The 52,500-nt window shown below is 34.3% G+C and overlaps 4 protein-coding genes across 7 annotated transcripts in view; 1 reads left to right on the top strand and 3 right to left on the bottom strand.

Annotated features, from left to right (window-relative positions):
• Positions 1-5,591, top strand: part of pip5k1ca (phosphatidylinositol-4-phosphate 5-kinase, type I, gamma a) — a 37,716-nt gene extending 32,125 nt beyond the window's left edge. Inside the window, exons 17-19 of one of the 2 annotated variants that reach the window (XM_073844747.1) lie at positions 124-180; positions 2,967-3,056; positions 3,173-5,591. In XM_073844747.1, coding sequence (XP_073700848.1) covers positions 124-180; positions 2,967-3,056; positions 3,173-3,175 — 150 coding nt within the window. In that variant the 3' untranslated portion in view covers positions 3,176-5,591. The remainder of the gene's footprint in view (positions 1-123; positions 181-2,966; positions 3,057-3,172) is intronic. The other variant, XM_073844746.1, reaches the window with a different exon arrangement.
• An 11,027-nt stretch (positions 5,592-16,618) lies between these two features.
• Positions 16,619-28,250, bottom strand: hnrnpm (heterogeneous nuclear ribonucleoprotein M). Of its 3 annotated transcripts, XM_073843999.1 has the most exons (16): positions 28,002-28,250; positions 24,480-24,655; positions 23,165-23,217; positions 22,608-22,615; positions 22,427-22,520; positions 20,652-20,915; positions 20,419-20,572; positions 20,266-20,315; positions 20,125-20,185; positions 19,942-20,040; positions 19,798-19,839; positions 18,135-18,206; positions 17,944-18,048; positions 17,244-17,851; positions 17,106-17,157; positions 16,619-17,019 (listed from the first exon to the last, which is right to left on the bottom strand). In XM_073843999.1, exons 1-16 carry the CDS (start codon positions 28,046-28,048, stop codon positions 16,856-16,858), a joined length of 2,049 nt encoding a protein of 682 aa, XP_073700100.1. In that variant the 5' UTR covers positions 28,049-28,250; the 3' UTR covers positions 16,619-16,855. The 3 variants fall into 3 exon arrangements, with proteins under 3 accessions (XP_073700100.1, XP_073700097.1, XP_073700098.1); XM_073843996.1 differs by lacking the exons at positions 23,165-23,217; positions 24,480-24,655; positions 28,002-28,250 and having other exon boundaries at positions 17,244-17,854; positions 22,608-22,943; XM_073843997.1 differs by lacking the exons at positions 19,798-19,839; positions 23,165-23,217; positions 24,480-24,655; positions 28,002-28,250 and having other exon boundaries at positions 17,244-17,854; positions 22,608-22,942.
• A 6,396-nt stretch (positions 28,251-34,646) lies between these two features.
• marchf2 (membrane-associated ring finger (C3HC4) 2) lies at positions 34,647-45,626 on the bottom strand. Its single transcript, XM_073844406.1, has 5 exons — positions 45,491-45,626; positions 41,699-41,969; positions 39,876-40,080; positions 39,448-39,657; positions 34,647-36,666 (listed from the first exon to the last, which is right to left on the bottom strand). Exons 2-5 carry the CDS (start codon positions 41,872-41,874, stop codon positions 36,508-36,510), a joined length of 750 nt encoding a protein of 249 aa, XP_073700507.1. The 5' UTR covers positions 41,875-41,969; positions 45,491-45,626; the 3' UTR covers positions 34,647-36,507.
• Positions 45,627-48,114: 2,488 nt separating this feature from the next.
• The window catches only part of rab11ba (RAB11B, member RAS oncogene family, a), an 8,464-nt gene continuing 4,078 nt past the window's right edge, over positions 48,115-52,500 (bottom strand). Inside the window, exons 2-4 of the mRNA XM_073843642.1 lie at positions 51,367-51,560; positions 51,199-51,279; positions 48,115-48,687 (exon numbers count right to left, since the gene is read on the bottom strand). Coding sequence (XP_073699743.1) covers positions 48,542-48,687; positions 51,199-51,279; positions 51,367-51,560 — 421 coding nt within the window. The 3' untranslated portion in view covers positions 48,115-48,541. The remainder of the gene's footprint in view (positions 48,688-51,198; positions 51,280-51,366; positions 51,561-52,500) is intronic.

The raw sequence follows: 52,500 nt of genomic DNA, 5'->3' as shown, positions 1-52,500 counted from the left end.
AGCTGTCAATTTTCCCATTTATCGACTGCTAAACAGCAGTCCATCTCCTTGGCTTGTTCATTACCTTTCTGCCATCTTTCATTATTTGTCTGCCGTCTCTGTTTGTCCATCTCTCTTGTTAAGTTCTCTGATGGCAGCGTCTGTGTTTGTCAGCCTGTCACGCACAGAAGGCGGCACACTGTAAGTTTTGTAGCTGTAGTTTTAGAATTGATCAGAACAAGTTAGCCTTTGATGTTCACTGTGTTTTTTAGACTATTGTGGGGGGTTTTTAACCTTAGAATTAAAGGGATGGTTCACCCAAAATTTAAAATTCTGTCATTAATTACTCACCCTTGTGTCGTTCCAAACCTGTATAAAGAAATTTAGTTGTTTTCTTCATGCAAAAAAAGTATTCTTGTAGCTTCATAACATTAATATTGAACCACTGATGTCACATGGACTATTTTAATAATGTGCTTTCTTGAATGTGGTAGTTGCTTTGCTGTCCACGCAAGGTCAGAAAGCTTTCGGATTTCATCAAAAACATCTTAATTTGAAGATGAACAAAGGTCTTACGGGTTTGGAACGATCCCTTTAAGGCCTTAAGCTGTTAACGTTACTGTACCTTTAAGACTTCTGTATGCAAATCAGCCTACCAGAACAATTGTTATGAAATCTTGAGGTAAATAATTGACATTTTCAAAATGAAACAGCGTACTGTAATCATTGACGTTGTGACCAGTCGTTAATCTAAAATCATTAAAAAAAATGCTTCATATAAAATAATTAAGTTAAATATAAAAAAAAATACTTACTGTATTTCAGGCACTATTTCTCATTTTTATTAAGTTTAACTTGTAGTAAAATAACTATTTATTAATAATTTATTGTGCATTTTTATTCTTCATTTTTGTATATGTATATATATATGTATGTATGTATATGTATATATGTATGTATGTATATGTATATGTATGTATATATATATGGTATAAATGTATATGAAGAGTAAAAATGACAAATTATTAAATCAACAAAAAAGAAAGAATATGAAAAAAACATTAATATTAAATATAATAATATAAAAATATTCAAAATATAAGACCAAACATTTAAGAAAATATGAAAAAAAATTGATTTAAACACTGTACTAAAATAACTTAAATAAAAAAAAAATACATACATACATATATATATATATATATATATATATATAAAATATATAAAATTACATGCGTGTAAAAATGACAAAAATGCATAAAATAAGTCTTCAAGAAAATATTAAAAAAAGAATTCAGAATATTAATAAAAGCAAAAATCGATTAAAAAAACTTGATGTAGTAAAATAACTAAAATCAAAAGTTTTATCAAAAACAATGTCTCTGTGTAAAATAAAAATGCATATTATTAAATCTTTAACAAAAAGGCAAGAAAATACGAAAGAAAAAAACGAATTCAAAACTAAAATCAAGATCAAATTTGATTAAAAAAAATTATATATATGTGTGTGTGTGTGTGTGTGTGTGTGTGTGAAAATGCATAATAAAATTACTACATATTTAACAAATTAAAAATGTGAAAAAACCATTCAAAATATTAAGAACAAAAATTGCTTAAACGATGTAGTAAAATAACTAAGAACAAAATACAATTTTCTAAACAAATATGTGAGTGTGTATAAAAATGGCAAAAATGTGAAAAAAAAATGAAAAAAACAAAACAAAAAAAAACTCAAGATACAGTTTTTATTTAGAAAAAAGTGTAAAAATGCATAATAAAATTGCTACATATTCAACAAAAAAAAAAAAAAAAAAAAAAAAAATTATATATATATATATATATATATATATAATCTTTTTTTTTAAATAAAACTTTATTTTATATATTATGTGTGTGTGTGTGTGTGTGTGTGTGTGTGTGTGTGTGTGTGTGTGAGAGAGTAAAAATGCATAATAAAATTACTACATACTAGGAAATGTGAAAAAAAAATTCAAATTAAGAACAAAAATTGCTTAAAAAAACGATGTAGTAAAGTAACTAAGATCAAAATATAATTTTATAAAAATATATGAGTGTGTGAATAAAGTTAAAAATGCAGAATGAAATTATTAAATCTTTAACCAAAATTCAAGAAAATGACAAAAAAAAGGTATTCAATAAATTGTAGTAAAATAACTAAAATAAAATTAAAAATAAAATGTAAAAAAATTATACAAAATAATATGACAAAAATGCACAATAAAATTACTACATCTTTAACAAAGGTTTAAGAAAATATAAATAAAAAACTGAATACAAAATATTAAGAACAAAAATTTATTAAAAAACAATATCCCAAGTATACTACAATAACACTGGAAAAAGTTTAGCTTGTATTTTTAGTGTAATTTTCCCCTTTTAAAACTACTTTTGGAGTCAAACACAATTACACAATATTTCTAAGACAGGAAACTGGAAGTCACACAATCAGGCGACACATAAAATTAGCAAAATGACTCCATTATTACTTTACTAGCTGTTAACATGAACGCAAACTTGCTTGTTAACATTAAATATTTAAAAATATATATTTTTTTAATTAGATCAGTGTTCCTGGATCCAGCATAAAACGTGCCAAAACGGTTGTGCAGATCACTCCGCTGTGGCTACTCCTGATAAAAAAAAAAAAAAAAAAAGGAAGCAAGCTGAAAGAGAGAGAGAGATCAGTGTTCCTGGATCTTATAGTGCCAAGAAAAATTTATTTAAAGTCTAATTAAAACATACCAATTTCTACTACAATTGAAACAACCTTTCTAGTCTGCTGATGTAATGAAGGAAGCAAGCCCACATCCACGTTTATCAAACTACTACTTTCCCACCTGATCAACGCTCACAACAAATCTTTTACTAACTGCATTTCTGATATTCCTCACTCTGGTCTTCCTCTCTTTCTTCCTCTGTTGCCACCCTTTCTGGCGCCCTCTGCTGTCTGGCTTGTGTAAACGCAGCCTCCAGAAGACAAAAGCTGGGTATATTCTCCTCTGCACTTCGGCTCAGGGCCTAAAACCCTGCCAGAGGACGAAGGGGAGAGTGAAACAGTAAGTGCGCGCTGTGCTGTAGTCGCCTTGGGTTTGCAATTATTGACATTGACAGTCCATTGTTTATTTATTGCATATTACTTGCATTAAAATGTTATTTGAATGTGTCCCAACAGTAATCAGACCTCAGGAAAGAGGGGCAGCTACAAGGTTTGGACTCTTAGGACATCCTCATCACGTCCGGATGCTCTACTGGTCGGATTTTTTCAGATCTTAAAGGGATAGTTCAGCCAAAAATGATAATTACCCCATGATTAACTGGTGTCAAGCCATCCTAGGCGTATATGACTTACTTCTTTCAGACGAATGCAGTTGGAGTTATATTAAAAGATGCTCTGGCCCTTCCAAGCTTTCTAATGGCAGTGAATGGGTGTTGAGATTTTAAAGACCAAAAAAGTGCATAAATCCATCATAAAAAGTACTCCACACAGCTCCAGAAGGTTAATAAAGGCCTTCTAAAGCAAATTGATGCCTTTGTATAAAAAGAAATGTCCATATTTAAAATTGTATAAAACAACGTCCAGCTTTCGCTAACTGTCGTACGCACATTTACATTGTTTTGATTACAGAAAAGGAAAACCAGTCTCCTCTTGGATTATATCGAAATTTTCCATAGTTTTTCTTGACAAATCCTCATTTTGTACTTCTGATTCGTGATTGCCAGTTTCTTTTGCGTTTGTAACTTTTTACCTAAAGCTTACACTACAGCTACGTCAACCGCTGGAACACTCGAAAACTAGAGATTATGGTTTATAAAGTTTTAAATATGGATATGTTTCTTACACAAACACAGATTCACTTCAGAAGGCCTTTTTTGAAGGCTGCAGCCATGTGGAGCACGTTTTATGATGGATGGATGCACTTTTTTGGTCTTCAAAATCTCAACACCCATTCACTGCCATTATAAAGCTCGAAAGAGGCAGGACATTTTTGAATATAACTCCGACTGTATTTATCTGAAAGACGAAAGTCATACACCTAAGATGGCTTGAAGGTGAGTAAATAAGGTAATTTTCTTTTTTGGCTTAACTGTACCTTTAAATATCATTTTCATCGTCCTTTCACCCATTCCATGAACAACACCAAGCAAGTAGTAATACAAATGTCCACTTATTTATGAGAAATAATGAAAATATTTATGTTTAATTATTTTTTTGATTGTTTTGGTTTTCATTCATGTCTTATTTACAAACTGTGAAAGTGTTTTCTGATTTTTATTTGATTTTATTTTTTAGGGGACTTGTGTATGTGTGTGTGTGTGTGTGTGTGTGTATATATATATATATATATACACACACACACACACACACACATACGGTTTGCTTTATTTTATTGGTTTGTCAGAAAAATTAAGCCAGCAATAGTGTTTAATGTTTCAGATTTATGAAAGTGCAACAAGTGGCTGTTTGATGTCTGAAATTTGGCAGTAACCAAAGTCCCATGTTTTTATTTTTTTTTATTTCAATGTAAAAATTAGGACTGAAGATGGATGTGGGATGTTAAAGGATGACATTTTCCGCATCACCTCATGTTTATATTCCTGTTTTGGCTCATTTACACACTCTGCTATCCAAAAAGTTTGAATTTCGAATTTGTTCCACAGATTTTCCCGCCAAAATCAGTACACACAGTCATGAGGGCCTGGTTATTAAGAGACAAGATGGGACCAAACTTATTATGTGGGAGGCCAAATGTGTAAAAGTTGTAACCCTAATCACAATCATTTAAGTTAAAATGTATTGTAAATCCACATGTATAGAATTTGTGTGCGTGCCTATGCATTGAGCGTGTTTGTGGTTTTGAGTAAGCGAGTGTCTCATTTTACAACAGAAGTGTGCGACACTGATTCTTCTGATGTGCAGTGGCCAGTTGCTATTGATATTGCTGTTGTATCTAAAATAAAACGACTACTGCAGCAATACATTTGTAAAGAGTAGCACACACATGTTTTGGTTGCCTTAATTATTCTTTGCTAACCTAAATCCTATTGTAGTTATAAACTCTTCACTGATTCAGTCTTTCTTTTTGGTTCACCAATGATAGTGTCTTAGAGAAATTTGTACATAGGTCTTTAAATACATATAAAAATCTATTTTAAATGTTGGTTTTCTTTTGTATTTTATTTGGCACAAGTGGCTTGCAAAAGGTGTCCAGTAGGTCCACACGAACCCACCCATTCTTCCAGCGTCGAGGACGTTTTCGGGTGTGCTGAGTCTAGGATGTTTTATTTGTATCATATGTGTACACTTTACGGTTTACGGATTGTAAAGTCTACTCTATACGGTCAAAGACATACAACTGTATCAATCGCTTACTCTTCCAACAGTTGAGCTGTGTTTGTGTGTGTGTGTATGTGAGTGTGTGTGTGATCAAAAAAAGCTGTGTGCCCCCCTAAATAGCAAAAGAGCATGATGAAATGTGTCTATTTACATTGATGTACAGCATAGACATTTATCTCCACGGAAAGACCACAACCAATGGACCGATGTGTGTACATTTGTTCAGACCCTTAATAAATACAACTCTTGAACTTGACTCATGATTTTTATTATTATTATTATTTGTTCTTGTGAGATATGAATAAAAATAAATATATCCACCCTATTACTTACAGTTCATTAGCTACAATAACGGGAAGAATAACGTGCAGTAAATGGTAAAACTGTTTGCAGTACAAACCAATGTGTTCATAATTAAGATAATACGTTAAAATAATATGGTAGCAAAACAAGCTATTTTGTACAAATAAACATAGCTGGACGCGATGAGACTGGAAGCCTCACACATTAAATATACAAACAGTGCTATGTTAATGTACTTGGAGATTTGAAAACTGCTGCTTTTGAATGTTAGCAATAGCATGACATATCCAGCTTCATATCTATGGGTTTTCATAGACGGTAGGTTTGTTCGATAGCTCATGCAGTATGGAGATGTACTTGAGAGGAGAAGAGCAAATCCTGTGTAACTACGGTTTGACAAAAGAAGAGAATGAGCCTGTTTCCAAAAAAAGTGGAGTGTTCCTTTAAGTTTTAGCAACAGACACCAGATATTTAAACTCTGAATCGTCGCAATACGTACTAGGGGTGGGAGAAAAAAATTTGCTCCACCTAACTATCACAATTAGTTTTGAAATGATTTAAAAATCGATTGGTTTACCTCAGAATCGATATATATTCAATTATTATATGCAAGACCCAGTGAGAAGTGTTTGAATTCACCGCACAATGAAAACGGTTGCTGCAAGATCTAGTGAGAATCATTCAAATTCTGCCCAGAATTCTCTGTTATAGACGTTTTTCCTGAACACGGAAGTAAGTCCGACTCTTAACTGAAAGAATGCTTTGCATTTCCGGTCTGCATTGTTTCTAGTCGAATTAGGGTATATTCCGAGCTAATAAACTAATGTTAAACCTATTAAAATGTTTTTAAAAAGCACATGGCTCTATAGCGACATCACTTGGCAATGTCGCAATGACCGTCATTTGTCAGTGCCTCACTTTAATGAGTGTGTAGATGACACGAAGCAGCGGACGTTAGCTACATTAAAAACAGATGGACGCTATTTGAATGGGTTCCTATGGAAACCGGAACAGAAAAGCATTCTATCTGACGTTAGAATTCGTAATGGCGGCGCTCATCGTTTACTCAGGAAAAAGGTCTATAAACAGTGCTGACTTATGTCAGAAAACAACACGTATTAATGCTAACTATAACCATGGTGTTTTGGTAGAAATAATAATACATTACTCATTTCAGGGTTTGTACAAACTTTGAGAGAGAAATTCAAGCACCTTTTTAATGACTTTCCAGCATTGAACATACTATTTCCAGCACTTTAAAGCTCTAAAATGATCCAATTTAAATGTTTTTTTTTTCATGGGATGACCAAACTATACTTTGCGGTAAACAAAGTAAAATTTGTTTTGCTGGGAAAACATGACTAAAACGGTTTGTAAAGTAACACAGCACTTTATTTAACAAAGTATTTTTTTACTCATTTTGTTGAACATTTGAATCAGTAAACTAGCGTGTTAAAAGCAACAACAACAACAACAACAACAACAAAAAAAAAACGCAATACATATCATATTGGCACCCAAGTATCATGATAGTATTGAATCGGGAGGTATCGTGTACCTGAAGCAACGTAATAAAAACCAGCAATACGTACCTATATCAAGATAATAGAAAACGTGCCAGGGTTCACGTCTTGAACCTGTGTTTTAGCGCCACTCAGTGGACGTTTATTTTTGAAACCTAAGCGAAACCTGCAGTAAGGCATGTAAAAACGTTGAATGAGCGCATCCTCCATCACGTTAAGTCATTTAAAAAATAATTAGATAACCAGCTTGTTAGAAGAGAGCTACGTGCATGAACTGTGTTCCAATTGATATGATCCCTACAGTGTTCACTGCTTCCTACTCCCAGAGCAGGGGAAATCCATTTAAGTTTACTTCACTTAGAAACATTCATTCATAAATTTGCGCTGTGCCGATGCCTGCAGTGTCTTTACACACGGACAAAACTTACTAGAGAAGTGTGACATCATATACCTTCGTAAATAGTTTAGAACCGAAATCAATATCCGGTGATGTCCGCTTTTCAGGGCACTTTCGAATACAACAGAAACAAATGACACAGTCCTTAAGGGGGCGTTATGCACCACTCTATCTCTCTTGATTTCTCCACGTAGGTATGAGATACACACGAAATATGCAGAGCAGGATCGCGCAGCCTGTCTGTGTGTGAGACAATCTCGTGGAGAAATCAAGACAAATGAACAACTGCACACATCAGATTTAAAACATATTTTTCTGATAGAGTGGGGGATAACGCCCCCTTAAAGACTGTGTAATTTGTTTCTGTTAAACAAAAGTTAAATGTGTTCAGAAAGGTAGTTTTGGTGACAATGACATAAATTATAAACAAACTATAAAATATGTATTAGATTTTTAACAAATTTAATTTGTACCAAGGGGGCTCTTAGTAGTCAACATTTGAAGTGGATTCTAAGACAAGAACAGGTAATGTTTTGGTTTTAGGACAACTTTAATGAAAGGTCTTAATCCACTTCAAATGTTGTTGACTATTATGCCCTTCATAAATCCCTTCAAAAATACATTCACATACATCACGTGTTTTCTACGACAGGTGAGAACATACACTTTTGAATAAAAAATAAGAAACATAATATATAATCTTCCAAAAATCACTATTACAGTAAATAGGAAACTACAGAACGTTTTAATCTACAAATCTAATCTACATTTGAGGAGTTCATTTGCAAAACCAGATTTAGAAAAAAAAAAATTAATGTTCTGCAATTCTGCATTCCAAGTAATATCAATCAAACTGCAGTTAGGTCGTTTTGATTAAATAATATTAACCAAAAAAAATAAAGCTAACTAACACAAAACACAAAAACATGATAACACAATTAAAAATATATGATTTATGAAAACTAATAATGGAGTTATCCGTTTTTTCCAAATGAACTCTTAATTTGTATTTAGCACTATTTAGTACTACTATAAGATTGGAAAGGTATGTTTATGACCCTGAAATACATTTTGAAATATATTTTGCTATATGAAGGATTAAATTGCCTTACTGTTTATAACATACAGTTCCCTCCACTAATATTGGCAGCATTGGTAAATAAGAGCAAAGTCCCTTTAAGGCAAGTCGTGTCACTCGGCGGCCATCTTTGAAACGCTACTCGGGCAGGCAGTGCAGCTCCTATCTCTTTGAATGGGGAAACATCAAATTCTCCAACTGTTCACCAAGCTTACGATTAAATTTCATATTTTGAATCTCTAAAGAAATTCCAACAAGAACTGTCTCATAAATATGGTTCCTTGTGCTCCAATAGTGATAAAAAAAAAAACGCTTATTTTTCCGGCTAAATGAGCCAGTGCGAATTCGCAGTACTGAGCGCAGGTCTTACAGCGCCGATTGTTTCTATAGTAACCGGGACTTCTAACGGCAGCTGCAGTGACGCGCTGACTTTACTAATCAACGATTGGCTCTTTCACTAAGAAGGCGGAGCTTCGTGGCCATAATGAGCGTTGCATTTTTCCCCATTCAAAACTAAACGAGTGACATGTCTTGGGTATTCTATAGTCTTTGATAAGAGCAAAGGTGACTGTCAAAATAAATCTGCATTGTTTATTCTTTAGATCCTTCATTTGAAAAATTCACAAAATTCTAACCTTTCCTTTAAGTAAAACGATGGAAACTGAGAGGAAAATTACGAAATAAATGTTTTTGTTTTTTTAGTTCACGTTGGCCACAATTATTGGCACCCCTAAAAATTTGACTAGGTAAAATATCTCTGAAGTATATTCCCATTTATATTACAATTTTTTTTAGCACACCAGGGTGGCTAGGAGTATAAAATTGTCCAGCCATGACTTTCTGTTCCACAGGATTATAAATATGAGGAACACAAAGGCCAAATTCCCTTAAAGGAACACTCCACTTTTTTTGGAAATAGGCTCATTCTCCAACTCCCCCGAGTTAATAAGTTGATTTTTACCGTTTTGAAATCCATTCAGCCGTTCTCCTGTTCTGGCAATATCACTTTTAGCATAGCTTAGCATAGATCATTGAATCCTATTAGACCAATAGCATCGCGTTTAAAAATGACCAACGAGTTTCCATATTTGTTGTATTTAAAACTTGACTCTTCTGTAGTTATATCGTGTACTAAGACCGGTGGAAATACAAAGCTGCGAGTTTCTAGGCTGATAAGATTAGGAACTACACTTCCATTCCGGCGTAATAGTCAAGGAAGTTTGCTGCCGTAATATGGCCGAATTTCGATTCGACAATATAAATGAATATAGATTTAATACAAATCCTACATTTATAAAAAAATAATCAGTAAATCTTATGTTTAATGTAATCAGATTACATAAGATTACAAGTGGTTAATATATAAAAGGAAGTTAAGGTTAGGGTTAGGCTGCCAGGTGCTAGAATCTGCACGTCTGGGTGATGTCTTGTCAAATGGCTCCGCAGATTTGTAGTATTACCAAAGTCCCTTTAATTTTATAGTCTTTGGTATTACTACAGCATTTCACCTCAGAGTTACAAATCAGGCATATAGCTGTGTTCTTGTCCACTGTATCTTTATCTTGCTTGGGAAATGTGAAATGCTTCCATACCTCTAACTTTTTATGTGAAGGTGTGGTTGATATCAGGAACGCACCTGAATCCGCCATTTTAAGCAATGAATGAATAACGGTCTCTCAGTTGTAACATAGCTCAAGGTAAATAAATGGATGACACCTAGTGGATTAGACTAGTAATAAGATTAACGTCAACCTTATGTTTAATGCCTGTGTAAATAAATATAGAAAAATTTGATATATCGAAAAATCAATTTTTTTGCCCAGCCCTATTACTTAAAATTAAAAAGTGTTTATATACAGGTTTTAATTAATTTCCTTTTATTAGTTAACTTGTAATCTTATGTTCACTGTTAATGTTTTATAAATGTAAGATTTGTATTAAATCTACATTCATTCATATTGTCAAATCAAGAATTGAAATTGAGATTCGAAATCGAATCGAAAATCGAAATTGAATATCGAATCAAGAATCGAAATCGAATCCGAACATCTGAATCGATACCCAGCCCTAGTTTTGGACCCAGTCATAACAGTGTTAAATAATCGTGATTCAAATATTGACCAAAATAATCGCGATTATGAATTTTGCCATAATCGAGCAGAGCTACAAACCAGTAATGTTTTTCTAAGGCAAGTTTCTAAAAGATAATTAAACGTCCTATTTGAGGTATGACCTAATCCTGGCTTAACCTGAAGTCCTAAATTATTGCCACCACTACTGCTAATGTTGTTTCCAGTTTCTTACTCACCACAGGACAGGAGCGGTTGGCCTTCTTCAATCATATCCGCGAATCTGTGAGTTGTTGGGCTCCAGTAGACAATCATACTCGGTCGCGGTATCAAACTGTATCGCGGCACATTGCTTTTTGTAACGTTACTTATGGTAGCAGCGGCATCGTTTAATCGCTCGTTTGCAGCGTTGGGTGTCTGGCGTCTTTCTTCATAATGTTCCTTTCAGAAATGCAAGCAAGTGCGAAAAGTTTGGCGTCTCTCTCTGGGATTAATGGCGGATGAGTTCCGAAATTTGGTGAACTCTGACCTCCGTATTTGCATGACCAACAGCAGATCGACACGTCACAGCGTGTAAAATAACATAAATTTAAAACTGCAGCGACACTGCAGGAAAGATATGTCAATTGAGTGTTTTGGCATTTCAAATTTATTATTTGTTGTGTGTTGAATTTAAGCTTTTTAAAAAATATCACGACGTTGCAGCGTCAGTAGACGAGCAGCGAACTCGTAGATTGGCTGTGTTCATCTTGCAATGCATTAAAAAAAAATCGAAAACAGTGCCATCTTGTGGCAAATAATATTCACAGCAGTCATAAAATTGATAATGTATAGACCAATTTATCTGTTTGTAAATATTCGGAATGCTTTCAGTATGGTTGTAGAAAACCAGGGAGAGATAGCCTTTACGGCTACAGAATTACACGGATACAATACAAAATACTTAGATTTAAAAAGATTATAGATATTGATTACCCGGCCAGCTAACAATTTTTGGTTCCCAGAACGTCCTGGGAACGTAGTTTTTGGTTCCCAGAGCGTTCCCGGAACGTTCTCAAGAACGTTCCCTATTGGTTAGCCAGGAAAGTTTTCTTTACGTAAATAGAACGTTCCCTTTAGGTTAGGGGAACGTTCCGAGATATTATCTGTTTTTTTTAATGTTCTCCGCATATTACAAGAACTTGTCACCCAGCGATAAGCAGTTATTCAACGAAATTGAGTTAGATAGTGGGATTTTTTGGGAAGAAGAATGATTGAACATTACAAAAATATTGAAATGTAAATTCAGATACACAAAATATAAGAGCACTCGAGTCTTAAACTGTAAAACAGCGCATAGGAGGAGAAAATAAACGAAATAAACTAAAATCCACATAGAAAATAAATAAATAAAACAGAAACAACTAAACAATAATTCAAATTTTCGTAGTGGGAAAGTCTTACAGATCCGAAATGGATCACGTGTTTTGTGGGCGGTTCAAGTGGCGTCTATGGAGCAATGGAATAAAAGATTAAAAAAGGTAAATTTGATTTTTATTTTAAAATTCCGACTTTAGGGTGAATAGTGGTAAAGTGGGACAATGGGTAAAGTGGGACAGTTAAGCTTAATAATTTATATCTTTGCATGGATATGTTTTTATTACTAAAAATCAACAATGAGTTAATCATTAGCAAGTATGTGATAAAGAAATAAAACAAAATCTGTGGCAATGACATCACTTCCGGGGTGTGGCACATCATATTTAACAACCTTGCAGTGAACTGTGATGGTAAGTAAAATGACATAGCATTCTGAGGTAAATAATGTTAAGGTTATAAAAATAATAAAACTCATGGATCATTTGTAATTCTTATATATTTTGTTATAGGATGTAATGGTGAATCAGAATGTTAAAAAATCACATTCATATGAATCTTTTTTGTTTGTTTTTTATGTGATTTTGACACTGTCCCAGTTTGCCAATAGCGTATTGTTAAACTGGGACAGGGTATTACTGGCAAACTGGGACAGCCATTCAAGTCATTTTAATGGAGGATTTGAGTTCCCTTTTTATATGTCCCTCATAAATTTAGTTAGTTAGCCAGATATTTCAACAAAGATTGACTTAAACTACTACTTAGTTCTCACGCATTCACCGTGAGACTCACGCGATTGACACTTATCAAAAACAAAGCCTGCCAAAAAAAAAAAAAACAAGAAAGATGGAGGTTACAAGCAGGATAGAGGCCAGTATATTTGCAATATTTGTAAAGCCACATCTGGTGATGAAAATGATCCAAAGAAGACAGAGGACTGGATCATGTGCATTGTTTGCGAGGACTGGTTCCATGAGACGTATGGCGAGGAGAATGGCCTCATTGAAGACAAGGAGGTGTTCCCTTGCACTGGCTGTATTGACGTGTAGATTAACCTACCATACAGAATTGAAATTTAGCCTGTGTGCAATTAATTAGCCTACAAGAAGAGATGTTCATGAAGGTTTCTGTTTTTTTTTAATTTTTTTTTATTATTATTATTTATTAAATTGGTATGAAATAAATTAAACCCAGTATAAAATTTTGTGGGCAGGCGAGAGAGGTGGCGGGTTGAATCTGTTGTACCTGCACTCCTTCTTAAAAAAGTGATGTTTATATTATTGCTGTTTATATTGTTGTTTATATTGTTATTGTGTATTTAATTTATAAGGCCTACATTTGAATAACAATTGAATGGGTTTTAAGTGTGCAGTTTGCCAATAAAGGTGTCCCAGTTTGACAGTAGCGCCTTGAAAAATGTGGTTTGGGGTCATTGTGTGTTTGAGGAAGAGTCATCCATCCTGTGTTTAATGTTTCTTTCTTTTTTATTGTGTATAGTATCGTAGAGCTCCTAAGCTATTTAGAATAGTATCATATGAGCGGCTAAGACATTTGGATCATAATAAAAAAGTATGCATAATATACATTTTCAGAAAGTGTCCCACTTTACCACTATTCACCCTATTTTCGCAATTCCGTGATTATATCTCACAACTCTAATAAGGAAAAACAACTCAACAAGTCACTGTCTCTTTTCCTCTCGGTTCAGATTTTCTATCCCATACTTCTGTCTTTTATTCCCACAGAATTAGGAAGCCAAAAAAGATTTGGCCCAAAAACGGCCCAAATCCGGCAAACCGGAAGAAAGAACTCGGCTTAGATGCGTTTGCCGGACTCTTGTGAATGAGTCCTATAAAAAGGATAAAAACAGCAAACCTTTAACATTTGTCATACACACTACAATATATTTTACAAACATACGGTTTTTAAGGCTGTATTTACAATTAAAAACAGATAGGTTTGTATGTATCTTTTTTTGTTGTGTTTAAATAGTTTGATAATAAATAGAATGTCACACACTATTAAACATTTTCAATACAATTTTTAAAGCTGTACTTACTTGTATTTAAGAAAAAGCTACAAAACAGACAACAGCAAACCTTTAAAATTATTGTCATACTTCAAAATATTTAAAATATCAAAAAAGATTTTAATTGCATAAAAACACTACAAAAGAGATAAAAATAGCTAATCTTAATTTTAAAGGTTTGCAGTTTTTATCCGTTTTGGAGTGTTTTTTAAATTATTAATATATTTTAAATGTCACACACACAAAAACTACTAAGCAGATAAAAACTGCAAACCTTTAAAATGAATGTCTCTCTCTCACACACAACAAAACATAATACAACGATATTTACCTTAAACAAAATAACTAAAAAAAAACACTACAAAACATAAAAATAGCAAACCTTTAAAATTTGTCACAATACATGAAAAATGTAATAAAATTAAGGCTGTATTGGAATGATCTTGTGTTTTGTGGTGTTATATTTAAAAAAAAGCTGTATTTACCTTACAAAAAACACCACCACAAAAAAAAAACTTAATATTTTAGATTTGCCATTTTGTTTTAGTTTTTTTTCATGAATAAAACTGTTTACCTAAAAAAGGATAAAAACAGCAAATCTTTAAAAGTTGTCTCACACACTACAAAATATTTTAAAACATACAATTTTTAAGGCTGTATTCACATTTTAAAAAAAACTACAAAACAGGTAATTTTATTTTTTAGAAGATTTGCTGTTTTAATCCATTTTGTAGTTTAAATAATTAAATTAAATTTATTCAGTGTCACACAGACACAAATAAAAAATAAACAAAACAGATAAAAACAGTGAACCTTAAATTGCCACACTCAACAAAATATCTAAAATAGCAATAAAATCAAGGCTGTATTTAGGGCTGGGCGATTTGGCCTAAAATCAAAATCTCAATTAATTGAACATTTTAACCCGATTACGATTAATGAACGATTATTTTATTCATTAATAAAATTATATTTAATTATATTTAAATAATATTTATTTTTTTGCCCTCATAGTTCACTGACAAGTTTTGTACAGTAAATATGCTCACATATTACAAGTGAGAGATTTTTGAATGAAGGGTGCACACACTATCAACTATCTATGATTATTTATTGAACATCAGTGTTGAACAACTGAAATTAAAGCACACATTGCTTAAAATGAAAAGTCACATTTTTCTTAAATTAGTGAAAATAAATAACTTGCACTTTTGGAAACAAAATAAATTATAAAATAATAATAAATATTAAAAGTAGAAAATAAGCAGTGTCTCTTCTAAATAAAATTACTCTTGTATATCCTGTAAATACTTTTTACTGTATAAATACTGTTTAAGCTCTCCATCGACATGTCGGCGGAATAACGCAACGGAGCGGGGTCACGTGACTCCACATGCAGTAGTGTTTTTAAAGGGAAAGTAATTGAAATAATTGACCTGGAAAAATTTGATCGATTATAGGTTCTGAATGTCGATTACGATTACTTTTCGATTAATCGCCCAGCCCTAGCTGTATTGTAGTTTTGTAGTGTTATTATTCAGTGTCACACACTACAAAACTTTTAAAATACACATTTTTGAAAGCTGTATTTACCTTATTTATTTTTATGCATTTGTCTATTTTGTAATGTTTTAATGAATTAATGTCACACTACAAAACAAACACCGATAAAACAGAAAACCTTTCAAATAAATGTCATAAATAGTACAAAATATAAATTAAAATGAAGGCTGTATTGTTTTGTAGTTTAATGTCACATACTACAAAACAGAAAAAAAAAAATCAAAAATAAAACAAAAACAGCAAACCTTTTTTTATCATCTCCATTTTAAATGAAAGTAACAAAATATGGTAACATTACAATAAGGTGTGTTAACATGAACAATACATTACACTATGTAAACTTACATTGTTAGAAAAGATTTATATTTTTAATAAATGCTGTTCTTTTTATTCAAAGAATCCTAAAAAAAAAAAATTTGGTAGCACAACTGTTGCCAACATTGATGGATCATGTGACACTGAAGACAGGAGTAATGGCTGAAGAAAATTTAGCTTTGAATCACAGGTAAAAAAAAAAAAAAATGTATATTAAAATAAAATTACTTTAAATTACAATAAAACTGCAGTATTAGTTTTTTTTACTGTATTTTTGATCAAATAAATGCTGTTCATAACCATAGAGGGTACTTAAATACCTAAAAGGTCCGAAAATGTTTCAATTTGGGTTTATGGAAACAAAAACACACTAGCAGCACCACTTTATAATCAGGGTTGCCAGGTTTTCAGAAAACCCACCAATTGCTACTCATTTTGAGGGGGATTCCCCATTAAAAATCATGTTCCGAGGGGTAAAATACACAATCCAGGGGCAGATTACATTATTGGGGTTGCTTCAACCTGCAGACATGAAAAACAACCCACGGCAACTGTGGTAAAATATCCCAATTCCGTGGGAAAACCGCAGACTTGGCAACACTGATTATAATGCTGAACATGAGTAAAAAGGACCACACAACACCACTGCATAAGTTCTCAATGTTGAGATTTATTAGCAAACCTTTAACAAAGGCAACTTCTTGGAAAGCATCACAATAAAAATTGGGGAGAAAAAAACAAAAAACAAAAAAAAAAACACTTGGTCTCTAAAATTCGTAAGCAAAACTAAAAATGTACCACTAGGCACAAATACAAATATGTAATGGACAAATAATTTGGAAAGCATAGTGTGGGGGATGGAAGGAATCAGAAGGCAGAGACAACAATTATGCATTCCTGTCAATCCTGACGTCAATCTCTCGTCCGTTGAGCCGGTAGCCGTTCATGGTACGACAGGCTCGCTCGGCGGTCTCGGGACTGTCAAAACGCACCACACCGCAGCCCTTGGACTTGCCGTTCTCCATCTTTATGTCTGCGTACTGCACGATGCCTGTTACAGAGAAAACAAGCCGTATTGATTAATGAAAGAGTGAGAAAAGTCTGAACAGGTAAAAGTATGATGGGAGAGAGTCTTACCACATGTATTGAAAGTGTCCTTCAACATCTTCCAAGTGAAGTCAAAGGGCAGCTGCAAAAATAAACAAATATTTAAATATAAAAATAATGTTATACATATAAATAAATACATACATGAAGGCAAGATCTAATGCTTACATTTCTGACAAAAATCTGGCAACCCTTCCTGGCATTGGCTCCACCAGCTCCTGGCCCTCCTTGTCCAGACCCACTGAAAGGAGTCCCGAAGGTGCCACGATCCATATCAGTCGGTCTGTCAAACTGCCCACCGATGCCACCAGAGCCCATCCGGTCCATGCCGGAACCCATGCGGTCCAGACCTGAAGACTGGAAGCGGTCCATGCCACCGGAGCCCATGCGGTCGAAGTTCGAACCCATTCTGTCAAGGCCCGAGTTCATCCTATCTATGCCCATGGGTGAGGAAAAGTCCATCCCGCCACTCATGCGATCCATGCTGGACGGGCCCAAACGGTCGAAGCCACCAGGGCCCATGCGGTCCACGCTGGAGCTCATGCGGTCGAGGCCTGATCCCAGACGATCCATAGTGGGCCCCCCCAGTCGGTCGAGCCCTGAACCCATTCGGTCGAAGCCGGATCCCAAGCGATCCAGATCAGACATGCGGTCCATGCGATCCATTCCTCCCATGCGGTCCAGTCCTCCCATGCGGTCCATGCCACTGCCGCCACCACCACCGCCGCCAAGCCGGTCCATGCCAGAATTCATGCGATCCATTCCCATTGAGTTCCCTGCTAATCAAATTTGTAAAAAATTTAATTTAGAATTTAACATTATGCAACTACACAAGAAATATATAAAAGCCAAAGTTAACGTTACTAACCCATTCCTCGGTCAAAAGAGTCGCCGAAGTTACTGCGGGACATACCCATGTCATTACGGCCACTGAAATCTCTATCAAAGCCACCGCCGATTCCACGATCCATATCTGCAATTTCAATAAATATATATAAATAGGTTTCAAACCAAACTACTTGAAAATCTTAAAACTATTATAAAAGTAGATGCATTTACCATTCATTCTTCCCATTCCAGAAGGGCCGAAACGATCCATGTTGTTCATACCACTTCCAAAATTATCCATCCCTAAAAAACAACAACATTTGAATTTAATTCATATTAAGGGGAAAAAAAATACGTAAAAATTCTAAAAAAAAAAAAAGTACATAATTTTTTTTCCTGCTTAAAATAAAAGCATTTAAAACAATTTAAAATACTCAAAACTTGATTTCTAGTGCAGATATAAATATTTTTTGTTAATAAAATAAGCAGAAAGTAAAAAACAAAAATAAATTTGCGTTAATTAAAAAAGGGAAAACTGGAAGATAATGTAGCATATTTTTGGCATCATTTAGCATGGCTTAACACTAAAAAGACTATAATTATACTAATAAAATAATAATTATACTATAAAACCCTGATAACTCAATTCATTAGGGATAAAATAAGCAGCCTATAAAGATAATTTGGTTGATAAAATAAGCTTTTTAAATAAAATTAAGAAAATAAAGCCTGGTACATAACTCATAGTGGATAAAATGAACAATTTTTTTTTATTTTTGAATTCATAAAAACAGCAATATGAATTGAATGTTTTTTATTTTGTGGATTAAAAAAGGGGTTATTTTTGAATATAAAAACTTTCATAGCGGATTAAAAATAAGAGGCTAAATTTATAGTGCAGTCATATTAAAAGAATTAAGTAATTCATATAATAAAAAAAAAAAAAAAAACAGCAATGTGATAAATTGTGTTTTTTTTAAGTGGATAAAAGTAAAACATTTAAAATGGAAAAAAAATACATTAAAAATAACTTTATTCCTAGTGGATAAAATGGCATTTTTAACATTACAAAAAATAAGACCTTGATCATTCATAAGGGATAAAAAGCAGTACTAAAAAAAAAAAAAAAACCCAAACACAATTATAATAAAAGTGGGACTTTTTCGTAGTGGATAAAATAAGCTGCAATTTAAAAAATAAAACCTTTAAATTTATAGTGCAGTGAAAAAAAAAAAATCATAAAAATGCAATGTGATTAATTAAGTTACCTTGAAGGTTCTAATTTTAAGTGGATAAAACCAGCAATGTATGTATTTAAAAAAAAAAAAAAAAAAAAAAGGTAAATAACTATTCCTAGGGGATAAAGTAGCATTTCTTGCATTTTATAACATTAAAAACATAAAACCATCATTAATAAAAAAAAAAAAAAAAAAAAAAAAAACAATTTCATTAAACAAACAAGTACTTAAACCCCTTAAAGATAATTGAGTAGATAAAATAAGCAGCACTTAAAATTAAGAAAATAACACATTGTAGACCATTTGTAATGGATTACGCTATAACCTATAGATAATTCATACTGGATAAAATAAGCAGCAATAATAAAAAAAAAAATAACTTCAACTAAATTTATAGTGCAGTGGTCAAAAAAATAAAATAATTTATAGCACTAAAAAAAATTCACAACTCATAGTACATCTGTCTTCACAAATTCAACATCGTGCTGCACAGTTAGTATGGAGATTAATGAAGTTCGAATAGGGGCCATCCAAACGGACAGATCACCTTTGAACTACAGCATGCAAATCAAACCATAACACCTGCAGGTCACTTCCAGCCGTTTGGACCCAAACAGACTAAAATAAAAGAATGGCTGATGAGATGAAACACATACCTCCCATTCTACCCATGCCACCAAATCCCATTCCATCCATTCCTATGGAAAACATGATTTCATGGAGAGGGGAGCGTAGTGATGATCAGTGAATGCGTATAAGAGCAAACATTGCAAAAACATCTACATGCGACATGCTTTTACCTCCTGGTCCCATGTTTCCCATCCCACCCCGGTTGAGCTGGGTAGCGTCGATGGGTTGACCGCCAGGTCCCAGACCAAGACCAACACCGCTCAGACCACCTGCCGGAGATGGTGAAAACAGATTTAGAGAAGAAACTAACTAACATCAAGATGTTTGACGAACATTAACATGAAAACACTTACGAGGAAGTGCTGGAGGACGATCTGGGGGTGCAAAGTCACCTTTGGGAAGGGATTTCTCATCCTGAAAAGACAATTGTGAGTTTATTCTTTACATTCTGTGGGAGAAACAAGCTTCTGTGCTAGAACCACATGATCACTTACCAATTTGACATGCATGACCCTGTTGAAGAGGAGCTGTCCGTTGAACATAGCTAACATCCATTAAGGAAAACTTCATGCATTTCACATTTTAAATAGCATTAAACAACCTTATTCCAATTGACGCCACATACTAAAAGCTATTGTGAAGGATACAGACTGCTTGAACGGCCTCAATGGGCATCTCAAACGTGACGGTTCCCATTCCCCTGCTCTTGCCGTCTTTATCCTCCAGGATATCTGAACGCACAACTGCTCCAGCCATTCCAAACACCTCCTTGAGCTTCTTCCATCCCACCTTGTAGTCCAGCTGTGCAGACAGACACCATGTGAGTGGTCAGGTTTCAAAATATGGGACATATGGTTACAGAATGGACACAAAATCTTACATTGGCCACAAAGATGGTGCTTCCGATTTTTCCAGCCTGGAGTCCGTGGATGATCTCGTTGGGAATGTTTGGGTTGTTCATGAGGCTGGGAGGGATGTTGACCATTGAAGGACCGCCAGGCCCTGGGCCCATCCCCATGCCCATTCCGCCACCCATGCCTCCTCCCATTCCTCCACCCATGCCTCCTCCCATTGGTGGTCCACCACCACCGCCACCCCCGTGACCCCGGTTAGCTTCACGCTGGGCAATCACTCCATCTGGGTCCTTGGAGAAGCACAAGGGGATTGTTTATAACGGGCACGTTTAATACATTCAAATGAAGTATACACATTTATAATGATTTTGCTGGCAGTATAAAATACCAATACAATTTTAAACAACTTTACAATTGCAAAAAATGATTGCGGAATTTATGTACAACTTGGAATGTCAGAATTTTGCCTAACTTGGAATGGATAAATCTAAAGTAGGTCAGTAATGAAACATTTAAGGAATATTTACCAGTATTTCTGGAAAAAATAAGATTAATAAAATTAATCAGAAATGCATTTGATTAATAAAATGTAATGAAAAAAAGAGGAAAACACTGAATTTGATAAAACAAACATTTGAGGGAAAAAAAAAAAAAAAAAAAAAAAACATACATCCTTAAAAATGTACTAGGCCTAATAAATTGCTGTTAAATTGTCTACGTCTCATGATTTTCATTAATTAGTCATTTAAACGTTACATTTAAATAAAAATTAAAATGGAAAAAACAGAATGCAGAAAAACACTGAAAAAAATGGAAATTGGGAAAAAATACACTGAATTTGGGGGGGGGGGGGGGGGGGGCACTTCATGGCCCTAAAAATTTCCATTAGAACCTAAAATAGTTGTCTGTAATTTATAGGCAAATGGTTTCACTGGATTTTTTGCTGCATTACAAAAGTTAAGCACAAGTAAACAAATTAAAACTTGAAGTCAAGGTATTCTTTCACATTAATATCTTTGTATTATTTGACTTTTTTAATAGAAAAATTAAGATTTTTTTATTTTTAAACAATTGTAAAAAGTTTCACAAAACCTAATGTATCTTGTCAGTGTTTACAATACAATTCCAAAAATGTAAAAAAATTAATTGCATTGGTAATTTATTTTCATACACTACCAGTCAAAAGATTTAGAATAGTAAGTTTTTTTTATTATTATTATTTTTTTTAAGTAGTCTCTTCTGCTCACCAAGTCTGCATTTATTTGATCCGAAGTACGGGGGGAGAAAATAATTTTTTTTTTAGAAATATTTACACCATTTAAAATAAGTTTTCTATTTCAATACATTTCAAAATGTAATTTATTCCTGTGATCAAAGCAAAATTCAGCATCGTTACTCCAGTCACACTTTTCCTTCAGAAATCATTCTAATATTCTGATCTGCTGCTAAAAAAAAAAAAAACTAGTTTATTATTTATCATCTTGAAAATCTGAGTAGAATTTTTCTCAATTTAAAGCATTCTAGCTAAACGTAAGTAATTTCTATAATTAATACTGTAATTAAATAAGACCGACTCCAAGCTTTTGAATGGTATAGCGTATAATGTTATCTAAGCTTTTTATTTCACATAAAAACTGATTTTGGATCTTTAAATTATATAAAAAAAAAGGCTTCAGCGTATTAGAATTTCTTACCGTTCAAAAACTTTTGACTGGTTGTGTATAATATTACAAACAGCACAAGAAAAAAAAAAAAGATTACAATTGTCAATAAATCATTTTATCTATCAAGATGCACTCACCTCTTTGACCTTAAGAGGACGACCATTCATGACATGTTTGTTGACTTTCTCAACAGCCTTTTTCATAAGCTCTTCAGTTCTGAACTCAACCACCCTATTTAAATGAAAAGTTGAAAAGTTTGCAAGGGAGTTGCACAAAAGCGACAAATGAGATAAGACCTATGGGCTAAATGATACTTACGCACAACCCTATGTTCAGTCAGCACAGCAGCCAGGATGAACGAACAAACCAGGAACAAGAGAGACAATTAGACAAGCGCCACAAGAAATCACTGACAACTGACTCAGGAAAAAAACACTTCAGACAGACTAAAATTCATAAAATACTTCTGTGGTGTTCAACAATTACATAATTACATTCAAACTCAAAATGGCCGACGACCAGAATACACAAGCGGCCTTCAGTTGCAATTACTCGGTTCAGGCTCCGTTTCTGTTGTTATCCCAACTAGTTGAGTCGCTCAACAAATCATTGATGCCATATTTAGTTACTGAACACCACCTGAAGTCCAATACAGAGACTCGCAGTGCTACCTCTTAAACACACGAGAACCAGAATTACTATATAGCTGGGAAACGACCCCGGCGGTTCCGCTCAGAACCGGCCGTTTTTGTTCAAATGCCACCCAAGACGACACATTTTGAACTCTCAACCCAGTCCTGAACATCCCACATTAAAATCTAAGAGTACATGTAAGAACTCAAGCGGACAAATGGAGGTTCGTCTCTTGCACTTACCCTTGATTTGCCTTCTCCGTCCATTAAGTGTTCCACGTACGTTACCTCACCCACTACAAATCAGATTCCAGACGACACACACCAAGGGGAGAGAAGCCGAGAGAACAATTGGGGTTTAGAGCAGACACAAACGGGGGGGAACGGTGAGAGTGAGCTTGGCCTGCGAGTCCAGAGCCTCCTCCCCCAGCACCTCAGCAGCACAAATTCTGGTACAGGTCTACAAGAAGCAAGCTGTAAAATGCGTTCAGGAAAACTTCTTAAGCTGTCCTTGCTGGGAACCTCAACATCCAGGACTGACCAAAAGTATTTGACCTCATGGATTGTCAACTATGGCCTTTGTTGGAAGTCAAAGAACCTTTACTGTTGAAGTCTTCGACTACCTCCGAAACATTCGACACACCTAAACCGTGGGCTTTAGGGCCAAAAAAAGTTAAGTAAAAATAGCTAAACCTATGTTGGAAAAATAAATGGTTTGAAGTTACAGAAACCGAAACCTCGTCCACCTGAAACCAACTTGGCTTCCCAACTAAACAATTGGACTCTTGAATTTAATCGATTAGCCAAACCAGCTCCAACAAGTCCCGTTGGATGAACACTCAAGAATAGAATTAGACGAGACTGCAAACCCAAACCAGGTCTAGTCTGTTTGTCAAAAGCTACCTCGAAGAACCACCTGGCATTTCTCCAGCAAGAACGTCTGTCCATAAGATAAAACAAGGACCAGCTTAAGAAGCTGCTTTACTCTGTAGACCTGTACCCCCAAAATCAATCACATCCATTTTTAAGTGCACAATAATGAAGATCTGCTGCAACAACATTCACTCTGGCATTCACCTAAAAAAGAAAATGCAATTTAATTCTACAAACAACAATTTCCACATGAAATTCCCCATGCATGCGAATCATAAGGCATGGAGGGGCTACTACACATGGATAGGGAAAATGTGACCACTCATGGGTAGTTCTGAAATACTAACCAGCAGGTTAGGATAAAAAAAAAAAACTAAACACTTTCTCCAAAGCCAAAGAGACCGATTAATGGCATCAGATTGATCTAAATAGGTTAAACTCGATTCTATGTGTACGTGCAATTCGCACAATTTTAAAGTGCCATCCAAACCTACGTTATTAATCGTTATTCACAACAGCCTTTTTTGCTCGAGACACTTTTCCGACAGACCACTTCCCCATGATGGGATGTTTATCCTCTGACCTAAAGCAACTGTGTAGGTGGCCACCTTCAAAACCCCAAAAACTAAAGCTCCATGGCTCTAAGCTAACCTAGGATGTATGACTAACCATCACGAAAACGTACCTTTTTCCTTCATGAGATCTTTCAGAGTTTGCCATTTAACATCATAGGGAATGTTGCTGACAAACACACGGTATCTCTTGTTGGGGTTTCCGTAAGGTTCAAACCGGCCCCCGCCACCGCGCTTCTGGGGTCTCTCCTTTCTCGACTCATGGTTGGACTTGCCATTCACTGCATTTCTGTATGGAAAGAAAAAAGCACAAATCAATAAATGGGAAGAAAAAAAACCTGATTTATGACCTTTGCTATTTTACAGCAATACAACATTCTTAATATACTAAATTAAGAATGTATAACAGGGTTGAAAATTCTGCAAAAAGTCACTCTAGCCAGTCTGAGACCAAATATTTTCATAGCTACTGAAAAAATAAAATCACATTTGCCGTAAATAATAGTTGTTTAATCCGTTTTCTAACAATACATTGGTTAACAGGGTTGAATTTGCAGCTACAGAAATTGTGGGAACTGTTGCCAACCATTAAATGTCATTTTCAGCCATGAATTATAAACAATCTGTTAGATTTTTATTTTTATTTATTTAAAAGCACATAAACTGCATTATTCAGTTTGGGTTGAACAGGGTTGAAAATTTACCGTGAATTAGACCGTCAATTTAGCTAGTTTGAGAAATGTTTTCGTAGCTACGGTGGAAAATAAATAAATTACATTTCCCATTAATAAAAATATTTGCAATTTCTTTTTTTAAACAATAACTTGGGTGACAGGGTTGAGTTTGCAGCTACAGAAATTGTGGGAACTGTTGCCAACCACTAATGTCATTTTCAGCCATGATTAAAAAAACCTATTATATTAAACAGTTATATTACATTTATACCTATAATAAATTTATTTTTATTAAAAGTGCTAAAAAAAAAAAAAAAAATGCATAATTCGGTTTAATTTTCTTTTTATGATCTGCTGAATTTTACTTTTCTTTAACCCCGTTACCAAAACTTGGGCTGTATAAATGCAAAAAAATTTGTTTAAAAAAAAAAATAAAAATCACGATTTCCATTAATAAAATTTTTATAACAATAACTCCGGTAACAGGGTTTGCTGCTACAGAAATTGTGAAAACTACTGCCGACCATTAAATGAAAAGTTTATTCAAAACATTTTCTATTCATGTTCTACAGAGTTTGAATTTTCTTCAACTTATACCAAATTTTAGGACATCTAAATGCAGTTTAAACATGCAATTATATTTTCTATTTTTAGCAAAACAATTTGTTTAAAAACAATGCATAACACGGTTGAAAATTAACAGTCATTTTAGCTAGTTTCAGACCAAATGTTTTTGTAGTTACTATGAAGAAAAGTAACATTTTTCTCTTAACACATCTTTTTCTACCAATAACTTGGGTAACAGGGTTGAGTTTGCTGCTACATAAGTTGTGGAAACTGTTGAAAACCATTAAATGCCAATTTTCAGCCATGAATCTAAAAACATCTATTGTATTGAAACTTAAAAAAAAAACAAAAAAAAAAAAACATCATAATTCAGTTTGATTCACTATTTATGTTTTACAGAGTTCAAATTTGTCAACCCTGTTACCAAAATTAAGGCCATCTAAATGCAAATTAAAAATATGATTTGTGATTGTTTTTATTTTTTAGCAGTACAATTTGTTTAAAAATAATGCAAAACAGGGTTGAAAACTTAAATTAGACAGTCATTTTAGCTAGTTTGAGACCGAATGTTTTTGTAGTCACCGAGACAAATAAAAAAATTAATCAGATTTTCCATTAATAATTTTTCCCCCTAACAATAACTAGGGTAACAGGGTTGCATTTGCTGCTACAGAAAATGTGCTGCTACGATTGCAAACCATTAAATGTAATTAAATGTAAATTTAAGTTTGCTTTAATTAAAAGTATTTGTGAGTAATTTAGTTTGATTTTCTATTTAGGTTCTAAAGAGTTTGACTTTTTCAACCATGTTACCAAACTTTAGGATGTCTAAACACCGTTTAAACAAATGATTCGTAACCATGCTTTATATTTTCTAGCAATAAAACTTGCTTTAAAATAATGCATAACAGGATTGAAAATTTAACTCGAAACAGCCACCAGAAAACAAACCACCATTAAAGGTTGTATCAGCGATTTCTAGCCTAAAACATAAAGTGTTCCAACCAATCAGCGTCAGGGGTTTGGTGTTGTGGACTTTCACTCCGCCTCCCTCACATCCCTGCACCAGTAGGAAAGTCCACAACACCAAACCCCTGACGCTGATTGGTTGGAACACTTGTTTATCTGTGAAAAGGTTGGTAGTGCCGATTGTTTTTTTTGGCATATCTCGGACCCTAGGCTGACCAGAGAGACGCGGTTTTTTCACAGACAATTTATGGGGCAGGCAGCGAGCAGATCGTGATGAAAGGGCAGCTGAAATTGACACTTTATGTTTTAGGCTAGAAATCGCTGATACAACCTTTAAAGCAACACTAAGTAACTTTTCCCTCAACGCACCCTCTACAGGTTGGAAGCGGAATTGTCCATTACCGCTGTCGTAAATAATTTAGCCTACCGTCGTGTCACATGCACGTTATTTGTTTGGAGGCTATCCAGGACCGGCTTTGGAAATAACGATGTCCAGTGACAAGGTAGAGTATGTTGTATGACTTTATAAAAGTATGAAAACCTTTTGTGAAGCCTGCCGTAAAGCAAGTCGCATTTGTAGTCTCATTTGAACTACAAAACCTCGACCCAAACTTACATAGTGCTGTTATGGCCGATAGAGGGTCGCAAAGCGAATACGAAAGTGCCGTTTCACCCTGTTATGAGTTGATGAACCACTGACACGAGTTCGGAAACATTATTTTAAGGTAAAAACAACTCTTCAGTGTTGACAATTCCGCTTCCAACCTGTAGAGGGACCGTTGAGGGAAAAGTTACTTAGTGTTGCTTTAATAAAAATATTTGTTTTGTCTTTTTTTCCCCAACAACAACTTGGGTAACAGGGTTGAGTTTGCAGCTACAGAAATGGTGGAAGATGCTGCAAACCATTTAGTGCTATATTTTTAGTCACGCACTTATTTAAAACATACACAATATATTTAAATGAACAAATACACTTCTTTAAAATTAAAAACGTAAAACAATAACTATTGTTAAACTGTAGGTTTTTATGTTAGCATCTCAAACAAGCAATTCATTTGTAATAGGCAAATAGCTAGCCAAACATGCAACAAACCAGGCCGCAGCAAACAAAGGACACTCATCTTGTTTGTTACGCAACAAAAAGTCGTTCATATCTCGTCTACACGCTTTATTTCGCGTATTAAGCACATTACATGCATGCTGTTTCCCTAGCCTGTTTCCTCCCTTTGTGAATCCAACGACTCTTTGTTTCATCAGGATACGAACCAAACAAACGGGTTTGTCCTTTAACGCTCACATTTTATTCCAAACCAACTATAAGTAAAAATACACTATGCACCGAAAACATTCTGTACCTACACACATTTAAACGTATAAAAAGCAAAACATGAAGGTAAAAAAAAAAGCATGCGTTTGTCGCGTTACCCTTGTTCTTGTTTCTCTGGCTTCTCTGATTTAACCTCAGTCGACATTTTGCTTTCAGGTGTTCGCTGTCCTCCTCCTTTTTCAGATTAAACGGCTCTAAACCACTCAGGCTTGGTCTAGATACAGATAAACACGCGTTTAAAGTCGTAAAAACAATAACGGTCGCTGCTCAGTCGTGTTGTTGTCCCGTTGTGTCGCCACTACCGCAGAAAATGCTCAGTTGCTGCTTGAGTCCTTCGTCTGGTGAAATGGCGGCGACACAGAAAACGCGAAGCTGATATTGGAAGCGAAGAGAGGCATGATGGGAACCGCGTGACGCATTTCTAGTTTGAAACACTCGGGTGACCGGTTAACGTAAAATATCTCAGATTCAACCTTTTTTGTATTACTATCACATATTATACACATTTTCTGAAGGTCTATGAAAGTTTCACATTCTAAACAAAGAGCCAAATAATCATAAAACAATTGAACATTTGTTTCAGAAAATCTCTGTCCCCTCATTTCTACTACACTGAACACATTTTTACATCTAATAATGTATTTTCATTATTATGATAGTCTATTTGTTTATCAAAAAGACGAAGTAAAATGTGAGAAAATCAGAAAAATCAAGGTAAATATAATTTGTAAACAGATTATTTTTCCATTTAACATGATATTTCGTGTAGGAAATATGGGTTTATGCTTTTCTAAAAAATGTTTAAATTAATTTCCATCACAGAATGCCATTAAACATAATATATAATTTAATATGTAGTTTAAATTATACTTTAGTGGTTATATAAATACATGTAAACACACATTTGGATGCTGTTGTTTTAATTTGCTTTATTTGAATTGCAATTTAGCTCATTTTATTTTTTTATAAATACTGGCTCAATTTAAATTTTATAAAACAAAAAAAAGTGAGACGTGTCAGTGAAAAGTGTGAGTTGAAATTTGTGTAAGGAAAACAAAAAAGTAAACACCAGTTATAAACAGATTGACAGCAAAAACTGTCATATTTTCTAATACTTTTCCTATTTAAAAATAACTTTTTTCTATTTGAATATATTGTAAAATGTAATTTATTCCTGTGATTTTTTAGCATTATTACTCCAGTCTTCAGTGTCACATGAGCCTTCAGAAATCATTCTAATATTCTGATTTACTTTAAAAAACATTTATTATTATTATTACTATAGTGTTGAAAACATAATTTTTCCCTTTTTTGATGAATAGTAAGTTCAGAAGAACAGCATTTATCTGAAATAGAGATTTTTTGTTTAAAGCATCCTTGCTAAGTTAAAGTATTTATTTATATTTATTTATTTCCCAAAACATCAAAGCTTTTGAATGGTATAGTGTATAATGTTACAAAAATTTCAGATACTTTTTATTTCTGAAATAAATAATTCAGATGCTTTTTATATCAGATAAATACTGATCTTTGGATCGTTCTATTCATTAAAGTATCCTTAAAAATGTACTCAACTGTTTTAAATATTGATAATATTAATACAAATGTTTTTTGAACAGCAAATCAGCAAATTAAAATGATTTCTGAAGGATCATGTGACACTGAATGCTAAAGTAATGATGTTGAAGCTTTGATCACAGGAATAAATTACATTTTAAAATATATTCACATAGAAAGCAGTTATTTTAAATAGTTAAAATACTTAAAAAGCTTACTGCTTTTGCTGTATTTTGGGTCAAATAAATGTCGGCTTAGTGAGCAGAAGAGACTTCTTTATAAAAAATAAAAAAAAAAAAAAAAAAAAACCCTGTAAAAATCTTACTGTTCAAAAACTTTTGACTGGTAGTGTTCACAAACCTGTATAAAATATTTCCTTGTATTTAACTTAGTATAGAAAACACACAATTCTAAATATGAAATTAACTGTAAGCATGAAAAGGGTTGCCATGTAATTTTATAAATGTTTGAAATGTAATTGATCATCACACAGTGCTATTAAACACACTATATAATTTAATATGTAGTGGAAATCACACGCTGGTGGGAAATTTCATGATTATTAAAGGTAATGTGACTTTTCACTTCACAGTTGAAACTTTGTTTCTCATAATTCTAAGAAAAAATAAAAGAATTCTGACTTTTTTCATGCAATTCCGAGTTCCCATCCCACAATTTTCTGACTTAGAATTGTGGGTTTACAGCTGAAGTCAAAAGTTTACATACACCTGGCAGAATCTGCAAAATTTAAATTATTTTACCAAAACAAGAGGGATCATACAAAATGCATGTTATTTTTTTATTTAGTACTGACCTGAATAAGATATTTCACATAAAAGATGTTTACTTATAGATAAAATAATAGCTGAATTTATAAAAATGACCCCGTTCAAAAGTTTACACACACTTGATTCTTTATACTGCGTTTTTACCTGAATGATCAGCTCGGTGAAGATGTTTTTGGTTGTTTGTTTAGTTCCTTGTTTGTCCTAAACAGTAAAACCACCCACTTTTCTTCAGAAAAATCCTTCAGGTCCCATAAATTCTATGGTTTTTCAGCTTTTTTTTGTATATTTGAACCCTTTCCAACAATGACTGTATAATTTTGAGATCCATCTTTTCACAGTGAGGACAACTGAGAGACTCATATGCAACTATTACAGAAGGTTCAAACACTCACTGATGCTTCAGAAGAAAAAACAATGCATTAAGACCCGGGGGGTGAAAACTTTTGAACAGAATGAAGATGTGTACCTTTTTCTTATTTTGCCTAAATATCATATTTTTTATTTAGTACTGCTCTTCAGAACCTACAAAAGATAGTTACAGAAGACAAAATAAGTAAAATTTACCCCAATCTTCAAATTCCAGACTTTCAGCTTATAAAAAAGGTTTTTTTAACGGTCGTGAAATTGTGCAACCTCTCCGAAATCTCTCGAAAGAACAACAGCACAATTACCAGATCCAGAGCATCGTTTTTAATTTGCTTTGCACACTTTTCTTGGCTGATTTCAAGCACCAACATATTTTGGTGAGGACATTACAGACATCTTTCTCTTAGCCACTGCACAACATAAACATTGTAGTATTTCAAAAGTTCAGAGTGATAAAAATCCTGTGCTCGATGAGTAAACGGAAACAAAACAGAAGCGAAATGATACATATAGTATGAATACATTAAAACACACACTGGCAAAATTAGAGAGATTTCAACTGAATCGACAAACGATGTGAACGTGTGAACAATTAAGAACTGTAAATGCCTCCTTTTTAAAACTGCAACATAAGTTTAAACCACCCTCAGAAATTTACAATGGAAACATTTCCGTTGTAAATTAGTGTAAGTGCCATTGTATTTAAATGAGAACGCATGCACTGGAGGAACACTTAGGTTCGGTTTTATTAACATCGTCGTTTGAGCTGCTGAACTCCTCTTGCAGGGTTGCATATTGTGGCCAGCTCATCGGCATCCACTGCAAGGTCAAAAGACAAAATAAACAATAAAATTATGAGTTCAACATTGTCCCTCTCCTAAAGTCCTTCATATGCAACAACATCTACATCTATGTATATATCATACATGTATTGTTAAGGTTATAGGTAAGAATTGCATTGTAATATTTTTGAAATTGCACTCTCGATGTTTTAACCTACATTGCAAAATAACCAAGGAATGGCCCAAAAAGTGAATTAAGCAGGTGGAAGCACAACAACGAGACAGCATTCCTCAAGTTAGCATTAAGCTGGTAAAAGTTGCCTGTCGTTGGTGATCCGACACCACTAGTGGTTTGAATTAATGGCTCAAATCAGCACAAAACAGCAACTTCCTCTGGGAAAAAACACTGAGCGATGGGAAAGATGATGATGGATTATTCTTAAAACTCTTCAGAAATATCAAAATAATTATCGTTAACAAATAATGCCATCATATTGTGTGTATCTATTGCACATTTAACTTTTTTCCATTTAAAAATGGGAAAACTCCCATCTTCCAATGCAACATTAGCTCACAGGAGATAGGTGGTGGGATGAATTTTGAGGGAAAAACCTTTCGCATGTTTGAACTACCAACTGCAGAAGCACCTTTCGGTTCCGCAGCGTCAACTATAAGCGTCTAAAGCACAGGTCGATCACCTGCGTCCTTTAAAAAAAGTGGTCAGCAAATAATCCAGACATTCATGGGCCTGTCTGCTTCACACACACACACACACTCACACACACTTACACACACACTGAACCCTGGACCTACAGCACACAACACTTCTTAATAACAGAGACATCAGTTTTTATCTACACATTTACAATTGAGACGCATCAGAATTTACAATAAAAGAATTCGTGGACCTACATATCTTAGGTAGCTCATTTTACTAGCCTTAAAAGAACAGTTCAGCCAAAATATAAATTTGGTCGTTATTTACTCACCCTTATGTTATTCCAAAACCACATGCTGTTTTTATCGATTTAGGTTTTTTCCATTATGAAATTAAGAAATAAAGGTAATTGGGACTTTTTATCTCACAATTCTTTTTTTTTTCTCCCATTTGCAAATTTTATATCTCAGTTTTGACTTTTCTCAGAATTCTAATTTTAGAATCTTGCAATTCTGCTTTTTTGGAAAAAAAAAAGTAATACTGTTTATTAAGTACATTTTTCAAAAATACAATTGTGAGGTTTTAAATATCAATATTTATTGAATTCAGTGGCAAGGCTGTCAAACGATTAATCGCGATTAATCACATGTGAAATAAACGTTTGTTTACATAATGTGTGTACTGTGTATATTTATTATGTATATATAAATGCACACAGATGCATGTATATATTTAAGAAAAATATGTTATGTTTATATACAAAATATTAGTGCTGTCAAACGATTAATCGCATCCAAATAAGTTTTTGTTTACATATGTGTGTATACTGTGTAATTTATCATGTATATAAATACACACACATATAGTATATTTTGAAATATTTACATGTATAATTATACAACTCATATTACATATATTTTTTTTATATATATATAAACAACATTTTCCTAAACACATACATGCATGTGTGTGTATTTATGTATACATAATAAATATAAACAGTACACGCACATATGTAAACAAAAACTTATTTTGGATGCGATTAATCGTTTGACAGCCTAAAAAATATTTATATGTACATATATAATTTATATGTAAATATAAATATTTTTAGATTACATACATGTATATGTATGTGTGTGCATTTATATATACACATAACATACACAGTACACATTATGCAAACAAAAACTTATTTTAGATGCGATTAATCGCGATTAATCGCTTAACAGCACTACAAAATATTTGTATATACATATTAATATTTTTAAGTTACATATATGTATATGTGTGTATTTATATACACATAATTAATATACACAGTATACACACATATGACACAAAGTTTTATTTTGCAAGCGATTAATCGCGATTATACGTTTGATAGCCCTGGTGGCGAAACCAAGCTTTAGAATCTTGCAATTCTGTTTTTTTTTTCTGCCACAGAACATAAAACAAAAAAAGATAACTGCAACTCTCTCACAATTTTAGCCTTTTATCCGTGTAATTGTAAATGAACACCTAAGAAGTCAGACTTTACTTCTCAGAATTGTGAGATAAAAGCCAGAATTGTAAATCTTGATGAACAAAGGTCTTACGTATGGTTCACAAAATGAACAAGGTGCGTTGAAGGAAAAAAAAAGAAAGCATTTTTTGAACAATACCAGCAACTTTTGTGAAGTGGAGAATTCAAAATAATCAGTAAGTCAACTAAAAGTAATACTGTTTATTGAGTACTTGCTGGTATTGTTCAAAGTCCATGTGGTCCATACAGCTTCTGCACTATATTCCAACTGAAGTCATACAAAGCCAGTATTGAAAGGAATCATTCACCCAAAAATGAAAATTCTGTTATTAATTGCTCACCATTTTGTCGTTCCAAACCCATAAGACCTTTGTTCATCTTCAAACACAAATTAAGATATTTCTGATGAAATCCAAGAGCTTTCTGACCCTGCATAGACAGTTACACAACTGACACATTCAAGGCCCAAAAAGGTAGCAAGGACATTGTTAAAATAGTCCTTGTGACATCAATGGTTCAACTGTAATTTTACGAAGCAACAAGAATACTTTTTGTGAGCGAAGAAAACTAAAAAATGGCTTTATTCAATAATCTCTTTCAGAGACTGACACCAAAGAGAAGTAGTTGAATAAAGTCGTTATTTCAGTTTTCTCTTAGCTTTCTCGTAGTATTCTGTAGCTTCATAATAGACTATTTTAACAATGTCCTTACTGCCTTTCTGGGCCTTGAATGTGGTAGTTGTTTTTCTGTCAATGCAGAGTCAAAGCTCTCAAATTTCATTAAAACGATCTTAATTTGTGCTCTGAAGACAAACAAAGGTCTTACAAGTTTGGAACTCATTTTTGGGTGAATGATCCCTTTAAGTGGCCATTCACTGAAAAATAACTACACTGTAAAAAGTTTTCACCAGTTTCAACTTAAAAACTAAAGTTTAGCAGATTCCTTAAAATTTTTAAGTTAAATCAACTCATTTTATTGTAATAAGTTAAAATGACTTTTTAAAATGAGTTTTTAGCTGATTTAACTTAATTTTAAGGCAGCTGCTAAACTTAGGTTTTTAAGTTAAATCTGGTAAAAAACTTTTTACAGTGTAGGCATTACTTAATCTGAATTTAAATTAGATTTCAGAGCTTTCAGAAAGATCATTTTCTTCTGGTTCTTTCACGAAACTAACGTATGGACTTGTAAAAGAGTGCATGGTTCATATGAACTGCTTTCATTGAGATCTTGAGGGTCACTACGAATTCTCGTTTTACAAGTTTTGGAAATTATTCTCTAAAATTGTTCTATGATTAAAATAAAATAGTAAAACACCAGTCAAGTCTGGAGTGACATTAGGGTGAATAAATAACGACATTTCCATTGTCAGGTGAACGATTCCCTCAATGAACTTTACAGCCAAAAGTTTGCGCAAATCGCAGACCTAGATCTTCCATAGCAAGTGCATAATGCGTAAAAGGTCCATGTTAAGAGTGGCAAATGTGCAATTATTACGATATATCCCCATATCTGCATATCCCAAAGAACCATTCCCACACTTTCAGTCAGTACGTCAATGTAGGGAACGAAATCTGATGGTTGGTGTTCTGCAGATTCTTCTTGCACCAAATCGACAAACAGCTAAAAGAAAAAAAGACGCCTTTAAATGCTGTAGTGTCATTCATGGACGACGGTTTCATTACTGGTCTGGCAATGATGTTTAGCTTTACAATTACTTCTTTCTCTGCGGCTTGACCTGCATCTTCCACAAAGTAAACTGCTACAAAATCCCAAGTATGCCATCCTCAACCTCAGCCATTTAATGCTAAGTAAACCGCACAAAGAGCCGGAGCTTACAAAACGCATACTGTAAACACACATACACATTCGTCTTCAAACACTCGCCAAAAAAAACGATTCGAAAATGATTCAGAACAATGAACTGTAGAGGTCTGTTTGCATCTGCACTTATCACAACTCAACAACAACATAGAAAGTTGCCACATATTTGCATCCCAAAAGCATACACGTATCTACATTTGTTCAGCTCACATCTAGGCTACGTTGTCAGAAAGTGCTACGACTTTTGAACCACCGCATGCTGTTTTACATTGTTCGGAGACCATTCGCTTCGGGAAAAAACAGCCTTTGATCTGTACGCAGAATTCACGAACAGTCACCAATTTGATGAGATTTGCGAAATAGGCATGCATGAAAACCTGCGTGTGTCCACAGCAGAATCATGCCAGTGGCGGCGTGTTATTGCACTCTCTCTATTTTTAATTTTTTTTGCCAACCGCCTACCTTTTTCGGATGAGCTTGAGCATCCGCAGATATACATCAGCCTCCACATTCATTGCCCGGGCAAATGGCCCTGTAATACCCATGTCGATCGAAGCTTAGAGCTTACTTGTTCACTTAGTGTGTAAATATTTATACATTTATATCTCGAGTAAATCGTATAGGAGCCACGAAGACTAAATTCGCTTGCGCGCGACTCCGTCGGGTTAAGATGGAAAGTACTTGAAGGTAGATGAGTAGAAAAACGATACATCGAAAAACGAAAGAAAGGTTTGGTTTTAAGCTTCAGCAGCCGTATGTACTTGAGTCATAATCCCTCGCCGCTGTGCTCAAAGGAATCGTCTATACACATAAGTTAGATTTCCGATTGTTTCAAATACAATGCATACTGAACAGTACGGGGCCTCAGCCTAGCTGTTCAAGCCCCAAATAAATAAAAACAACACACTTGTAAAGGCTCAAAATAAGAGACTGGTGAAAAACATAACAAAATAAAATAAATGAAGTGCTCACATATTTAGATAAAAAGGATTAAATAGAAAAGAATGCATCCAAAATGCTGCGGCTCTAGTTGACGACGCTGCGTCAAGAACCTGTAGCACGCTAATACCACCACGATCGGGCCCCGTTCCCCCCGCACCACGTCTCTCATACTATGGTCTCGTCTGCTGTCTTTTTCAGCAGCTTTGTGGAAAGCAAGGAATGCTGGGTAGAGTGTGCACCCTTGGTGTCGGGAATGAGCAAGCGGACTTTCTGATTGGTTCGTCTCCACTCTGAGTACAGCTGACAGTGGTAGCGGAATGAGACCTGCAAAACAAGGACAGTTTTTTTACACTTTTGGTTGAAGGACCAGGTGAATTTTTATGAAAAATATGTCTGGGTGACATTTCATGCCAAAATGAGAAGAGAAAGTATGAATAATAAATTATAGGAACATTTCCTCCACTCTCCAACTGTCATTACTGAAATATAACGAGAATCATCCCGTCTCGACACACACAGAATTCGTTTTTTTTATTAAAATCAGCATAAATTAAAGGTGTCACAAGAAATATTATTTCCTGAGAATTTTAAGATAAACTCGCAATTGGGAGTTATAAAGTCAGAATTGTGAGATATAAATTCGCAATTCTGAGAAATGAAGTATTGCGTGATATAAACTTTTTTCCTCAGAACTTGCAATTCAGACAAATGAACTCGCAATTCTGACTTTTTTCTCAGAACTGTGAGCTTATATCTCACACTTGTGACTTTTTTTTCCAGAATTGTGAGATATAAACCTGCAAATCTGACTTTTTCCTCATAAATTGCAAATTCTGACAAAAATAGTCACAATTCTGAAAAATAAAGTCGCAATTTTTAAAAATAAAGTCGCAATTAGTAATAAACTAAGAAATAATGTCAGAATTCCAAGATATAAAGTCACAATTCTGACATTATTTCTCAGAACTGCCAGTTTATATCTCGCACTTGTGACTTTGCCGAACTTGCAATTCTGAGATATAAAGTCACAATTCTAAAAAATAAAGTCACAATTCTAAAAAATAAAGTCACAATTCTGAAAAATAAAGTCGCAATTCTAAACAATAAAGTCGCAATTCTAAACAATAAAGTCGCAATTCTAAACAATAAAGTCGCAATTCTAAACAATAAAGTCGCAATTCTGAGCAATAAACTAACAATTCTAAGAAATAAAATCACAATTACGAGATATAAACTCACAATTCTGACCTTTTTTCTGAACTGCCGGTTTATATCTCGCGCTTGTGACTTTTTTTTTGGGAGTTAAAAAGTCACAATTCTGAGAAATAAAGTCACAATTCTGAGAAATAAAGTCACAATTCTGAGAAGTCAACTTGCAATTCCTCATATTTGTGAGTTTTTATCTCACAATTCTTACAAAAAAAAGTCAGAATTTGGAGATTTAAACCCGCAGACACGAGAAAGTCAGAATTGTAAGACATATACTCACAATGGGAGCAAATAATTTAAACTCACATTTGCGAGAAAGCAAGACAGAATTGCGAGTTCATGTAATTCTGACTTTAAAACTCGAAATTAGGGGTTTATTTCGCAATTCTGACTTTATAACTCGCAATTGTGAGTTTGTATCTCATAAGTCTGAGAAAAAGTAAGAATTACGAGAAATAAATTCATATTTAAAGAAAAAAGTTGTAATTGCGAGATATACTCACAATTGCAAGAAAAAAACTCTGAATTGCGAGTTCATGTAATTCTGACTTTATAACGTGTAATTCCAAGTTTATATCTCGCAATTCTGACTATAACTTGCAATTGCAAGTTGTTATCTCACAATTCTGAAAAAAAATAAAAAAAAATAAAACATCGGAATTGCGAGATATAAACTCACATTTGCAAAAAAAAAAAATCTTGCAAGAAAAAAAACGTGCAAGTTTATGAAGTTCTGACTTTATAACTTGCAACCGCTTATTTATATTTCACAATTCTGAGAAAAAAAAAGTAAAAATTGAAAGAAAGTCATGATAACTTTAAAAAAAAAAAACTATTCAGTGGTGGAAACGGGCTTCCATAAGAATCAGTTTTTTTTTAACTGTGGTAATGAGTATGGTATTGTTTTGCATCACAATAATGAAAATTTGATTTCTTTTAATTACAATACTGGGAACCGCATTTTTATTTTTTTATGTTATTTTTTGCATTAAGTTAATGAGAACCAGATTTTTTTTTTACATTGCAGTAATGAGAAAGATTATTTTTTATTATGGTAATGAGAACAGGATTCACTATGAAACAGTGTTAGTAGTAACAACAACAAAAAAGCATTACAGTAATGAGAACAAGATTTTTTTAGCATTATGTAGAACAGAACAAGATTTTATTCATTGTAGTAATGAAAACAAGATTTCTTCGTATTACAGTAATGAGGAAGAGTTAGAGTTACGGTAATGAGATATTTTTGATAGCGCAGTAAAACAAGATTTGTTTGCGTTCTTTGCATTTTTAAACACATTTTAAACAATTAACAAAAATAATTATTTCTTTTTCTTTCTTTCGATTTTTGGGGTGAAATATGACCCAGACATGTTCCGACATCTTTATGTGATTACCCCAAAATTAATTTAAAGGAATAGTTCATTCAAAAATGAAAATTCTGTCATTAATTACTCACTCTCATGTTGTTCCAAACCTGTAAAACCTTTGTTCACCTTAAGAACACAAATTAAGGTATTTTTGATGAAATCTGAGAGCTTTCTGACCCAGCGTAGACAGCAACACAACTACCACATTCAAAGCCCAGAAAGGTAGTAAGGACATTGTTAAAATAGTCCATATGACATCAGTGGTTCAACCGTCATTTTATGAAGCTACGACAATACTTTTTGTGCAAAGAAAACAAAAATAATGACTTTCTATCTATTTCTCAGATTTCATCAAAAATATCTTAATTTGTGTTCTGAAGATGAACAAAGGTCTTATGGATTTGGAACGACATGAGGGTGAGTAATTAATGACAGAATTTTCATTGTTGAGTGGACTATCCGTTTAAAGCATTCTGTTTTAGAATTAAAAATGTAAAGCTGTGTTTGATTGGTTGTAATACACTACCAGTGTCCAGAGGACATAGATGGTGAAGAGTGCGATGGTCAGAGCGATGAGGCCGACTGCCTCCAGGCGACTGTTGAAGTGCAGGTGGTCCTGTGCACCCCGTAGACACAGCCAGCCTGAGATGGCTGCCAGGGGCGTTATAAATAGAAAGCACACCATGTCACAGAAGAGGGTGCGCTTCTCATTCCGGGGGCCTGGGTCCCTGAGCCACTATTGAAAGACAATTTAGCCAATATCAGCAATTATATGTTATGTGTAAATCTAAATGTAAATCTAGTGAACTATCCCTTTAATTTGACACATCTGATGTCTCGTTTTTGACCCATATATAATAAATTATGCTATATCAGCACACATGCAAGCAAATGTACGATAGCAAAGTTTGGCTGAGCCATGCAGACGAGGCTAAAGGCATTAACCTTTGTTACCTCTGTGAGGGGTCGGGGCCGGCGCTCAATGGTAAACTCAGTGTGGCACAGCTCACAGTAGCTGGTGTTAGAGGAGGACAGCCATTTCTCCAGGCAGCTCTTGTGGACCGTGCCCAACGTGCCGGTGCAGTCGCACGGGGAGAGAAGCCCCTCGCTGTTGCACACGTCTTGACCCTCATGGCAGATCCGACAAATCGGCCGATCGCTAACAGAAAGGGGAGTTAACAGCTTTGCCTTTAGGCTATTGTAATATACAGTTGAGATCAAAAGTTTACATACACCTTGCAGAATCTGCAAAATGGTAATTATTTTACCAAAATAAGAGGGATCATACAAAATGCATGTTATATTTTTATTTAGTACTGACCTGAATAAGATATTTCACAGAAAAGATGTTTACATATAGTCCATAAGAGAAAATAATAGTTGAATTTATAAAAATGACCCTGTTCAAAAGTTTACACAAACTCGATTCTTAATACTGTGTTGTTACCTGAATGATCCACAGCTGTTTTTTTGTTTTGTTTTTTTTGTTTAGTAATAGTTGTTTGTGAGTCCCTTATTTGTCCTGAACAGTTAAACTGCCCGCCGTTCTTCAGAAAAATTATTCAGTTCCTCAAAGTTTTTGGTTTTTCAGCATTTTTGTGTTTTTGAACCCTTTCAACAATGACTGTATGATTTTGAGATCCATCATTTCACACTGAGGACAACTGAGGGACTCATATGCAACTATTACAGAAGGTTTAAACACTCACTGATGCTTCAGAACGAAAAACAATGCATTAAGAGCAAATTGAGCTTATTTTGTGTTCCTGGAAACATGCAAGTACTTCTGTAGCTTCTGAAGGGCAGTACTAATTAAAAAAAAAAAGAAAGATATTTAGGCAAAATGGAATTCTGACATTATTTCTTAGTTTATTACTCAGAATTGCGACTTTATTTTAAAAAATTGCGACTTTATTTTTCAGAATTGTGACTATTTTTGTCAGAATTGCTATTTATGAGGAAAAAGTCAGATTTGCAGGTTTATATCTCACAATTCTGACTTTATAACTCCCAATTGCGAGTTTCTCACAATTCTGGAAAAAAGAGTCACAAGTGGGAGATATAAGCTCACAGTCCTTAGAAAAAAGTCAGAATTGCGAGTTCATTTGTCTGAATTGCAAGTTCTGAGGAAAAAAGTTTATATCACGCAATACTTCATTTCTCAGAATTGCGAATTTATATCTCACAATTCTGACTTTAAAAATGTACACATCTTCATTCAGCTCTTAATGCATCGTTTTTCCTTCTGAAGCATCAGTGAGTGTTTGAACCTTCTGTAATAGTTGCATATGAGTCCCTCAGGTGTCCTCAGTGTGAAAAGATGGATCTCAAAATCATACAGTCATTGTTGGAACGAGTTCAAATACACAAAAACGCTGAAAAACAATTTGAATTTTGAGGGATTTTTCTGAAGAACAGCACGCAGTTGAACTGTTCATGACAAACTATTATCTGTTCACTAAACAAAAAAACACAGCTGTGGGATATTCAAGTAACAACACAGTATTAAGAATCAAGTGTGTGTAAACTATTGAACAGGGTCATTTGTATAAATTCAACTATTATTTTCTCTTGTGGACTTTATGTAAATGTCTTTTATGTGAAATATCTTATTCAGGTCAGTACTAAATAAAAAAAATAACACACATTTTTTAAAATCCCTCTTAATTTGGTCAAATAATTAACATTTTGCAGATTCTGCAAGGTATATGTTAACTTTTGACCTCAACTGTATATTGTATAACGGAAAACGACAAAAAGACAAAAGGTTTGTCTACCTCTGGGTGCCCAGGGCTTTGATAACAGTAGATAGTAGACGTCCATCTTTGGCCGTGACCTGGGTGACGTACTGGGCCCGGCGATTGTCAGCTTCCTCCACAGTTTTGGACAGGGCAGCGTTGCCAGTGCAGTCGCACAGGGAGCCTGGGAGGTGGCAACACTCCCCTGTGGTCATTTCGGGGCCGTCCAGGAGGGCGGGGGGCAGGGGAGCACCGGGGGGAATCAGGGAGCAGACTCGCTCCCACACCTCAAGTCACAAAGACCCTACCACTGCAGAGAGAAGGAACATTGGGGAAATTTCAGCAAAAACTATCAATTGTCTTTCGGCAATGAAGCATCGCTCACATAGAAGACTTTTTCAAACTGCAAATTCAGGATGCAAATTCTGAGATCTCTCAGATAACATGAATTCTTGTTGAAACGATGCAAAACAAGAGTAAATGTGTTAAAGTGTAAATCACTTTATTCGGTGAGATGAATGTGTTGAATAAAAGTTCAACTTTTCCTTCCTTTTCTTAAAGGATTAGTTCACTTTCAAAAAAAAAAAGACCTTATAAATCATCCAAGATGTTCATGTCTTTCTTTAGTCAAAAGGAAATTAAGGTTTTTGAGGAAAACATTCCAGGGTTTTTCTCCGTATAGTGGACTTCAATGGGGATCAACGGGTTGAAAGTCCAAATTGTAGTTTCAGTACAGTTTCAAAGGGCATTACACAATTCCAACCAGGGAATAAGGGTCTTATCTAGTGAAATGATCTGTCATTTTCTAAAAAAAAAAAAAAAAAAAAAGTCAAATTTATATACTTCAACCACAAATGCTCATCTTGCACTAGCTCGACTTAATGCATTACAAACATTGGAAAGGTCACAAGTCAGTCCTGATTCAGTGTTTACAAGCTGAACACAAAGAAAGTCAAACAGCCTTTACAAAAAAGGTAAAACAACGATGTCGGACAATTTTGAAGTCGGAGGAGAAAATGAGATGTATCGAAGTACACAGATGAAGAACTAAGCACACATGACTTTTCAACGTAATTACGTAATGTGTGAAGTTTTTTTTTTTAATAAATGACTGATTGTTTCCCTAGATAAGACCCTTATTCCTCGGCTGGGATCGTGTAGAGCCCTTTGAAGCTGCATTGAAACTGCAATTTGGACCTTCAACCCTGATCCCCGTTGAACACCACTATATGGAGAATAGTCCTACAATGTTTTCCTCAAAAACTTTAATTTCTTGTCGACTGAAAAAAGAAAGACATGAACATCTTGGATGACATGGGGAGTAAATTACCAGTAATTTTTTATTCTGAAAGTAAAGTAATACTTTAAAAAGAGATGCAGTGAGACACTCAAAATGGAAGTGATATGGCCAATTTTTTTTGTCAGATTACGTGATTTTGACTCTTAAAATCTTGTCGTGTCATGAACAAGAAACATGTTAGACTACATGTTGCTACCTGACCATTCATCATTTGCTGTCTTTGAATGACGTGTGCTGTCAGTGATAGGGCGGGACTAGACATAAGGTGCCACAAGCGTAAACAAACAACGGCTAGCAACAGCATATTTTGCTCTGTCATGTAATCAGAAAAGCCAAAAAAGAAAGAAAACTGATAATGGACTTGCTTTAGCAGTATGGGCTGTCAAAGAGAACTGAGGTAAAATAGTTTATAGCCCCATTCATTGGCCCCAATTCCATTGCAAGTTTCTCACTGTGAGCTTGTTTTTATTTGCTAAAAAGATTTTAGTTGAAATATTTTTTGTGATCATCAACAGAATGCCATAAATGCATTAATTTGCACTTATATACAGTAGTAGTCAACATTTGAAGTGGATAAAAACCTTTCATCAAAGCACTTTTCATTCATTTTTTTAGAGTTGATTTTCATGCACATATTTGACATTTATATTTCTTTCCAAATATAAAAAACACAATGTGGCATACATTTATGTGAGAACCCAATTCAACCAAATCGATACCTATAAAACATCAACACATATTCTCATATGTCATATTTTCATATACGCACAATAAACACACAATTCATTATACATACACACAGACAATGCTATTTAAATTTTATGGGGTTTTTTTGTCTTTAGTCTCTTGAAACACAAAAAGGAGATATTTTAAATAATGATCATTTGAAACATCAGTAACCAAAAGCGTAAATAAACCAATTCTGTCTAGCTACAAAAAAAAAAAATGACAAAAAAGCACCTCCAAATTTCCAAAAAAAGATGTGTATTATATTTTCACACTTTGTATAAGAATTATTTAAAATCAAGATCATAATTAAATGCAAATGTCAATCTGACCATTAAAAAAAAATTAGTTTTACCAAAGGTTTTTACTTTTTATTTACTGTTTACACATGTCAATATTTGTTGGTTAAAATAACCATGTGAGGTCTCTCTTACGGTGTGTTCACATGGGGCGTCAGCGTCAACGCTTCCCATTGACTTTGAATGGGTGACGTCAAGCGTTGCCGAAAAGAATTGTGGATCCGTCGGCGGCGCTTCACTTGCGTTGCTTGCGGCAGAAATTGAGAATTTTTCAACTTCTGCCGCGAGCAACGCCAGTGAAGCGCCGCCAACGGAAGCGTCAGCCAATCAGGATCGCTCTATGCAAATACGGTAGCCAGGCGACAGCCAATCACGTTTGTCCTGTTCAAGAGCAGCAAACAGTCTAATTTCTAACTGTTAAGGTTTTAATTATAGTCTGGTAAGTGCTATTTTCAGGCTTGTCACATCCATAACAGTACATATTCCTCATAAATAGATCAAAATTAAAATACAGTAACAATTATACATTCTGTGAAGACAAAGCCATCGCTTCTTTATTTGTTGGGTATTATTGTGTCTAGTTTGTGCATTTTAATTCGCAGAATTAAACGATAACGCATGATTATTTCCTTTTTTAACATAAACTCATGCAAAGACTGATATTTTTTCCTGATATTTAGACTCTATCAACAAGGGTTTATTAAAATATAATCAGATGGTTTGGTATATTTGTAACACATACATTATGTCACATCTATAAAGCTGGATTTGCCCAGGTTGACAGCTGTAATCACTACAAGCTTGCATTGTACGAAAAAAAGAGCAGCTTGGACATTCTTCAGAACATTTCCTTTTGTGTTTCAAACAAGAAACAAAGTCGTAAAGGTTTGAAACAACACTAGTTTAATACAAAAGCAATCATATTGAGGTAAACTTGGTCTATTACTTGAACTTGGACAGCATATTTAAGCACTGTACATTATTTGACACATCTTTTGATGAATGGCAACTCGCTGGATTAATACATCTAGATATGATCTATAGATGAACAAAATGAACAACATATAACCTTTACTAGCATGGGAATGCATGGACAGAAACAGACACGAGAACAACCGGCATAAACGCACTGCCATTTTACAAGAAATCCTTTCCATGTGCTGCCATAACATCAGTCTACATTTAACGTTAAACCATCTTGTCTGGTTTGATCTGATCTGATCTATCAAGCTGTCTGACACTGGTCTAGGGTGGGCCTTTGGCACACAACACAAGCTGCCAATTAAACATCAGTTTCCTCCAATATACCGATTAATGTTTATTAGATTTCAGCCTATTCGTTTAAATCGAAATGAACCCGATTCGATACGAATTAAGACACAGTCATGGTGAATGTGGAATAATGCAGCTGCATTAGACTGCTAGTTACATTAGCCATGTAGCAAAATATGCCATCAAAGCCTGGGATTAGAGATTAAAACATCATTTCGTGTCGTCTAATCTTACCTTTTGGTTTTCCATGCTGAGCTGGTGCCTTTAAGGGAGAATTCCGTTTAAAAGTGGCGCTTGTTTGTAAACGATAAGGTAAAAGTACAAGCCTTGTTTTGGGTTTGATCCTTTCAGCAAGCGACTCGGCTCGGCCTCCTACCGACGTCTCTGATTAGCGCTGTGTACGATAAGAGCGTAGAGGGAGGCGCTTCCGTACGCAGCGCTGCTTCGGAATTTTCCTAAACAGCTTTCGTGAATAGCCGTCAACCGAGAAATGCCTATTGTTGTTATTTCTAAGGACTGTTCGCTGCTCATGTGAGGCTTTGTGTGTTGTGATGGAAAATGGTTTGGTTTTGTAATAATTTTGTAAACATAAATACTTGTCTATTTAGGCTTTCTTTTTTAGAAATTCTGAACAAAATGTGCATATTTATGCGTAACGTAATATTTCGTTTTTCAGTTTTGTGCGTAAGATACGCTTTTGCTCACTTTGTTTTGCATCAGAAATGGAATTAAAAATGTTAAAGGAGTAGTTCACTTTCAGAACAAAAATGTACAGATAATGTACTCACCCCCTTGTCATCTTCAGTCGTAAAGAAATAATATTTTTTGAGGAAAACATTTCAGGATTTTTCTCCATATAATGGACTTCTATGGTGCCCCCGAGTTTGACCTTTCAAAATGCAGCTTCAAAGGGCTCTAAACGGTCACAGCCGAGAAAAGAAGGGTCTTATCTAGCTAAACGATGGGTTGTTAAAAAAAAAAAAAAAGTCAATTTATATACTTTTTAACCTCAAATGCTCGTCTGGTCTAGCTCTGCGTGTACTCTGTGTAGAGATTAAAAAGTATATAAATTGTAAATGTTTTTAGAAAATAACCGATCGTTTCGCTAGATAAGACCCTTCTTCCTCGGCTGGGATCATTTAGAGCCCTTTGAAGCTGCATTTAAACTGCATTTTGGAAGTTCAAAGTCGGGGGCACCATAGAAGTCCATTATATGTCAAAGCTCCTTCAGCAATTGGCTTGCCTAACGACATATCATGCTAATTTTCTGCTCCAGTTGAAAATGTTCAACTTGCACGGAAGAAGCAATTATGGCGAATATTGCATGTTCACAGCAAACATATCACCTAATTTGCATCGCCTGCCGCCAATGTGCGCCTTTGCTTTGAATTTGTATGTAATCTGCTCACGCAAATAATTAAATTAGCTTTTGGTGTGCACACACTAATGTCACTAAAATCATTCTTTATTTAATTAACATTATTTTATTGGTCTTTATTTGTAGTAAAAGCAAACTAATTGAAAATGTTTCATTTTTTCACTTTTGCACTTTTATCATATTTTTTAAGAATGGTCATCTAAAAATTAGTTTTATTTAAAATGTTCATTCATTGATATATAATTTATTTTAAAAAGTATAATTTTTTTTTCCAAATATTTCAGGTTTTTCATTGTTTAACCAAAGCCCTTCTTCTGTCATAGATTTTTACCAGATTTTTCAAATTTAGATCATTGAAAAGTTTCTTTTGATCACTTCTAGTTTAGAAAGTTTATATTTTTTTACCTTTTTTTTTAACCTAACTGACCATGTTTAAGACTAATAATTTATGATTTAAGATTTCAACTTGTGTGCTTAAGTACTTTTAATCCTGTTATAGTTATTTTTACCACATTAAGAAATGTCATCTGAAAATGTAAATTTTTTTTTTTTCAAATGTCAATTGAAATGTCAATTGCCGTATTTTTTTGGGGGGGGTTATTTTAAGCAATTTTTATTCCCTTTAGTCATTTTTCTTGTAGTCACTTTTAGTTTAAATTTTTTTTTACCAAGTGCTGAATTTAAATCAATAGCTATTTAATAACAATTGTTTTATTGCTTCTGACTAAAAAAGCCACATTGTCCGAGTACAAACATCAGTTTTACGTGCAGTTTTACAAACACGTAAAATTTCATGCCAACCATGTGCCACATGACACTCATTCTAGGTACAGAATCAGACATGCATGTCATATTTTGCAATATGGAGCCACAAAAAAAAAAAAAAAATCACAACTGCAATTGTGACAGTAATTTGGTTTATTTTCCATTTTAATGTAACCTGATAAAAGGCAAAACAGCTGTTGTGACTTCATGGATGTGTAAATGTCACATAACCACACTTGAAAAAGGCATCTTAATCACAGTATGGGAAAACATAAGGCATTTCCAAACTAGCCGTATGACTTCGTCAAACAATCGAATATATAGTGACTTTTTCACAGACCGATGAAACTGACCATCTAAAACACTGCGCACCATTGCATTTTCCCACTGAAGAGCTATAATACCTCAGCAATGCAATGAATAGTTTACATATATTTATATATATAACTGTTATTTGAATAATTTCTCAATTCATGAAATGCTTAATAGACGCATTCACATAACTGCTATATATACGGCAATCTGAAAGCATTGATCAAATTGCGCAACTTCACACCCGTCAGCCCTGGCATAAAATATTGCAGGATAGGACTAGAGGTGTGACGTGTGAAATGTTTAACGAATTGAAATAAAGATGACAGCAGCCCTCCTTTGGTATCCGCACGATCCAAGACGAATCCGATTTCTTTCCACAAAAAAAAAAAAAAAACTTGCCCTTTTATCCCAAGTCAGGGATCTGGCTCAACAGACGGCGGGCATTTAGTGTGGATCCCAGAGAATAACCATCAGAGGATGCCGAAGACACACTGATCCCTCACCATCCCTTTTCCGTAGGAGCGGATCACACGATCAGCGCCCATATATATCACTTCCGAGGAAAACTTGAATTCAGACAGTGGATAATAGTAAAGAAAGAAAAAAAAAAAGAGGGACAAACAAACAAGAAACCCCCCCCAAAACAAGGAAAAGGAATGTTACCTAGAGATTCACGCTTCTAAGGGACGTCTAGAATTAGCGTGGAAATCACAACGAGGTAAAAAGAGGAAAGAGCCATAGCCATAGCACAACACACAGGAGCAAAGCCGAGATAAATAGAGGGGAACTGAAGCCCAAGGGTGGGGGTAGAGCTGAGGGAAGTGGGGTCACAGGTTCTGACAGCACTGAAATTTGTTGCCCTTTAAACCATCGGTAGTGGGCGGCACGCTGATGTCCACTACATTGTTGCCGGGAGACTCGTCGTGCACGGACCTGTCGGCGATCTGCTTCTGTGACACGATCCGATAGATTTCTGGAACGAAAAGAAAACATGACATGTTAAGATAAATATATTTTGAGAAGTATAATGGGAATATTAAAGCTGTTTGGAGGGTAAAATCATTTTAACAGGAATCACCGGAATTAGGAATTTCACAAAAGTCACGGAACAAATTATTGCAGGAAAAATCCAATAATTTCAACAGGAATGCATGTGATTGGGAATTTTGTGCAAAGGCAAAATATTTCCCCACACAGATTTCACAACAAGTTCAAGTTGGTCACAAGGATTCGCAGAATTCGGGAATTTTCTGCAGGCAAAATCCACTAGGAAAATCTAGTAATTTTAATAGAATTCCATTTAATAAGGGATTTTACATGAGAGAGAAATATTTCCCCCATAGATTTTGCATCGAGTTCACATGGTCATGGAACAAATTCTTTGGCTTGCAGGAAAAATCCAATAATTTCAATGGGAATGCATGTGATTTGGAATTTTGTGCAAATGAGAAATATTACCCCATGCAGATTTCGCAACCGGTTTGAGTCTGTCACATGGATTTGCCACGTTCATTGAGTTCGTTTGAAAGTGAATTTTTGCTGGCAAAATCCAGTCATATCAGCAGGAATCTGATCAGGAATTTTGCATGTGGGAGAAATATGTCTCTCATTCCCAAAGCAGATTTTGCAACAAATTCAAGTTGGTCACATGGATTCACAGAATTTGTCGATTTGGATTGAAATGGACTTTTTATGAGACACTAGGAAAATCTAGTCATTTTAATAGGAATACATGTAAACTGGAATTTTCCATTTTGGTGAAATATTTCCCCTCATAGATTTTGCATAGAGTTCACATTGGTCACAGGACGAATTCCTTTCCGAATGCTTTGGCTTGCAGGAAAATCCAATCACTTTAATAGGAATACAAGAGTTTAGGAATTTTGCATGTGGGATAAATATTTCCCTTCACTGATTTCGCAATGAGTTTGTGTTGGTCACGCAGCAAATTCTCTGGCTTGGCAAAATATTGACTTTTTGTAGGCAAAATCCACTGGCAAAATCTAGTGATTTTAATAGAAATCAATGCAAACCAGTTCATTTTAATTCTTGCAAAAAATCTAATAATTTTAAAAGGAATGCATGTGATCTTAAATTTCATCCAAAGGTGAAATATTTTTTCAGGTTCAAGCTGGTCACAAGCATGGATTCGCCACATTCTTCGACTTAGTCTGAAAGCGACTTTTTGAAGACAAAATCCAAAAGGAATCCATGTAATCATGAATTTCACATGTGGGAGAAATATTTCCCCTCACAGATTTCCCAATGGGTTTCAAGTTGGTCACATAGATCTGCAGAATTCATTGACTTGGAATTGAAATGACCAAAGAATTCACAGGACGAATTCTTTGGTGAATTCTTTAGAAAAAAATCCAATAATTTTAACAGGAATGCATTGGGAATTTTGTGCAAAGGCAACATATTTCCCCACTTAAATTTCGCAACAGGTTCAGGTTGGTCACATGGATTCGCCATGTTCTTTGAGTTAAAAAAGCCATTTCAATAGGAATCCATGCGAGTAGGAATTTCGCATGTGGGAAAAACATTTCCCCCTCAATGATTCAAGTTGGGTTCAAGTTGGTCACATGTTTTCGCAGAATTTGTTGACTTGGATTGAAATGGACTTTGAGGAAATATTTCCCCTCATAGATTTTGCATAGAAAAATATAATAATTTTAAGCGGAATGCATGTGATTAGGAATTTCGTCCAAAGGCGAACATTTTTTCCCATGTTGATTTCGCAACAGGTTTGAGTTGGTCACATGGATTCGCCGTGTTCGTCAAGTTAGTTTGAAAGCAACTTTTTGCCAGCAAAATCCAAACATTTCAATAGGAATCCATGCGATCAGGAATTTAGCATGTGGGAGAAATATTTCCCCTCAGAGATTTTCCAACTATTTCAAGTTGGTCAAACTGCAAAGTTTATGGCTTAGTTTGAAAGTGGAATTTTGTACGCAAAATTGTGTCATTTCAACATGAATTTCTCATACTTAAATTTCGCAGAGTTCTTGAGTTGGTCACGTGGATTCGCTACATTCATCTGCTTGCTTTAAAAGTAACTATTCACTGACAAAATCTAGTAATTTCAATAGGAATCTATGCAATATAAATTTCACCGATTTTTGCAGAAAATTTGCTAACGGTGCATTCACCCGGGGGCGTTGACTTTATCACTCCTCAATTGCTTTGAACGGGTGACGACGTGTTGCCAAACTGAATTGTGGATATGTTGAGTCGCACCAATGGCATTGCAGAAGTTAAACCTTCAACTTTTCAAGCGCCAATACAGGCTTCAGCCAATCAGATTGCCTTTTGTAAATACCCTAGAAGCTAGACAATCACATTCATGCAACACCACAAGAGTAATATGACTGCCTGTTGTCACTTTAACAGTCGCATCATCAATAAGCTTCAGACACAAACATCGAAGGCCCATGTAATGTACCTTAATGTGACCAGAACTTCTGTTACAATAAGGACCAACCTGTTAGTATGTTTTTAAATGCCTCCTCCACATTTGTGGAATCCAAAGCCGATGTTTCGATGAAGGATAGACTGTTCTTCTCTGAAAAACACAAATGTCAAAGATTTTAAAACATCAGGTAGATCTTTTCTTACTAAACAACATGAAAAATGAGCAGGGGACGCTCACCTGCAAAAGCTCTGGCCTCATCTGTGGGAACGGCCCTGAGGTGCCTCAAATCGCTCTTGTTGCCCACCAGCATGATGACGATGTTGTTATCCGCATGATCCCGCAGCTCCTTCAGCCAGCGCTCCACGTTCTCATAAGTCAGATGCTTAGCGATGTCATAGACCAAAAGAGCTCCAACTGCACCCCGGTAGTACCTGTAAAGGAAACCCACGTAAAATATATACCAAGGGACAGTTTTACTAACAGCTTGCGCCAGTGCAAACTGTCTTTTGGCGTTTAAATAGCACTTTCAGGATTTACTAGACGAACTTTACTTGATCAAAAATAATTTAGCAATAACTCTAAAAATTAATGTATTACTATTGATAAATTATTATTAAAAATAAGTTTTAAATACATTAACATTAATAATTCTATAAAATTATTTTCAAATAATTAGTTAATAATTATTTTATTGTTAGTCATTGTATAATATATTTGTATAAAATGAAAAATTATTTTTTAAATAAATATTTAGTTACTTTCATATAATTAGTTGTAAAATATTTTATTTTTAGCTGTAGTATAATATTATGCATATTTGTATGAAATAAATCAATTGTCTAATTAAATAGAGCTAAAACAAATATATTTAAAATTAGTTTCACATAGTTATCAAAGAATTATTTTATTTTTAGCCATAGTATAATATTATGCCCAATATTTGTATACAATAAACCAATTGTCTTAATAAATAGAGCTAAAATAAATATTCTATGCCACATAACTTACATAATTTTAACAATTTTTATTTTCATTTGTAGCATAATAGTGCATAATATTTGTATGAAATAAATCAATTGTCTTAAAAAATAAAGCTAAAATACATATTTAATATTACTTTCACATAATTAGTTATAAAATATTTTTTAATATTTTAGCCGTAATATAATATGCATAATAATTGTATAAAATAAACCAATTGTCTTATTATAAAATAGAGCTAAAATAAATATAATATTTAATTTTACTTTCACATAATTAGTTAAAATATTTTTTATTTTTGGCCGTAATATAATATGCATAATATTTGTATAAAAGAAATTAATTATTTTGACAAATAACTATTATTATAAATTGAGTTTTAAATTAAAT

This window comes from Garra rufa, chromosome 7, assembly GCF_049309525.1.
Source record: "Garra rufa chromosome 7, GarRuf1.0, whole genome shotgun sequence".
In the NCBI taxonomy this organism is placed as follows: Eukaryota; Metazoa; Chordata; class Actinopteri; order Cypriniformes; family Cyprinidae; genus Garra; species Garra rufa.
Note: the sequence above shows the minus strand (reverse complement) of the source record. Positions and strands in the feature narration are given on the sequence as shown.

Excerpts from the sequence above, each read along its gene's own strand:
- marchf2 (XM_073844406.1), bottom strand. The coding sequence starts at position 41,874 with ATGACCACAGGGGAGTGTTGCCACCTCCCAGGCTCCCTGTGCGACTGC. Across the intron at positions 39,658-39,875 it reads GGCCCCGACCCCTCACAGAG|TGGCTCAGGGACCCAGGCCC; the intron begins GTAACAAAGGTT and ends GTCTTTCAATAG. Across the intron at positions 36,667-39,447 it reads TCTATGTCCTCTGGACACTG|GTCTCATTCCGCTACCACTG; the intron begins GTAGTGTATTAC and ends CTTGTTTTGCAG.
- hnrnpm (XM_073843999.1), bottom strand. The coding sequence starts at position 28,048 with ATGTCGACTGAGGTTAAATCAGAGAAGCCAGAGAAACAAGAACAAGG. Across the intron at positions 20,573-20,651 it reads GCACCATCTTTGTGGCCAAT|CTGGACTACAAGGTGGGATG; the intron begins GTAAGATTTTGT and ends CTGTCTGCACAG. Across the intron at positions 18,207-19,797 it reads TGGCATGGGTAGAATGGGAG|GGATGGATAATTTTGGAAGT; the intron begins GTATGTGTTTCA and ends GTTGTTTTTTAG.